The sequence below is a fragment of the Seriola aureovittata genome, chromosome 14 (genome assembly GCF_021018895.1).
Source record: "Seriola aureovittata isolate HTS-2021-v1 ecotype China chromosome 14, ASM2101889v1, whole genome shotgun sequence".
Lineage (NCBI taxonomy): Eukaryota > Metazoa > Chordata > Actinopteri > Carangiformes > Carangidae > Seriola > Seriola aureovittata.
This window is the reverse complement of record NC_079377.1, coordinates 15,993,805-16,065,039: the sequence shown is the minus strand read 5'-3', so window position 1 is coordinate 16,065,039 and position 71,235 is coordinate 15,993,805. Positions and strand designations below refer to the sequence as shown.

General features: G+C 39.3%; 6 protein-coding genes across 8 annotated transcripts in view; 2 read left to right on the top strand and 4 right to left on the bottom strand.

Moving 5' to 3' along the window:
• Positions 1–2,998, top strand: part of ppp2r2d (protein phosphatase 2, regulatory subunit B, delta) — a 4,940-nt gene extending 1,942 nt beyond the window's left edge. Inside the window, exons 7-10 of the mRNA XM_056396364.1 lie at positions 22–186; positions 445–614; positions 1,040–1,131; positions 1,312–2,998. Of these exons, the coding sequence (XP_056252339.1) occupies positions 22–186; positions 445–614; positions 1,040–1,131; positions 1,312–1,591 (707 nt within the window). The 3' untranslated portion in view covers positions 1,592–2,998. The remainder of the gene's footprint in view (positions 1–21; positions 187–444; positions 615–1,039; positions 1,132–1,311) is intronic.
• bnip4 (BCL2 interacting protein 4) lies at positions 2,758–6,283 on the bottom strand. Its single transcript, XM_056396369.1, has 6 exons — positions 6,091–6,283; positions 5,514–5,685; positions 5,341–5,401; positions 5,082–5,188; positions 4,513–4,662; positions 2,758–3,713 (listed from the first exon to the last, which is right to left on the bottom strand). The coding sequence occupies exons 1-6, from the start codon at positions 6,131–6,133 to the stop codon at positions 3,671–3,673; spliced, it is 576 nt and encodes a 191-aa protein (XP_056252344.1). The 5' UTR covers positions 6,134–6,283; the 3' UTR covers positions 2,758–3,670.
• An 8,345-nt stretch (positions 6,284–14,628) lies between these two features.
• LOC130181887 (alpha-2A adrenergic receptor-like) lies at positions 14,629–17,981 on the bottom strand. The gene has a single exon (XM_056396365.1). The coding sequence runs from the start codon at positions 16,529–16,531 to the stop codon at positions 15,320–15,322; it is 1,212 nt and encodes a 403-aa protein (XP_056252340.1). The 5' UTR covers positions 16,532–17,981; the 3' UTR covers positions 14,629–15,319.
• Positions 17,982–18,047: 66 nt separating this feature from the next.
• Positions 18,048–21,979, top strand: smndc1 (survival motor neuron domain containing 1). The gene is made up of 6 exons (XM_056396367.1): positions 18,048–18,191; positions 18,549–18,668; positions 19,150–19,292; positions 19,734–19,895; positions 20,671–20,824; positions 21,206–21,979. The coding sequence occupies exons 2-6, from the start codon at positions 18,549–18,551 to the stop codon at positions 21,341–21,343; spliced, it is 717 nt and encodes a 238-aa protein (XP_056252342.1). The 5' UTR covers positions 18,048–18,191; the 3' UTR covers positions 21,344–21,979.
• A 213-nt stretch (positions 21,980–22,192) lies between these two features.
• Positions 22,193–30,585, bottom strand: LOC130181888 (max-interacting protein 1-like). Its single transcript, XM_056396366.1, has 6 exons — positions 30,205–30,585; positions 28,943–29,045; positions 28,707–28,736; positions 27,217–27,331; positions 24,446–24,617; positions 22,193–24,253 (listed from the first exon to the last, which is right to left on the bottom strand). Exons 1-6 carry the CDS (start codon positions 30,431–30,433, stop codon positions 24,090–24,092), a joined length of 813 nt encoding a protein of 270 aa, XP_056252341.1. The 5' UTR covers positions 30,434–30,585; the 3' UTR covers positions 22,193–24,089.
• Positions 30,586–33,393: 2,808 nt separating this feature from the next.
• add3b (adducin 3 (gamma) b) lies at positions 33,394–55,959 on the bottom strand. 3 transcript variants are annotated; one of them, XM_056395755.1, is made up of 16 exons: positions 55,546–55,959; positions 54,574–54,728; positions 47,917–48,154; positions 46,424–46,568; positions 45,572–45,723; positions 44,824–44,904; positions 43,694–43,843; positions 43,259–43,402; positions 41,697–41,795; positions 40,892–41,065; positions 38,792–39,052; positions 38,467–38,583; positions 37,633–37,722; positions 36,848–36,971; positions 35,361–35,456; positions 33,394–35,154 (listed from the first exon to the last, which is right to left on the bottom strand). In XM_056395755.1, exons 3-16 carry the CDS (start codon positions 48,115–48,117, stop codon positions 34,904–34,906), a joined length of 2,085 nt encoding a protein of 694 aa, XP_056251730.1. In that variant the 5' UTR covers positions 48,118–48,154; positions 54,574–54,728; positions 55,546–55,959; the 3' UTR covers positions 33,394–34,903. The 3 variants fall into 3 exon arrangements, with proteins under 3 accessions (XP_056251730.1, XP_056251729.1, XP_056251728.1); XM_056395754.1 differs by lacking the exon at positions 54,574–54,728; XM_056395753.1 differs by lacking the exons at positions 54,574–54,728; positions 55,546–55,959 and adding an exon at positions 48,986–49,243.
• Positions 55,960–71,235: the final 15,276 nt, after the last annotated feature.

Genomic DNA, 71,235 nt, shown 5'->3' with positions numbered 1-71,235 from the left:
TCCTTAACAGTGTGTTCCCAGATATTGTAGACATCAAGCCTGCCAACATGGAGGAACTGACAGAAGTAATCACAGCTGCTGAGTGCCATCCACACCAATGCAATGTATTTGTGTACAGCAGTAGCAAAGGCACCATCCGCCTGTGTGACATGCGAGCAGCGGCACTCTGCGATAGGCACTCAAAGTGTAAGTACCTCCACTGCATGTGAATTGAGTAATTTAATTAGTCGATCAGTGGAAAAATCATTGATTAAAGTTTAGATGGATCAATTAAGTAATTAATTAATTAAAAATACTAGACATTAAGTAATCTAATATTTAGATTTCCTGCTTTTAAAACATCACTTTCTTTATTTTGAGTTATTGTAGTCTAACAAAGTCATGCTGGGAATGATTAGAGATATTAGAAATAACAATTGAGGATTTATTTATTTATTTTTTAAGTCTTTGAGGAGCCTGAGGATCCAAGCAGCCGATCCTTTTTCTCTGAGATCATCTCCTCCATCTCGGACGTGAAGTTCAGTCACAGTGGACGCTATATGATGACACGTGACTACCTCTCCGTCAAAGTTTGGGACCTCAACATGGAGAACAGGCCAGTGGAGACATATCAGGTGCATAAACATACTTATCTTGTGACTTAAAATATACCTGACATTAACCCTGCGTGAAAACGAAGTAAGCATTGTTTCAAAAATGATCTCTCTGAGTCAAGTGACAGCTTAAAATCAGTAATGTAAGAAATTAAAAAGCACTAAATGGTTTTTCTGTGATTGAAGTTTTAAACAATGTCATTTTGACTATATGGCATGCAAGCTCCTAATGACTCAAGAAAAGTAGGAGTAGGTGTCTGTTGAATCTGAGGACAGTTGTGCTAAAATGTTCCAAGCAGAAGTCACTGTTCATGTGATAAAATTGTAATATGCAGGCCAAGTATTGTGTTAGCTGGATGATCCCTTTTGCACTTAAATTCTATTCATATTGATGAAGACATCTGCCTCAAGTGAATATTTAGGCTAAGTCATTTGTTTTGTTTCAGGTGCATGAATACCTTCGCAGTAAACTCTGCTCCTTGTATGAAAATGACTGCATCTTCGACAAGTTTGAGTGCTGCTGGAATGGCAGTGACAGGTGAGTCTACTTGTTCTTGCATTGGATGACATTACACTTGCTGTTACTTTAATTGTTTGTTTTTAAAATATTCAGAACACTGTTCCTGGGTTTTGTATTAAATGTGTCTATCACTGGTGACACTCTAGGTTTTATAGCAACTCCGTGCAAACAATCACTTTGAATGTCTTTCTCCATCAGTGCCATCATGACCGGCTCCTACAACAACTTCTTTCGAATGTTTGACCGCAACACCAGGCGGGACATCACACTGGAGGCGTCCCGGGAGAGCAGCAAACCACGGGCTACGCTCAAACCCCGCAAAGTGTCCACTGGTGGCAAGAGAAAGAAGGATGAGATCAGCGTGGACAGCCTGGACTTCAACAAGAAGATCCTCCACACTGCCTGGCACCCCAAAGATAACGTGATAGCTGTGGCAGCCACCAACAACTTGTACATTTTCCAGGACAAAATCAACTAGAAGATTTGGGGCTCCAGAGGATAGGGCTTTTACCGTACCTGTGTAGTTAAGCCTACTACTTGTCTATCTGTATAAGAAGAAACAGCCTCGTTGTCCTCCTGGTGAAGAATTCGAAAGCACGTGTCTACTTTTTTTGCCACAGGAGGTTGATCCATAGGCCTGTTTTATTTTGAGTCTGAGCTTAGGTTGTTTTTGCCTTTGGCACCAGGGCAATCAACATGCCCCCCTGACCCAGAAAGCCCAATTCGGGTCTAATTGACGGAATGGCACTCCCTAGAGGTCAAACTCTTGAACGTTGGTGTTTGTGTTGACATTTTAAGCCTTCATTTCATGATTTAACAACAGAACTCTTGGAAGCCCTTAAAATGACGTCTTGTCAAAGTTGTAACATCATTTCAAAGATTTTGGGCCCTCTGAAGCACGGATTAATGGCCAATAAGCCTAACTGTAACATTCCCCCATTGGCCATGTATTCAGGCCAAACTGCTGGTGGAAGAGGCCATGAATTTGGAAAGTGGACTTGTTTCTTTTCTTCCCCTCCCTCCTCTTACTTTACCCCAGTCAATACGGTGACATAATTTCACTGACTGTATCTACTCAAGTACACCTTGTCATCCACATAATAAAAGAAACTAAAACTACAGATGTGTTTTTAAATTTAGAAGTATGTATTAAAACATGTTTATTGCTTTGCATGTTTTTATGTTGTAGAGAGGTGGAAAAATGTTCAGTCACACCACTGTCTTTTGAGCAGATCTCAAGCAAACTTGTCATGGAAATACTATTTGGGGCTACCAGTTTCAGAACCACTGTTGGAGACAACCAATAATGTGTTTGTGTCAAGAGATTAATTTCTAGTTTTTGACCATGTTTTAGGATGCAGGCTGGAAACTACATGGCACAAGATGGGGCCCAGGACAAAGGGAATCTGCAGCCTTAATACCTACTTCTATCAGTGACAGCTACAAGTTATATGTCCCCAAACGTTTTACAAACCTCATGTGCATTATTTGTAAATCCTATTTTATAGAGTTATGTCCTCATATACTGCTGCTATATGTGGCTGTCTATGAAAACACAAAGGAGGAAAATTGCACACCATACAGTTTATGTGATAGAGTGCCTCCGAGTCATGTAATAAGTAAATAAAAGTCAGACAGGCCTCATACATGTGCCCTTATTCATTTATTAGGGATGTCACCCAAATTTGAACCGCATATTGCAAATGTGGATCTTATCTCCGTAGTTGTGAATGCAGAAATGAAAGTTGACTACACAAAACATATACTGATGACATTAAAACAAACACATAATAATGCATTGTCTTTGTCCATTGATTCCTAACATGGTGGCAATGTATTCACTTGTTTATTATTTTGACCAAAGTTCAATAAAATTTTAATTGTGTTCATCTGCATGTGGTCCTCTCCTTTGGAAGTCAGCTACGTGTTCCGACATATTAACTTGTGCATAAATTCAACAAGGCCATATGTATGTTTCCAGCTTTTTTGTGCAAAGATGAACAAAATGGACCACATCTGTGCCTAATAAGCAAACGTATGCTTTTCTACAATTTACAGTTGCACAAAATGAGCAATCAGTGACAAATGTTATCTCATAAACACTAAGCTAATGATCCCTTGGACAAAAAATTAAAAACAAAAAAAACAAATCAAAACTATTTAACCACTGCTGATTTAGAAAAAAAATAAATTGACAGTATATCGTTTAAAGTGGCTTCTAACTGCAAAAAGAAAAAAAGGAAATGATGTAAGATATAGTTCCCTAACATGCAGATTTAAGGAGCAGGAAGCAGCAAAACAGTCATCTCCAGGGTAGGACAGGGACTACAGCAAGAAGCAGAGGATTGGTCAATGCTCTGTTCAGGGGTACACCCCATGAAAAAAGCAATAACAGACCCTTCAATCTCCATGCTGTTGTGGGCAACATGAGGCTCTCAGTCAAATTGGACCATGTCACATGGCCACATCTCCATTGATCTTCATAAGGTCCCATTTTAAGGCATGCCAAGATGGTCACATCAAGGTGACGAGTTGTTGCAACACATCACTATTCTACTTAGTAGGTGTTGTGGGAAGTTAGCCGCTTCCCAATATATATCCTAAAAGGAAAGAGACAAAAGTAAAATTAGATGCTGAGAGCAAAACATATAAATAACCATCTGGAAAATTTTTTAAAGTCTCCAAAAATATGTCTTACAAAAATACCCTGGGGCAGGGACTAAATGTCTCTACTTCATCATCATCATCATCATCATACCTTTGTCACTAGAAAAAATATGCAATGTTTTTTTTTTTTTTTTTTTTTTTAATAAACACTACAGACTCTACAGGCAAATTATTGAAATGACTTAACTCTACAGACAAAATACTACTGGTACTAAACAGAATTTCCTCAGAAAGCAAGTTATGTTCTCTGCAGTTTTTCAAATAAAATAGTTGTGACACATTAGACTAAACTGAGTGACCTGTACACTCTTAGGGTTAGGAACAAAGCTTTGAACATACAAGTAGTTTACCCACTAAATCTGAGACACTGAACACAAGCATTACTGGCCGCCGCTGTCTGCCTATCCAACAATGCTTCCAATCATGCTATACTCTGGACACTCTTAATGTTTATGACCTCTGCTTGTTTTGTTGTGGTTCTCCTCTAACATATGTTAGAGGTTTATGGAAGTAAGATCAAGGTTTATCAATGACATCAGTGATGTTTTTAAACAGTGAGAAAACTGGTCTATATTTTCACATATACATTAAATGCATGTGGTCAAAAATTGGGGTTTTAAAGGGATTTTAGAGGATCCTTCTGGAATTGCCTCTAGAGGTTCCTATTAAGTGTTTTTAGTTTGGGGGCTACTGTAATATTGCCAGAGTTAGCAATTAAATGATTTTGCTTACCCTAACCCAACAGCAAGTATGTGAGAAATGATTAATGAGGGCAGGAAAAGCTTCAGAAAGTCAGCAGAGAGAATGCCTCCCTTCTTCATGACGCTGGTGTTCCTGATGCTGAGAGAGGTCGAGCGCTTAGGGTACTTCAGCAGGAACTCCCTACAGAGGAGCACATTAATTTTTCATTGTTTTGAATACATTAAAATGAATGAGGGCCAGTTTAATGTCACACTGACACCTATGCTAACACAGACATCATTTTAAATTCAATGAATTACAATTATAAATCATGCCATAAAATAAATATACTTAGGCTCCTATATGTAAGTGATTATCACTATAGGGTTTAACAATTTCCTCTACCATCCCTGTAACTACAACCATTTTTCCTCTTGCTAGTGATTACTTGTGCATTCAAACTGTATCAACGTAGTTCATAGACATCAACACTTTGCTTGAATTGTGTAATAGCTCATTTTTTGTCCATATTTTGGAATAATTACTATTATTTACTGAAATTACAAAAACTGCATATCACAAATTAAGAGTATAAATTATAATTAGTGGTGGAAACATACTTTGGTGGATTGTTCTCAGGTCGACTAGACCAGTCCCAGATCCAGTCAGCATTTTTCTTCATCAGATTCTCCACTTCCCGTCTTGTTTCTTGGAAGTCTTCATCTGACTGAAAAATACATCCAGCATCAACTTGGCCATCACAGATATTTCAAAACAAAATTATGCTATACAATATCAAACAAACTATTTAATAAAACTACTCTTGAATGAATGTGATTATTAGATTTTGATACAGTTCAGTGGTTCCAACAAACATACCTGTGAGCTGTTTCCCTCTGAGCCTCTCCACATAAGAAGAGGAGTCTGTGCTCTGAGTGGGCTGATGTAACAACGACACATAAGGGAAACTTTGTGAATAACACTTATTGACAATCTGTGTTACACAACACAAAAGAAAAACACAAACTGTGTTTCCCCTTTTTCCTACAAACCTGTTGCATTGAGAGCTTCCTCTGGAACTGTTTCTGCCCGACTCGTTCTGTGCATCTAGCAGCATTTTCTCCAGGTCACACTCCTGGCTGGACGTGGGGATTTGCTCCTGGCTACCGTGATGACTTGTACTTTGAGAGCCATTGCTACTGAAATGCAGCTCAACCCAGGAACCTTAAATCAAATACAATAGTCGTTACACGTGAAACCTGGTGAGTATGTAGTGTTGTATCACTGGCCTACATAGCCTGGGACTGCCACGCAGGCTATGGGTACAGTAGAGCAATCAACATGGAGGGGCTCTTAGCTTGAAGGCATTCTGTTTTTGTAGCATTGCAAACCAGCCTTGTTAACTAACTACGACGATGGGGTAACGTCTTACAGTGGTCTCTCTACGTCTTATATAACGATTAAAAAAAATGTAAGCTTGAGCCTGCTGGTTTGTTACATCAGCTCAGGCTTTTCACAGGGCTAGTCTAAGCGATTTAATGTTAGTCACCTTATAGTTTCTTAATTATCAGCTAGCAACTAGCATCAACACTGGTGAGGTACTAGCTTGTTTTGACGTTTATACTTTACCTTGCAAACTCTCGTCAGACGAAATGTCCTTTTGGAGCGACATTGTAATGGTAGACACTTGCGGATCCAGACGTTTACGCAGCTTTAGATGCCGAAATCTAAGCGAAATGGTGGCGAAATCTCTATAAGCAGCTGGAAATCCAGCTACCACAATAACAATGACGCAAGACTCTGTTTATCTACAACGTGATTGGCTCTGAAAGGAGGGCACGCAGAGCAGGTTGACTGAGCGCGTGTCAGCCACTCGAAAACAGCACACACACACACACACACACACAGACACATCCGCACATACAGAAACACGCTTCCTTAACAACCCGAATAGACATAAGTTTCATACTAGCTTTGTTACAAAAATCATGTTAACACCCAAAAGAGACATTTTACTCATGTCAGCTTATTTGGCTGAACCCAATTTATTAAAGCAGTTCCACACACCTGTCTGCAGATGGCAGTCGTAGCTCATAACACCCCCCTCTCTCAGTTTTGCTTCAGTTTGAAGAGTAAATACTGTAAACCATGTGATAAAGGTCACACATCTCAGTCTTCACTTAACTATGGAACTGCACGTGATGGAATTATTTGGCTTAAAATGTAAATATAGTATGTATTTATAAAAAGCCCTATATATTTCAATATGAAATGTGCTGTGGTAAATATGTCCGATATGGACGCACTGCCTGCACTCTTACAGTGTCCTTACACCACCGTCCTGTATTGATCAGTGTTAGTTACCATCCTACAATTAAATTTGTACTTTCTGGTTTAGAATTTGCTTTCACCCTGACTAAAAATGTACTGTATTTTGACAAAGTAAAACACGTGGTATTTATTGTTTGGGACTTCTTGAAGAGGCGACTCCAAATTTGAGGCTGGCAAATTTAATTATGTTTTCTACCATGGAGATTAGTATGACTCATTATTCTTGCAAAATGAAATTATTGCTACAATTGAAGGGGGCTTATTATTCTGGGGTGTGCTCTCCTTCCTGGCAGACCATGGTTTACACAGTATATATGGAGCTTACTAGATCATTTCAAAACAGAGATAAATTACTTGGGCAACCGGTAAAGAAAAAAAAAAGCAGTTTTCCTCCTTACCAAAAAACAAGCTTGCACAAACAATAAGCAATATTAATTAAATCCCCTTTGGAGCTGCATCAGGGTTTTGTTTTGCAATTAAGCATTTTAATTTTCTGTAAGCTGTTTTGAACAGTAAGCTATTGTCTACAGTGTAGTCTCTGTAAAGAAAGTATGTTTGCTCTATTTTGTCAGGGAACTGAGAGCACAATTAAGAATCACACATAGACAGTATGAAGGAGACACAGACTGATTACGCTACAAGTAAAGAGTTTCATTTTAAATTCTGCTCCCTCTAGCAGAGGAGAAAAGATGCCCTTTTCACACTGTACATGGGAATACCTGAGAATTCACTTGTAAGCCAGACAGATGGATAATTCAGAGTAGACATATTAACAAATAATGGCATAGTGGGGAGCAATAATCACTAGAAAATTTCCAAATTTTCCAGCCAGAGCCATAACATTGTGTATGGAACGACAACTGCTAGATGTCAGCCAAAGAGGAGGCAACAGAAACATTATGTTCCATATCACGTTTTTCTATAATTTAAAAACAAGGCCTGTATATTATAATAACCAAGCCTCTTGAAGGTGTTCAGCTCTGTTCAATGTAGTAGCTACAAAGTGTAATATAATAAAATGTCAGTGATATTGATTTTATCAACATCCATACACTTAGTGTTCAACAATAGCTAAATAAACATTTATGAAAACATAAGCGATAAAAAATTTATCACAGATAATATCTCAAATAATATCAAGCTCTGTGTGAAACTTGTTTAAATTTTCATGTAGTGCTGTCAGAATTTATGATGGAGGCAATATTGGCAGTAATTTTGTTAAGTGTTATGAATGTTGCGTTCCACTCCACATCCTAGCTCTCATTACAAAAATGCCAGCCAGATGGTGTATGCACCACAATGAATGCATTACACAATGTTATAACACGCCTCCATTCTCCATATTGAGCTGTTTGCCATGTATGGTTTTGACCAGAAGCATTATTCAGAGTTCAACACATAATCTGATTAATAATATGCAGTTATCAAATAACAAACAATAATATGAAAAACTTTGCCACATTTATAAGCTCACAAAAGCACTGAGCAACTGGCTTTGCAAACATCGCTGAATTTACACTTTATAAAAGCTGTAGCCATTGTGCAAAGCAGTATACTCAAAGATCTGAGAGAATAAAAAGAAAACCTCAAAGCAGCTCAAATATATACAAAAGTAAACTGTATTCAAATCAAGAATTAAAAGTAAGATTGTAATATGAAACATTTACAATCCCAAGGAAGGAAGTCCCCTCTCCTTCCCTTGAGCCCATTAAATTAAACCAGAAATTACCGTCTGGAAGTCTGTCACCGATCACCATAGATAATCTACCATTATCAGAGGTACCAGAGGTCTTTCAGGAAGAAGAAATTCACATCCTGCTTTGCATCAGTTCACCCAAGAAAGAATTAATGAAGTAATACCCAAATGGTACAAGAAATCTAATTGAACAATATTAATGTAATATCAATGGTACAAAAACACTTCAGCTGTTCTTTGCCCTGTACCGGATGTATACCTTATGAATTTGATATTTTTTTCTCTGTAGTGTGGTTTTTGTTGTTTGAAATGGCCTTGATGGACGTCTGTTCTCTATAAGTGCCCTTCTACTTGTAGACATACCCATATAGTGTAAGATCCATTGGTGCCATCAAGGAGAGCAGTCATGATCCTTTCCCAGAAACTTGCTCCATCACCGCATGGGAGGTCCCAAGAACTATAGTGGGCTGTAAGCTGTATAATACAAATAAATAGATGATGATAAATAGACAACTCAAAATGTAACAGATGGAATATTGCATACAAATTATCTATAAAGGCTAGTTCAATTTGCCAGACAGCAATATTGCCATGCAGTGCAAATAAATCAAGTCGTCTGTGCTTAGCTTATTTGACTGGGTTTGCTACCAGCTGCCAGCGGTATCTCTTTGTTTACATGCTACATTTAAATCATGGTTTTTCGGAAAGATAAATGCAACCACACAGCTTGTTGGACAACACTTACTTTACGCATGTTCGACCAAAGACAACTCAGCAAAATGACCCTCGAGTTCCTCTTGCACCCAGCACGCACCACGTATTTGTTATTATTTCTTTATTAATTTTAATCGTTAATTACACTTATTTTATATTTTAAAATATAGCGCTCATGTTCCCGCCAGATTCGTTTTTTTTCGTTCCCCGCCAGATTCGTACCACAATGGAGTCAAAAGATACGTCACTTCCGGTTGCCATTTCTTAAATCATCTGGGAATTACCTGCACGTAGCACCACGTAGACGTGAAGTATATCGCATCTATTTTGGTTTCAATGGAATGTCGAAACGTGTTCAAAACACCGGTAAGTGCTGCAAAACCACCCGCGGAATTTTCCCAGAATGTTTAAACAATGCTAGCTCTTTGTAGCTCGTCTAGTTTCAAGTGTAAAAATAATAGCTAACTGTGTTAGTTAGCCTACATAAGAGGCAAATAGGGGCTAGCTACAAGGGGTTTGTATAATTATTTTATACAAAATAGGCCATCCGTCCACTGTCAGTTACATTACAATAAAATAATTCAAGTATTATTCAGCCTATATAGCTATCTTCATATATTTTCCCTAACCAGTGGTGTAATAATTACTCACATCTTTTACTTTACTTAAAATATACTTAAGGTACTAAAAGTAAAGTACTTATTATACAAAATGGCCAATTTCACAATAATGTATACCATATTGTTGCTGAATTGTAGTGGAGTAGCAGTATAAAGTAGCAGAAAAATGGAAATACTCGCATAAAGTAACTCTTAATTGTACTTAAGTACAATAATTGAGTAAATGTACTTAGTTACTTCCCACCGCTGACCCTAACCAATAGCCTCTCAAACATCAGCATACCAAAATATAGCTAGCTATTCAGCCAGCTTATTGGGTACAGTTGCTTCTAGTAATATCCTAAACAATGACCACAAAAAATATCAACACTAAAATGCCAATAACATTTTCATAAAATGATGATTTACCTTTACAGCAGTGGAAAGGATCCTCAGTCCACCTCCTACATCTCAAATGTTTGGAGAAGGCGAATCTTTCAGTACAAATCACCTGGAAAAAAGGCCAAAGGAAACATCATCTGCTGACCAGTAGAGGTAACTGCCACAACACACTCACCTGAATCCATGTGTCAAATGGCACTACTGAAGTATTGAAGTGTAGTATATATGTCATACATGTGCAGGGGAGAATACATCTTTAAATGTTTAGACAGACTACGACCACTACTCTTCATAAGTGGAATTTGGTCAATGGTTCGGGTGCCTTAGCAGGGCCAGTCCACCATCCACCTCTATGCTGGAAAAATCTGTTTAATACCCATTGAAACGGGAACACTGTGTAAAAAAAGTAAATTGTCCATAGAGGTGAAACTATATCTCATATATTGATTCCACTCACTCTGCATAATGTAATCATGTCATGTTTTGACTTTAAATAATCAGTTTCTGTGACTTATTATTCCATTGTCCATGACAATACTCAGTCGGTTTGCCTTGTTGCCTAATACCCTGTTAAAAAGAGGTAGAACAGACAATGTTGACACTTTTGCAACAGATGACAAGAGTAAAAAGGAGAAGCAGAGGGCACATACAGATGTCACAGTTTATAGTGAGGCACAGTTTGTTCTATCTGTGTGTAGGTGTGTGATAACTGACAGCGTGTTGAAGGATGAACTGGTGTCAACAACAGGTGGCTGGTGTGGACAGATAAAGCACAATGATAGTAAGCTTGATCAGGAGTTGGTGTTTACTCTGTGTCTGTGTGTAGCTGACATCATCCAGAAGCACATGGTTGGGATGGGGGGTGTGCATAAGCATGAAGAGTAGAGTAGGCCAGACTGAAATTGGATACGATCAATAGCACAGACGGGACAAGATGGCTAAGGAAGAATTATGGTGCATGGAGCAGAAGCTTCATTTGTCATGAATGTGGATTCGCTGCAGAGCCTAGAAGCATTGTTGTAGATGGTGCTTGGAGTTTCACAGAAGGCGGGAGTATCTCTGCTTTTGATGATGATGAGCAAGGAGAATGAGTTATTGGAGTTACTTAATATTACATCCTGTATACTTTTATTAAACGTTAACTCTCTGTGACTGATATTTAAACGAGTAAGACCCATATTTTGGGATAACTCATAACTGTTCAGCTTTAAAACTTTTCACCCTTTCGCCCCCCCACTTCTTTTCTTCTGTCTCATTCAAATGAGTTCAGTAAACTTAAGTTCAGTACCATGTAAAAGAGAATTTGTTTATAAAATAAAACTTCAGACATCAATTTTAATGTGCTCAAAATGAGCAAACACAACAGACAGACAGAGTGCAGGAAAAAAAAGCCTTTCTATATAATTTGCTTAAAGTGATATAACTCACAGTCACATTAGTAACATTAACAATAACAGCAGTCACATTAATTGAATAAAACTGCTATAGGGACATTTAGATGGAGTATTATGTGTAAAAGTGACCCACACATTTTGTGCACCAATACAATCCCATATACATACCATATACTTTCAGCTTTTATGTATGGATGCAAGAAACACATTTTACTGAAGTTTTATATTTTTCATTCGAACAGCATGACCTGAGGTAAATTCTGTATAAATTAGGTAAATTCAAAATCCATTGTGCAATACAATCCTGTTAATTTAATCACATAATTTTTTTAATTAATAGTTTTACCATATTTTTTGTTGCATCTAGAAACAAAAAGGAGGTAATGTGAATATATTAAAGCATGGATGAATAAAGACTATCTCAAAGAATGAACTTCCATTTGTTGATGCATTTGATATATTTAGCAAATTCTATATATACTATGTGTTTTGTCTCTCATTTTCCCAGTTGGGTCCCTATTTTCCTTTGGTCTTCTTGAACCCCTTCCCAACAAGCATGTTTGGCTTTTTTGATGAGCTAAGAAAGTATAAGACCCTATTAGCTGATTAACTTTATCCCCAGCACAAATCACAATAATCCATTTCTCAAGGACTGGAGATCAAGAATGGCCTCTAATAGGTCCAGTCTTAGTAAGCAGAAAACATTGGGCCTGGGAAGTCATTCAGGAAATATCTAAATTTTCAGTTTTCTTACTGATATGGTTGGTCATATCAATTTTTGCATAAATGCATTCACATGCAGAATATACACTCTGCATATTGTACCTAGAAATATTGTTATTAAATTGCATTATACACATTCAAAAAATATTAATAATAGTAAGATTTTTCATTGAGTAAAATCTTGATTGTGAATGTGATGGTGAGCAGGAGGGGAAGAGAAATCAGTGAGAGTGAGATTGCACGGGGCAAATTAAACAGGATTTCCTGCTGCTTACATCCTTCAGACTATCATTTGATTATTTTGCATCCTTATCAATTCAAGAGGGAGGACATATTATACGCCCAAGTGTGCATGATGCATTGTGCTCAATCCATAATGAATGACCCAACATTCAATTAAAAACACTCTATTCATCACTAGCTATGATTTAAACTGGTTAGTATGGTCTTGATGCCTTTGTCTGATTCTGTGCGACCCTGCCTCGACAATCTTTGTATGTCTGGGATGCAGCCTGCTCTCTTTGGTCTTTTAAGTTTACCAACCTTTTTGAGAGACATGACAAGCAGCTTTAAAAAGCACTTATTGTGTTGTAGGCAGGAGAAATTAGAGGTAAATGGAGAGGACTGACTCAGGAGCTGTGTGAAAGCTATGGGAACTCCTGCCAGAGGCAGCTTATAAAGCATAGTTTTAATAGCTGTGGTGTCACAAGCATAAATCGTGACGCTCTGAAGTGGCCTTTAGAGGGGGAAATAAATCATTGTCTCAGCAGACAGCGAAAATGGACGTGTGTGGGCGTACACGCTGAGAATAGCAATCCTTAAAGTAACCGACTGTTTAGAGTTTGTAACCAACTGTAATTTACATTGATGTGGAGTGAGGTGCAGGAGACTGAAAACTAAATTCACTGACACATTTGACAGCATTCATTAACACAATTAATTCTTTATGTCACCAATGTTTTTGTGGTTTCATCATTTTAATCATTAAATACTGCCAAGTCAACTGTTTTCATTGAGTTGTTTTTTTCCCCTTCAGCTCTTGATGAATTTTTAGGATTGTAATGGGTATTTTGGCATTTCATCTCTCTATCTTTTTTGGTGAGCATATGCTTAAAAAAACTTTAATGTATGCATCCAATATGGTTGTCATTTTAATTAAATGATGCATTCAGAAGGCAATCTCTGCAGTTCAATCTTTTAAGACATACTGGTGTGCCTGGTAAAAATGTTATATTATATATGAAGGATTGTCTTGCAAATATTTTATGGTAGTAAATATTACATAATGTCGATCGCTCAGTATTAATACAAAGAGCTACTCCTGCTGAAATGTTCCAACAGCTATAATAATCTATGTGTTCTTCACTTTTCTTACATTCTATGGCATGTTATGACACGCATTTGTCCCGTGCTGTTTAAACGTATCGATACCAACTGTCAGCATCAGTGCTCCAACAAAGCCTTATAATCAAAAAGATTCATCCTCCATAAATTCTTGTTGCCATAACTCCTCTAATACCAAGGTTTTGTCAGATTGTTCGTGGGAACACTATCAGCAGTCTACCATCTGTGGTAAATACTGGATGTTGTATTTAAAGACTCAGGGACATGGTTAAACCCAAACATGTGTACCACAGGAATCTCAAAACTCTAGAGTCCCAGAGACCAAGTCATGGGAATCACTTATTTGCTGTATGCATGAGAGGTTGTTGGTGGAAATGTTTGCTAAGTTAAAACAATTATGGATGATGCATTTACTTTATTTGAGATTCACATACTGATACTGGTCAAAAAGTCTATTTGTTGAAGAAAGGTTATAGTGCTGTGAAAACTGTGCTAAAAAGGAGAAGAGATGGGGCGCGTTGATAACAGACCAAATCAAGGAACACGACACATTGATAAGCTTGTGCGGATATTAACCTCACAGTGTAATTTGCAGCAGCCACTCATATTTCTATCACTGCACGATTTCTGTTTGACTCCAGGGGAGGATTTAATGATATCCTGATATGAAGGGCCATAATTCATGTTAAACTGCATTCAGTATTGTTGTGCCACCCGTACCTCCTAGGCATAATTTTCTCTTCATATAATTGTCTTGTTCTTGTGCTTGTTATGAGAGAACGAGATAGGGTGTGGGGTGGGAATATATTTTTGAGTACAATTTGCTGTCATGCGCTCTTGGTATTGTTTGTACTGTTGTACAAAGATATTTGATTTGCAATAGCATTGTAGCATTTACGATTATTTGCTTTTCTAAATCTGTCTTTTCTTTTATTCTGATGACTATTGCAGGGAGAGGTTTATTTTCCAAATAACATGCATCCATTTTGACATTCCATTTCTCTTGTACATAATTTGTTTTCAGTCATAATAAAATAATTTGCCAGGTTTGTTTACACACTGTTGACATTTCAGTGGATTTACAGTATTTATAAAATATTGCATAACAAATATGAGTAAACATTTTCTTGAACTACATTGTGGTCTGTCAGTTTGAAGAGCTGATAAATGCAGTTTGCATGTGCTGTGATATGAGCTTTAGACATCTGCCTTTTCTATTACCCACATTATTCTTTTCATTTTCACAATTTTCTTTCCTTTCAGTCGGTCTTTAAATTTTATCGCACTAGGACCCGAAGCATGACAGATTATAGATAAAAAAAAAACCACACACACAGACGTAGAAGAAGACATATCACCCATGTTATCACAGTTGTACAGTGTCAAAGTGTAAACTCACAGGTTATCACGGCGGAATACCAGCTGTAAAACAAATTGTACATTTGAGATTTTTTTATATTGCAAAACAAATATTTACTGACATGGAATTACACAAAATGTCAAAACAGAAGAGTAGTATATGCTACATTTCACATTTTTCAAACATTCAATAAACATCTTCTAACATAATTTTAATGTAATATTTACACTGGCTTTGAGCCTTAATGTAGAGGACCAACAATGCAGTTTTTGAAGTTCATGCACAAAAACCTTATTCATAAGCCTCTTCTGTTTGTTTTGCAAAGGATCTTTTTAAAAGACCTCCTGAAGTCATTATTGAAAATAGTGTAAATAACAGGATTTAGTGAGCTGTTGCAGTAACCAAACCAGAAAAACATTTTGAACAGTGTCTCTGGAAGTCCTTCGCAGCAGAGGTGACACAAAGCAGCAAGTGTGTATGTGAAGAAAAAGGGGAACCAGCAGAGAACAAACACTCCCATAACCACAGCCAAAACAAATGTGAAGCGCCTCTCTCTGTACTGCCTTCCTTTCCACTTGCTCACCCTCACACAGGGCTGCACATCTGGCTTTGGAGAGGTTTCTCCAGGCCTCACCTGAGCCACTTTGACTGTCCTTAGACCCCTCTTTTTCTTCAGGGAACATAGCATGGTTTCATTCCCATCCGAAGAGGAGGGTTCTTCCTCCATGTCGAACCCATTGATTTCTCTGCCGTCCCCCTCTTCCACTTCCCTCCCTCCTCTGTCTTTTCTCTCCAGGGGGTCCAGACCACACTTTGTGTCCTCTAAGTTGCCATTTTCTCTTTGCCTTTCACCTGGCGAGGCTCTTGTTCTTTTCTTGGCAATCTGGTAGATTCTAACATAAACCATAATCATGATGATGCAGGGTGCAAAGAAGGAGGCTGTGCTGGAGAATAAAATGTACCATTTCTCCTCATTAATTCTACAATCAGGGCTGTCCTTGTTCCCCTCATTCTTTTTCATTGTGATAAGCGGTGGGAATGAAATGATGGCAGCCAGTACCCAAACTATGAAGACTGTGCATTTAATCCTGCGTGGTGTCCTTCTCAGGTTGTACTCAATCGCTTGAGTTACGGACCAGTATCTGTCCAGGCTGATGGCACACAGGTGAACGATGGATGAGGTGCAGAAGAGCACATCCAAAGCCAGGTAGATTTCACACCACACTTTACCAAAGTACCAGTAACCCATCAGCTCATTCGCTAAAGAGAATGGCATCACTAAGGTGGCAACCAGGATGTCTGCACATGCCAGAGAGACTAAAAACAAGTTCTGAGGTGCTCTCAGGGCTCGGCTTGTGATCACAGCAATTACTACCATGACATTGCCAAAGACAGTTAGCAGGATGAGGATACCAACCAGGATCGTTAGAGGCACAGAGGTCTGCACAGTATAAGGGTGCCTGACAGACAAAGTCTCATTTTCTCTGGTGAAGATAAAACAACCCATCAGGATGAGCTGTGGTGTCGATAATGTCCGAACAGTGCTCTGTGAGGAGGCTCGGAAGCTTTGCTTGCCAGCAGTGTATTAATTGCATCCATTCAAGAACACAGCATCAGAAGATTGAGTCTCTTCATTTTGTTGACTGGAAAATACTGTTGCTTCTTTCCTCTTTAGCAGTGAGAACATTGATATCGTCAGAGAAAAATTACAAGATATGTTTCTTTATATTAAAAGACCAAAATGAAAAATAATTAAGGGAATAAAGTGAACTTTGATTTATTCCCAGTTTCCCACATCAGAAACTTTAAAAATACATCTATTCTTTAAAAAATAATTCTTCATCCACCAACCTTTTTAGACTGAAAACTTGCCGTTAAGTCCCTTGGAAGACATTTCATAAAACAGACTTACATTGTAGATAGTGCTGGCTCAGGCAGATCTTTTCATCTGCTGTGGCTGAAGTGGAGAGTACGTCTTTTATATGGGCTTGATCTGACGCTGAGGATCTGTGATGCTTGTACCACTTCAGTGAGAATGGGAATGGGCGGGGTTCATATGCTGCTGGAGATTTAAAAGCAATTTGGTGTTGCTTGCAGATCTGAAACCATTGGCTGATTATGACATTAACAATATTTTTGATTTATAGAAGTAATAACTGTAGTCTATTAGACTATAATGATTCAATGATATTTAAAGTACTAAATCTAGATTTAGTAAATCTAAAGTACAGAGTCTAGAATGTTGTAGCACTACGTCCCTGCAACATGTATCGTTTGAAGAGAGGCACATCTGTACATCTGTGAACCTGTTTCTTTCTTGTGAACTATGGCACTGGTTCTCAAACTGCCTTTGTCTACTTGTGACCATATCTACTTTTATGTACATGACCTATGGGTGCAGTGTGTACAATGTTGTATTTTACAACCTCTGTCTTTTATGTTTGCAATCAGCCACATTATTTGTGGTAGAACAAGCCATAACATACTGTATATGAGGCTCACATGCCGTTTGTGAGACAAACACACTGAGGGAGCTGTTTATCAGAGCTTAGCTTCAAAACCAAAGATCTGTGTGCCATGTGCTATTATAACACTTGCTGCTGAAATGTGCTGTCTGAATCATATAGAAAATGAGTTATGTTTTGTTCTCCATTGCCCTTTTTACTGAGACCTGTGTAATATTTTGTTTAGTAAGATTAAAACAGATATTGACTTAAACTGTAAATATGGATGATGCATAAAGAGTGAGTTGGCTGCTCATATATGAATCATTCAAATTAGCCAGTTACCTGGATAAAGCCTGCGAGAAGAAAAAAAGCGATAAAACGATAAATGAATATAGAAGAACTTGTAGCCTAATAGTGTAACTATTCCCGAATGAGAACATGATTGATGAAGAAAATCCGAAATGCTGCACGCTAGGAGTTACCTGACTCCAGAAGGTGGCAGCAGTGCAACATTTAGGATGCAAGCTGCCATTAAAACCCAGATAAGAAGAAGATGCCATGTTATCGCGAGAAAGTCCTCCACGGGCTTCCGTTTGGGTATTTGTGTTCCGGAGGACGTCGAGCGGACTGTTGTTCTTCTAAGCAGTCGTTTTTGGCAAATAATCGAGTTGGAAATTTGAATGCTAACTGTATTTATTGGTCAAGAGCATTTTTACGGAGGTAAGATTACTCTTTGTTTTGCGATTCCCCTCAGCCACTCTTAGCTAGCAGTAACTTAGCCGTCGTACGGTAAATTTACGTCGATGAACGAGGGCCGAGGGATCTTCCTAGCCGTTTGAAGCTAACGTTAATGTTATAACATCTTACAACATCTTTCCTGTAGATTTTGACTAGCCTATGTTTAACTCAATATAGGTGTAATATAGGTTACACAAGCAATTTGAGTGATTACGTTAATGCTAATGTAAGCTAGCTGACTAACCGAAGATGTTTACTTCTTGCTAATCGAATATGTGCTAATACAGCTAGCCAAGGTTTCCAACAACAACAAAAAAAGCTTTTTTTGTTCTCACACAGATGTCAGACGACTTGGTGAAACAGCTAAGCAGTTACAAAGCTCAGCTGCAGCAAGTAGAAGTTGCTTTATCCACCGACCCAGACAATGAAGACCTCCTTAAACTCCAGAAAGACTTGCAGGTTTGTTCGTCTGTGTGAATGAGACACATCAAAAGTATAGAAGCTGCAATTATTAGTCAACGAATCAATTTGTCGATCGACAAAATTAAACAAATCTTTTGAATATTAATTTTTTTGGACAATGTCAAATATTTGCTGTTTCTTGTTCCTCCTATGGTGATTTGATGTTTTGTTTGTCACAGTATCATAGTAAACTGAACATTGCTGGATTTGGTCTTTTATTTGGACTTTTGGTCATACAAGATAACATTTGAAGAGCTCATCAGCTTTTTTCTTCCAAGTATTTTGTGGTATTCTGCAGACATTGATTAATCAGTTAAACTCAAAATAATCTTGAGCAAAATCTTGGTTTCTGGATTCTCATGGACATAAGACTAATAATTTCAGATGTATAAACAACTAAAATTGCTAACTAAACTTTAACTGGGGGAAAATTGCCTGCACACTGCATGACTCTTTTTTTCATTGTTTTATCCCGCAGGAAGTCATCGATTTGACAAAAGACCTCCTGACCTCACAACCCACTGATGGTGCTTCAAGTACTAATGGGTCAGACACAGTCCCCCTGAAACATGGCTGGAAAGTGGGGGACAGGTGTATGGCTGTGTGGAGTCAGGATGGACAGTGAGTGTCACCAGCCTCTTCTCATGAAAACATTCCATGCAACCACATGCCTTATAGCACTACAATTAGAGTAATGATTTTATGGATTAGTTTCTGTCAATTCATATTAATAGTTTATCTTAGGTCTCTGAGATTGTATGTCACTTAAGACAAAATACATTACTTTGGACAAAAGCATGAATACATTTAATTGTAGTCAGATAATTAGTGCATTTTGTTCTTGAGATGAATTGGAACACAACTTCATGCATGTTTGAACTTAAGGGCAACAACATTCTTGAGGGATGTTCATAGAAAATGCTCTGATAATATCTAATGTTCGCATGTGCAACATATTCACTTATCATAAATTATTATATATTATTCTTAAACTTTGCCTCTTAAGTAGAGCTTGAGTCTTTGGCTCATACTCACCTGCTTACAGACGTGATTTTTTGGCAGGGTGTATGAGGCTGAGATTGAGGAGATAGACCGAGAGAACGGCACTGCAGCTGTTACCTTCAGTGGATACGGGAATGCTGAAGTGATCCCTCTGCAGAACCTCAAAGCAGCAGAGGAGGGGAGACGCTCTGATGAGGATGGAAGTATGAAGCCCAAATCAAAGTATGTACAAAAAACATTCTCTCGTTGTGCTTAAATCATGCTTATTAACATTTTGAATCAAAATATATGAGCAGTCTTTATCTATACTTGCCTTGTGTGAGCCATAATTGGTAGTAATTGGAAGCTTGGTTGGTTTCACTCATGGGCAACAGAGCACACTAAAAAAGTAGTAAATGCACACATCCTGCAAAACATGAAAAGGTGCTGGACTAATGAAACAACATGAGAAAGAAAAATAAAGGTCCACAAACTGTAGCTCCCTTCTGAAATTTTAATGAGATATCCACCAAGAACACGTAGCTCGAAACATCAGGGCACTTACAATTCTGTTGTACTACACCATACCTAGATTTTTAATTAACCTTTTTTTTGTCTCACGTAGACCTTGGTCTTTATAATTATGACCAGCTCCTTTTTAAATTGTATGAGTGTAATTCTACGAAGTAAGCACCAGCTAGTGGAGTAGTATTCAGTATATGTAGTATTCACCTACAACACCTTGCTTTATTAGTCCTCACTGGTTGGAAATAATCTTGGAATTTTTACATGCAATAGGGCCTTTGACTTTTTGTTACTTTGATTGACTGATTAAAAATGGACTCTGGGACAAATTTCTAGACACATACACACAGTGGAGACACCTTGCATGTGCATAGATTACCTAAACTTCTTCAACAGCAACAAGTAGATTTCATATCCATAACAACATGTTTGTAATTATACATCATGAATAGGATTGTTCAGGACTAATGTTTCTCCTTGTCTGTCTTTTTAGGAAAGAGCAAATAGCAGAACAGAGAGAGTATAAGAAGAAGAAAGCCCAGAAGAAGGTACAGAGGATGAAGGAGCTGGAGCAAGAGAGGGAGGAACAAAAGTCAAAGTGGCAACAGTTCAACAACAAAGCCTACTCAAAGAACAAGAAAGGACAGGTAAGTTTTCTGTTTTTTTAGAGGACTGAATTTATTTGAGTGGACAAAGGTTATACTCTGTAGATGTCTAATTTCTTGCTTGATATTATATCCCACAGCAGTGCATAGTTGTGAAATCCCACAATGGGATTGCATTTAAATTAGCCGGGCAACAGCTCTGTGAAAATAGAATATTTTAAAAAGACAACTGACAAAACAAGAACACCATTAAGTCACAAGATCTTGTGATCTGGTCTTGTACTCTACCTCTAATTCACACAATTGCATGAATGTTTCAGTGATATGTAATTTTAATTTACATCATCCCTCTCTTGTCTGTCACACTGCATGCTAAAGTTGAACATTTGTAACCATTAATAATTGATTTTCTGTTTTTTGTAGGTAAAGAGGAGCATATTTGCATCTCCAGAAAGCGTAAATGGAAAGGTGGGAGTGGGAACATGTGGTATTGCAGACAAGCCTATGACCCAGTACCATGACACATCAAAGTACAATGTCAGACATCTAATGCCCCAATGACCTAATATATTCTGTACATAAAAATTCACTGTATACTAGCTATATCAGTGCTTTCCATTGTGTTTATACATGATTTAAGTTTCTCAAGTAAAGAAAGCTTTGAAAGGAATTGCTTGCACACCATTGTTTGAAATATTGATGTAGTTTTCCTTATATATTATGTGGGTACAACGAAAAAACATTTTTCCCTGCACTTGGACAAGGTCACTTGTTATGTAAGAACAGGAAGCTGTGTTTTAGAAAAGCCGAAAAGTTTGCTGTTTTTGTCCAGCTTCCACCGAGGCCAAACACTTGCTAAAATGTGTATAAAAATACACCTGTAGTTTTAGTGTGAACATTTATGGCTGGATTTTAAATACTGACCAGTTCTTGGTGTGTCTGAACATTGATAATGGCGTTGATTTGAGATGGCTGAATTTACGTTTTAATTTCTGTATATATAACAGTGAAATAAACAGTTACCTTTTCAGTTTTTTAAAGAGTTGCCTCCACCGCATTTGGGCTGTTTTTACATGACCTTTTCATTGTGGTTCTGTCAGGCCCTGTAGGTGGCAGTAAAGACTTGTATCATTATTAATAAATCCATGTCATGAGCAGCACGCTGCAACTTTAAATACAACCCATTTTTCCATTGAAGTTCTATGAGTTTTTTGTTTGAGATGTTCGACTTTGTTAGTTCAGGATGTTTAATGGACTATGTTAACTGAAGACCTGATAGAAACCTGTGTTTTCTTTTAACAAAATGAACGCCGGGAAACAATTACAATATGTCAGTGTAATGCAAGAAACCCAAGTTTATTATCTGAATAATAATGGTAGGCTTACCAAAAAAAGACAATAATGGTAATGTCTGGGTAGAAGAGGTTTATTAAGATTCCAGGGACAGTTGTCAGGAACTGTAACAAAGTATTAGCAGGGGACCAGCAGCACATGTTTTGCAAAAAAGTCACCTTGGATGGCTGATTAAGCACAAGAGAAAACATTCTGGGGTGTGCTTCAACGTACTTCCTTAACAAAAGTCTTTTTCATAGTGCATTTTATAGTTTCCCAAACAGGTTGGGGGGAGAAAAGACCTGTAACAAGGAACTTTGTGCAAGAGTCATACCCATGTTAAGACACAATTTGGTGGTGATCTACTTAGGACTTGGACCAGAAAAATGCAGATACATGGTCATATTGAAATGGTGATGGTCATATTGTCTTATTTGGTTTCATGGATTCCAACAGGTCAGCAGTGCAATTCTATGTGTCAAATATACATTGAATTAGTGGGAAGTCTCCTAATTTCAAGGATTCAAACTTGTACTTTTTCTGCTACAATACAAAAAAGATACTGTATTAAACATTTAAGTATAAACCAAAACTAGTATTCTGTAGTGTGTATGTTGTTCATGCTACAGACATTTGTATAAGACTTTTCAATCCAAAGCACATTACAACATGATTAGAAAGGCTACATTCAATACACATGCACCATAGCTTTTTTTTTTCTTTTTAATCAATTACAATCATTTTTACTGTTGATTGTTAATAACTGATACCACTACTGGAGCAAGTGGAGAACTAGCAAACCGTAATTTGGTGTTGGACGGACAGAAGTGTGTCATAAACACAGCCAACATTAAAGATTAAAGATATGATAAAAACTAGACGCGTTATTGCTTGAACCTTGTACTTGGACAAGTGCGGGATAGCTTATTACTGTCTAGATAAAATGAAATAGAATATGCGCACAGTGTGAAAGAGATGGTTCCTTCTTTCAGCAAAACACCACTGAGTAATGCACTAAACCTGTAGCACTGCATATGCCTCAGTGGGGATTAATTACATCAAGTAATTGGGTAAACATTAAAAAAATAATAATGAAAAAAATAATTTTAACAGCAGTTTTTTTGTTGTTTTTTTTTTTTTTCATTCAAGCATGACCAAGACCTAGCTACAGTACAATTAAATATACCAAAAATAAATACTATAATCATATGCAAAATAAATTAGAATAACAAGGGTGGACTACACCACCTGTTTGGATATGACTGTGCTTCAGTCAAGAAGAGGGACACCACGTGGATCAATGATGGTTGTGGGTCCTAAAGCAGAGGTTATAGAAGTGTAATAAACATTTTGGAATGCAGACATTGTAGCCCTTGTCACTGGCTTGTTCACTGACAAGAAGTGCCTTCTGGATATATTATCCAAAGAAAAGGGCAATGTTTTTACAAGGCAAATGGAGCAAACGTTCCCAATGGTGAGCTTCTAGCTGGTACTGTTTTTTTTTTTTTTTTCTTTTGTGTGTGAGTGTTTTTGCTGGTTTCAGAAGATCAACTTGACTAAAGGTAGAGTTTCCCCTTCGTGGGTCCTCTACAGGATCAGTATTGAGTGCAGGTGATTCAAGCTGGCTATGGGTAAAGGGAGATTCAGGTGATTGGTTTAGTCAACTTTAAAAATGAAGAAACTATATTGGGTGAGAAGTTAAGTTTGAGGCTGATGTATAAAATGTTTCAGACTGATGTAGAGGAGCCCCTTGACTTCTGGAAGGAGACAATTTTAAACTTTTAGACTGAGTTGAACTTAAGGCTGGTTCTCAGGTGGAGTAGATGTTTCATTTGTCAGGTACAGGTGGGATTGAGGTTGGTTCTTCTTAAGACAGGGAACCTAAACTGCGAAGGAGAATGGAGCTGTAGGCTGGTACTTGGAGAGGTGAAAGCCATAAAAGACTGCAGCTGAAGTGAATGTATAGGCTGGTGCTTTAAGCAGAGAAGGCCAGTTTTAGACTGCATGTGGCGTATCCTTCGTCACTGGCTAAGCTCTGCCGGCTGCTGTGGTCGTCCAGGTCACTTGCGCCACTGGTGCTTACGCTGTCCATTTCTCCATGGGAGAACTCAGTGCTTTCCACGTCAACTTCTATTTCCTCTGTTCAATTACAAAACAAAACACCAACATGAATATGGATTCATTTTATGAATCATGCAAGTCTTAATGTTTGAAATTGTGCTTTTCTAACCGTATATGGTGACAGATTTTAAACAAATATATTAAAATGATTAAATTACAAACATTAATAATGATACAAAATCTGCCCTTGTCCTAAATTTGGACACTAACCTCTGTCAGACTCTGAGCGGTCAGAGTCCATCCGTGAGCCCAGGCTTTCTGTGCGGACCCTCTCCCTCTCTCCATGAGTCTGCAGCTGGGCTAGCTGCCTCTGCAGGTGTCTCTGCTCTCTCTCTAAGGTCTCCAGCTGGTGCTGACTCCTCCGGTCCACCTCTTCAAGTTTCTGAAAAGAGGGAAATACATGAGACTTAATTTTTTTATTGTTGTTGTGTAGAAACCTAAAGATAATGATGATGATCAGTGCGTGTATGACACCTCTCTAAATACTACTCATGATTAACTGCAAAGTACTGTATATGCATGAGAGGATGGAGAACTTATCTGGTGTGCACTACTGCGATGTTAATATGTAGTTGTCGCTGCCACCCCCCCGTGCCTTCTAATAAATTATTCAACACACAAGAATAGCAAGTTGCTTGTTGGATAGTGGAATAGCTGGTGTCTGTGTGTGGGGGTGGGTTTCAGTATACAAATGAAAGTAAAGATCATTCTGTCCTGCTTTTTGGCTTCTTAGCTCTACTTTATTTGTTTAAACTTCCCCACTTTGGTCATTGGTTTTTGTTTAGTTTTGAGTAAAGCCTCTATAGACAAATTGCTCACTATCAGTATATTAGGTTACGCTAAAACCAAAGTCCTGGAGATGCACTATGAACCTGTGTAATCATAAGGGAAGGGAGTAACCAAACACTTCATGCCAATAATCACATCTGATCATGCCATAAATTAAAACAAAACAAAAAACTGATACATGCGAAGGTAGTGGCAGAGTAAGTCCTAACATTTTATTTGCAAGCCAGCTGAACACTAAAGACTTGTGTCTTAGACAGTGTCATGAGAGCTTAGAAAGGCACCCATAAATAAAATGAATTATTATTATTATGATTAATATGGTTCATTTCCTCCAATGTCTCCCATGTGTAAATATTTGCCAGATATAAAAAAATGTTCCTGTTTGAACGTACATAAATATAACATATGGCGAGCCAGACAACAACACCAAAACCAATTTGCTTGCATAACAATAACCTTTTTGTAATTATTTTAACCGTTACCCTCTTATACCAAAATACACCACATGAGGTTTGTGAGCTAGAATAAATTCTAAAAGATGAGACTTTGTTAGAACCATGTGCTGAGTAATGTTTCCCATTAGAAAAGCAGTAAAATGACCCTGTTCTGAATGGAGTTTGGTACAAGTAAGAGTAGCATTCCTCTGTGCTTGTCCTGTAGCACAATACAGGGTGTTTCTTTCTTTTTTTTTTTTTTTTTTTTACTTCCTGCAGCCGTGAGCTTCATGCTGGCTGCACCTGCTTCACCCTTTTACTCTACTACACAGCCTCTGGTTCTAAAAATACAACACAGCAGCATTCAGAAGCCACATTTCCTGGACTTCAAACAGGCAGGTCCAAAGTCAACACTTGACATCATAGGTGTTTATCCATTACCCCCCGCTGTGATACACTCCCACAGACTGCTGCCAGGACTGCTTTCATATTGCAGCCCTCAGTCATCCCTCAGCTGCTTCTCACTGCAGGAGCCTGCACAAACTGGGGCCAAGAAAGGCGAATATTTCAAAAAAAAAAAATGTCTGGCTTAGATTGCAGCCACCGGGGGAGCCACAGTGTTGAGTCTTGGATGCTTTGACACTGCAGAATCATTTGAGCCTATCCTCAGTCTCATGTAGTTCAGACACACTCAGTGGTCCATTCGGGCAGGCAGCTCTAACAATTAGGACAGATCTGGTGCCCTCAAGACCAATAGTCAGTGCACTATTCTCACATTATCCTGTAGAGTGAAAGACACAAGACTTAATCAAAGACTTGCCAAGGGTTCAAAATCCTGCAAAGGACAGCCCTGGCAACAGCTCCAGGGTGATTTGTTCAAAGGGAAAGAAAAACTGAAATAACTGAGAAGCAACCACAATGTCCTAATGCTGAGGCCAAAGTGCCTGAAGGTGCAGTTCATTTAATAGTTCTGAGAAAACAGTTTACTGTTTAGAAGTGTCTGGGAAAACCCCTAACTTCTCTGTTTCTGTACATCTAATTTAACCAGTATTGACGTGAGGCAACTGGGTGACAATTTATCACCAAACTGGCCTCAGTTCTGTGTTCACTGTCCTTAATCTTTACATTAGACATTTAACTGAGCCAAAAAAGTTCAAATAAGAGGTAGAAAATCCAGACTTCCTCTTCTCTCCCTGGTGTTTATACCGAGTCAAGTATGATTACAAAACAAATGGGAGCAATTTCAATTCAACCTTTTCATCCGGCAACAACGTGTTGAACTAACACACCCATAGATGTACAGAATTTCAGAGTTCAGGTGGATTTCAGGCCAAATATTGAGCTTTCTTTGTAGAGAGTGGAGCTGCGCTGTGATCACACCTGATGGACAGTGAGTATCTGTAAAGCGCAGCAAACCAGAGACTGTTGGCCACCATGAGTGAGAGCTAGGAGACTGAATACAATTTTCTTCTAAAATACAAAACAGGATCAGACTATTGACTGGTGAGGCTTAGGTTTTCTTTTCCATCACTATGGATTCACACTGGGTCTCACACTGGAAAGAAATGGACCCTCCCTTGTATATCAAAGTCATCCTTTATAGTACTCCAGATCTATATCTGCTGTCAATACAACATCAACCGTTTTTTACTCAAGGGAACGGCCACAGAACTCTTAATTCCAGATATCTGTGAGTGAGACACACATTTGCTTTGTTAGTGTTTTCATTGCTGCAGGGGTTTCCTCAGACTACCACACCTTGATATGTGCTTTGGCCTTGTTGAGCAATCCCAGCGTGGTGTGCCGACTGCAGTCTGGTCCCAGAGGGATGAGGGACTTCAGCCTCTCCAAACACAGGCGGAGATGTGCTCGTCTGGGGGAGGAGACACAATCAAGAAGGGTCATTTCCATTTAGAGACAGCATACATGTGAATGAGAGAGTAAATATGCATGACAAAGCTGAGGATAAATTTTCCAGGCTAATGTATTCTAGTCCTCTGCACTGATCCTGATTAGTCCAGTTATGATATTTCCTCCTAATCCAATTTGATTAGAATTGTAATAGTTAAGGCAAACATCTATTTGATTGGTCCTGATTGATTCTAATTATGATACCATTAATCCATCTGTCATTAGCAATGTCACAGTCAAATTATTGAGGCACTTGATTTATCTGTTTATCCATGTTGCTAGTTAGCAACACCATCGGATACTTTTGAAATTACATATAGATCTGTCTGGCCCCAGATTTGAAAGCTGCTGAGGTCAGCCCAATGCTGTGTTTCTGATCTACCAAGGCCTCTGGGCCTGTGGTCTGAATGAATGCAGAAACTGGCAAAGGACACTCACTATCCTTTCAAATAATGGAGTAAAATGTAGGTCAAGTTGTGATGTCATCTCTTCTCCCTGCGTTGGCCACCATTTTGTAAGAAAAAAGAAAAAGGTACAATACGAAATAAGCATTCCTCTAGAAAATGCCCTTTCTCTCATCACTTGAGCTAAGATTCTCCCACACATGGCTGGACATTTAATTTTAGGATAAATGTGTCGTGACATTTGTTTCCCCCTCAAAGCAGAGGCTGCCACATCCTGGAGCTATAGAAGCAAGCTGCTGTTGGATTTGCAGCTGAGAATCTCTCAGGAAGGAGCCCTGTTGTCTGGAAACAGACGGTTCCCGTTTGCTGACTGGGGAAATGTCTGCATGTCCTCCAGGAACAGTGCTGCTACTGAGGCTGCATTACACCTCCCTTTTATTTGCCTTGCAAAATGCTATCGTATACAGGAGGAGAATTTCTAGTTGTTGATAAAAACGCCCTTTCTGGTAGTTCTGTGGTGATAAGCTGAATTATAGGGCTACGGTACATCTCGTTGTGAAATGGTATGGTCAACATGTTTAGCATAGCATCAAAATATGCAAACATGGCAGAATGGAGAAGGCTTTGGGTTTTATCAGCTTGAAGCTCCATTTTGAGCCTGCTGGTGCTTGAGATAAACTCCCTGTGTAGCTACAGCAGTTTAAAGACTGCATCTTTCTCCTGCTACGGTACAACTTTTGCATGAGTACAATGTGAACTTGTCACACATATGTAACAAAAGTTGAAGGCAGACAGATGTAGGAATCTCTATGATGACTTCCCTTATTTCAACCTCTCACTATTACATCTTGTTCCTTTTTCATGGCCTTTCACTACTGTCTGTTTAATCATAGACATGCACACAAATCACCTCTTCAGTCTTGTTTTACTCACCTATTTTTTTCAAGTTCATTGTGTGCTGACCTGTTGAAATTATAAATATAGAAACAAAACTGGATTACATGTCTTATTAATGCAAAATACAGCACATTATACAATTTTATTATTAACCACTGTGTATCAGAGAGGATTTGAAATGCCTTTTGTATCACATACATAAATGAAGACAAACATCATATTCACATCGACTAAATTTCATTTGAGGACCTTTTTCAAAATAATTTACTTACCTATTGTGAATATTGTCCAATTTCCTGTTTTTGAATTTACGTTGTTTCTGTTGATGTGCAGTCTGGTTTGCAGGGTATGTTGAAGCATACCCATGCTCACATTCTGTTGATAAAGAAGATTAAGAGGATTACATGTATATATAAATATTTATAGTACAGTTTTTTAAAAATGTGCTTCAAGCAAAAAGCTTCATGAAGGCTTGGATTTGCAATGATGGGTGTGACCTCATTTGCCCTAAATTGTTCATTACACCTTCATATGTGACAAAATAAAAGACAGACAGCCCTTTTTGGAAAATATTAATAGCCTATTAATACACTCTATGATTGACATTTATGATGTAATTATGTATCTTGTGTGAGTTGGCCAATCTGTACTTAGCCCACATTAAGCAGAAAAGTGGGCCATGAGAAAGAATATTTTGTCAAAACTCCTTTCTATTCTACAGTACTGTGTTCTTACTGTTGCTTAAAAAAGGCCTACAGTTCCCATGACCCCTCCTTCCCAGTAACATACTACGTTTAACATGAACCTGTGTGTGATTGGCTATTTGCAGTGACTCTGGCGCTGGGAACATGTTTCCCGACCAATGAAAACTTTACAATTTGTTCCATGTGGAAACCATGTGAACAACACATACAAGGAAGCAGCACCAGCTGCCTCTGAAAATGATAGCTAGGCTCTCAACTGAAAATGTTTAGAGGAAATGAAATCTGAATCACATCGTTTGTAGATGCAAGAAGGTCCGTGAATGCGACATTTTTTGAATGGACATGATATTTTAAGGGAAGCATCGTGAGGAGCTGCGAGAAACTGAGATGGAGGATTAAAGGGGACATTTGGAGTCGCAAACCACAATGTCTACATGTATTAACCTAGATGTGCACATATAAGCCTGTTAAAAATGATATGACATGAAATCCTGCCTGCTCAATTAAGTCTCCCATAGTCTGCCAAAGACCAGTTTTAGGGGAATAAGATAATTTAGCTGCAGGCTATTGTTGCAATAAAAATCAGTTTCTGGCGATGCATTTGCTTCCTGAATTTAAAAATGAGCAAATTTTCCGGCTTCTCGTGAACTGATAATAATTTGAAAGTGTTAGGTCGATTAGACAATAGTTTTTCAGGAGCAGGTGAAATATCATTGGCTGCTGACGGGCCAGTTCATCTGTCCGCTGCGCGTCTTTTGTCGCCTTCGCCTCTATTGTTGTCTGCTCGGCGCATTACATGGTAATATCCCCTACAGCCCGTGTTTACTTACTTCCGTTGTTCTTCTCGATATTTTCTATGTAATTTGCTGCATCGAGCAGCACTTGTACGTTCTTCATAAAAGTGCCGATTTGGTCCATTGCGGAACATTTGGAGTATAAAACGTCGCTGAAAGAATAGTCGGACATCTCTCCGAAATCCTGCTGGTCCATGGACGCATCGGACTCCGACAGGACCTCCTCGGATTTCAGCTCGCTGTGCTGTAGCACGTACTTTACCATTTTGACTTCAAGCTTTGTATCTTTTGGGGGGCTTTGACAAAGAAGCAGCGCTGAAATTGCACTCCTTGTCCCGTCTGTGCACTGAGCGGATGACTGAAATGAACCAGGCTGGATGGAATTGCAGTCCTTAGCCTCAGCCACTTGCCCTACTTGGTGGATAATCCCTCCCACTAACGCATGCACATTGCATTCATTGTCAACTGTGCCATAATAAATCCTCATTATCAATACTGCAGGAGAGTAACAAACAACACACTTATGTGCAGTGACATTCTGAAGTAATGCCTGCTTTCTTTTGTGACAATGCTGCTTTATTTCAGTTGACATAAACTGAATAATTACCTATGACAAAATAAGAGCTGCCTTTCATGTGCACACAGTTATGTCTGAGTTTATGTGAAAAGACTTTAAAAGTGAAAAAGCATTTAGAGCACATGGCAGTAGACAGTATCAAGTCTAATCAATGGTGCAACCTGGATATCAGGGACAGCTGCCAGGGTTAGTCTCAGTTATAAATATGTAATCACTTGAAGCTTCTGTGTTATTAAAGGGCTCCCAGGCAGTAATACCCTAATATTAGAATCACCATAATATAATCTGTAATTAATTTACGTTTGCATTTGGGTGTCTGATGTAGTGTTATGAGGTGATTTCCTCACTCCCCAATGCAACCCTAAGTCAATAGTATTCAGGAGTCTTTCGCTGGGCATGACTGCAATATATTCATATGATTTTAGAGGCAGTTTGAGATTATTTGTCTTGATAATCATATTGTTTTTCCTTAGCTGTGTCCTTCTTGAAGTCTCGTGTTTTTGGGGTTTTTTTCTCAACCACTCTGGGTTTGTTGTGTAATTTTCCTGTGTTCCTAAATTTACATAGAGATAACATGAAAGTAATAAGCTAGTGAAATTATGCTTAATGTTAGAATGAGAATCGCCCATCCCTTTCAGGGTGTTATAATTCAGCGGACAACACGATTTACATGATAGTGAAAGTGACCATACTTTACTAGCCTTTAAAGTCATCGCCCCATTGAGGGGGAGAAAAAAAACTAACCTTGAAATTGAATTTACTTCTAGCTTAATGGTCAACTTCTGTTGTCCTTTTGACGGATTAAGAAGTCATTTTCCCCCACACTGTGAGGGATGAAGGAGGACAGAGGGGAAAGGGCCTGCCTTTACGAGGCCAGCCATGCGTGCAGGGCTGTGTTGTGCCTCTGAGACAATGGGTGCAGATGGCTGGCCCGCTGCAGATGTGGCCAAGCCTGTAACGGACGCCTGTGAGAGAGTACACCCTCCCATGGAGTCTATTTCAGCCGCCTGCCAAGACCTGACACACACAGACAGTCCTGATCTGGACGCTGAAACAGAGACGCACACTTTAGTCGCAAGAACAGGCTACATTCATGAACAGATGCAAATGTGCTTTATAAAATCCAAACAAAAGCAGGTCTGCTTTTGAAATATGGGTGTTTTCCTGTTAGTATGCATTTTCCATTTACTGGAGCGTTGTTAATGTAAACGCAGACCTCATCTACTGCTACCTTCGTGCTCAAAAGGACAGATAAGTCGAGTCAGGCATGGACAGAGGGTTCCGTGGGGGATGGAAACTGACAGTATTTCGCCAGGAAAAGGCTCAGTGGTGCTGTGAGGCTCGTGTACAGACTGACTGTGCGTACTGCACACTGATAGCGACAGCGTGGAAAGCTGACCCGCTGTAGGTTGGTGTAGAATGTGACCCCAACTGGAGTAATCTGAAAAGCCTGAGGATTACACCAGTGGCTCGGCTGTCACAGAGGAGGCAAAGTCACACGTTGCTGGTGTGTGTGTTTATGAAAGAATGTACCAAACATCCCATCCCCTGATCTCACACAGCAGAGAGTACAAGGTCTATCTATTTATCTACCTACCTACCTACCTTTCTGTCTATTTATCTATCCATCTATCTATCTGATGCTGGCCTGGCACATGCTGGTGGTCTGTTAAGACGGCCGTCTCAGATTAAGCATTGTGCAGCAGTAGTCCCCCGTTGTTTTGAAACAATAGGTGCACTTTGCCCTGAGGTCACAGCAGAAGGACACCCCAGCAGGCCAGACGTGTGTCACCTGCTTTGTCCTCCCCTTAGCGCTGTCAGGACATAGAAGAGCTCAGCGCTAAGCTTCGTCATTCACACATTGTAAGGGATTGTTCAGATAATAAGTTTGGATCCCGGCCGGCGCTGGTCATGCTTTTTAGTTAACTACTGAAAAAAATTCAAGGAAAAGTTGAGAAAAAGCTTATTCTCGTATAATTCCCTCGACTGGAGAAAACTAAATTCCCCCTAATAATTTATTCTCAAGAACTGCCACATGTTGACTGTTTCTTTAAACGGAATCTTCATCAATAAGCCTTACTTCCACATATGATGTTATTATTATTATAATTTTTTATATGCAATCAGATGCCCTACCTTTGACCTCATCTTCCTCTCCTTATGTCACCTCACAGGAGAGGTGTGTGTAGGATGGGGGTGGTGTAGGTATTGATCTTGTCACTCCCCCAACATGAACACCTGTTGGAGACACCAAATCCCCTCTTTGTCTCCACAGCCCCCTCTCACAGTGAATTACCATGACAACGCCCATTCATAACATAGCTGAAGACTGATTATACAGCTTCACATGGTCAATTATCGGTGAACGGGGTGCATTGTTTTAGGGGGACGCTGCTTTTTGTTGTTTAATAACGGGGAGGCTGTGGGTAGTTTTCTAGAAAGCTTTATTTCATACTTGAGGTGTTATTTTGTCTGTTAGAAATAGATCTAATCAGCTAGTTTCACACCACGCCGGAATGAAACATAGCACATGAAATAAACGCAAGTACACAACAAGATCAGAAATCTGTTCATATTTAAAAGTACGTTTGAGTAAATATAAGAGGTGATAACATCAAATATCCTTTCAATAAGCAAGAGAACAATAATACCGTTATGGAAACATATCCCAGCTTTTATTACATCAGGTGGAACGCAATTTTAGGACTGACTTGGAGACATGGTGAATGTAATGTAAAGCACCGTGGACAAACCCAGGCGATACAAATAGCAATGTAAACAACAGAGGAAACACAAGCACTAGGTACACAAATTACCGGAGTAATACAGTTTGTAAACACAATCCGCTGTGCATTTTGAGTTAATAAGGAGCTTAACTAAGGTGGATAAAAACATGATAAAAGAAGTGTTAAGTATTGTTATTAGATTGTACTGTCACATTTCTATGTTTCATTGTTTAACATTTGGTTTAGCGTAACAAAAGAACTTCACAAAACAAACTATGTACAAAGGCAAAGAGTTCACTCCCTTTGAGTCGAAAACAAATCATTCACATTATTGACTGGGATGTAAATATATGGTCCTCTAATATACTTTAGATCAAACTCTTAACAGTGGCTACAAAGAAAAGCTTTCCACAGCATATTGCCATCAACTGACTATCTGGACAAAATTATTAGTCAAAACACCCATCACATTCAACTTTCCATTATTCGGGCTCGGCACTTTCCTTGTCAACATCCAAACAAGTAGTGATTTTCTGTCTATTCTGTAAAAGTCCAACTTTGTCACTCATGAACATCAATATTCAGGAATCATCACTTTGCTGAGCTCTTCCTGTTAGTCACAGTCAATTCCTTGTCACAAGTACAATAAAGCAGCAACCATGGGAACAATGCCACTGACATAAATGTAAAAACATGAATTATTACTGTATTATCAATCACAGCATGTTTAGTATGAGTTAGTATGTAAAGTAAATATGTTAAGAATATCAGATCATTTATTTACCTACCAAACACTATATTGTAATACCTGTAATATAAACCAACATATATTATTACAAGATAGTATAACTATGAATATGTTCAAATACAAATCGTACTTCTTATAAGGCTAAACGTTCTATAATCTTAATATGTTCAGCCACTGTTACACTACTAGTGTGATTATAACATTTTAAAATTGTTCTTAGTTTTCAGTATACATTCAACAATGAACTTGTGCAAAAAGAAAAAAAAAGAACTCACAAATATGTAGCAGGCCCGATCTGATGTATTTATGAACTTTAAAACCTTGTGTCGTATGATAACTATTTTTAAACCCATTAAAAATATGGGCAATAACAGCCACAGATATGCAATGTTGCATTCACTTTTCATTTGATTTCGTTTTACTGAGCCCTTCAGGAGTGGTCAGTCACAAATTCTCACAGGGAAGAAAAATAACAGATATTACCCTCTGCTGGCACAACTTGGAAAAGCACTCACATGAAATAATAGCTGTGAATGAGGGAAGATGTGCAGGATGTGAAAAACAACACTGTCCTGGGAAACTTTCTGACTAAGTAATAGTCATTTCTCTTATTTTATTTCCCTTCGACAAGCTGAAAAATAAGAAGGCAATTCAGATGTTTTCCTAGCAAAACAATAAAAGCCCTCAGGCTTCTGTTTTTTCTTTCTCTTCCTTCTTTTTCTTGCTCTTTTTCAAGAACGAAGGTGTGCGGAACTTCTTTTTCTTTTTCTTGGGGGACTTGGTTTGGCTCTCCGGGGTCTGAGCATCACCCGTCTTCTCCTTCGTTGTTATGGAGATTTCCACCGTTTCCGAAGTGCTCACGCTCAGCTTGGATACCTCGATGCTCAGATCCTCCTCTGTCTCTTCCAAGTGGTCCTTCCCGTTGGGTAATGTGTCTGTCAACAGATGAAACCAAGTCAGTGATGAGGGACGCGGATAAAAAGTGCAATCACACAGACAAGGCTGTAATAATACATTCAATTAAATCATGAAGGCATATCTTGTTCTTTTATAAGATTATACCAGAGGGACATAAAACACAGACACAAACAAGCAGCTACTTCTAACACATAATTTCAGTACCCATTGGCCAGCTAATTACCTTGTTTAGCTGGCGTCATTATGGGAGAGAGGGAGAGGGAGATAGTTGAGCCATCAAATGTGGTCATCTCATCTGCATCAGTGGCATCATCATCTTCTGTAAATGGATTAAAAGTCATCAGATCAGTTTTTTCTAACGTAATGTGTTCTCAACAAATAATGGCAACAGATAATTTTCTTCACCATCTTAGTTTGCCATTTTCTAATTAGTACTACATTCAAATTACAACTGAAACAGATAAGAATGTCACTATTTTTTGACAGAAAACAAAGTACTTGGCACATTCTGAGCTGATGATGGTGCTAGATAAAAAGTTTTATGGATCACCAAAGTGATTAAAATTCATCCAGAAGGGGATATGAATGTCTGATTCAAATTTCATGGGAATCCATCCAGTAGTTAAATATAACACCTTATGGTGGCACTGGAGAAAAGGGGGAGGGAGACCAAAGTCATCCTCTGGGCAACATGAATGTCTGTACACAACTTCATGGCATACCATCCCATAGTTGTTGAGATATTTCAGTCTGGACCAAAGACTATGCATCCATATACCCCTGCTGCTAGCATGGCAAATCAAAACAAAGATCACCTAACACTAGACTGCTTTTACAACGCTGCTGCATTTTATTCATCTCTATTTTCGGCTGTCTTCTCAAGATTGACATATTATTGTCACAGTAAAAATAAAGGTGCTACTCTGATACACAGCTGTAGAAATGTTTTCCTCCTACACACACTTTTTTCCTTTTCTACAGTCATAACCAAGACATGAGTAGTTTGACAAGACTGATGTCTTTGCAGCTCATCTCTCACCATCCCTGTGAGCTGATTTCACAACTCAGAAGAGTGAAACCATGGACTGACATTTTTGTCCTGGTGGCATTTTTGCAGGAAGCTCCTCATTTCTGTGAATGTAGTTCCAACAATTCCTCCAGGCAGGAACCAAGGACTATGCCTGGACTACAGGCTAATGACATGAGTTTTTAAGTTGTTGCACTAAGTGCAGCAAACTTGTGGAATATATAAAACTCCAACAAGTAAGATAGCAGACCTTGAAATGTTTGCATCAGGACCAAAAAGTAATAATCAGATCATGTAATTACAACTCAAATTCCCATTCAATAATGTCTTGATATAATAATTATCCAGCAATCTGCATTTAATGAGCCGTACGCTCCAATTTTAATTGTCCCCCCCGTTGGCCTTGTTTGGTGAAGTCAGAGTCGCTGTTAGCCCCTGAGATTAGCTTTGTCTCTGCATCTCAATTTCTTTCACGACCTCTGTAACCCCAAAGGACTAACTTCAAAACATCATACGCTCATAATATACATGGGATGATGTCTGATTTGAGCCCTTGTAAACCCAAGAAGGATTAAATTAAGTAGAGGTTTTCTATGCCTCTAAAGAGAGATGGTTCACTGTAAGGCTTTGTAATGGTAAAGTTTGACCCCTGAAGAAAATGTACAGAGAATAGCAATGAGTACCTTCTTGGCCTTGCTGCTTTCTCTCCACCATGCTCTTGTATTCCTCCAGCTCTTTCTCTGTAAGTTCATTGAAGGGGTTAGGGGGAAGAGAGCGAGTCTGTTCCTCATCCTCAATGATGAAAGCCTGATACAGAGGAGAACAAAGAAAGATATTATTACTTGATGTGACATCTTTTGCAGTAAATAGAAGTGATTTCTCAGATGTAAAAATGAGGACTGGTTATACATTCATGTTAACAGTTTTTCTCTCAACAATTGTATAATTAAAACCATGATTTCTCAATTGCGTGCAATTCTCAGATCGTTTTCACCACAGTATATGTATTTCTGGCTGCTTTCATACAGAACTAACGATCTGGTGCAGATATCTTCAGTTGATCCAGTGATCCGTGTCTTTAGCCGCTGTGATCAATATCGATTTAAATGGTTCCAAACGCAACAGGATATTTCACATGGTCTGATTCTTAATTCTTGGGTCTGATGCTAATTTCAAGGTCTGCTATCTTACATATTGTAGTTTTATATATTCCATAAGTTTGCTATATGAATTAAAACAAGTTTCCTCGGTGGAACACAATGTGTTTCTTTTCCTTCTACTATGTTGTTTTAAGCAAGAGTAAAGGGGCACGGTGCTGGGACGGCAGCCGATCAACATGACATAAATGTTTTGAATGAGTGTTGTCCTTTTGCAGGACAAATGCTGCTGCTCAGTATAAAATGGTGCGGTGGTCGCTCTTCACGCTTTAAGAAATGTTACAGTGTTTACAAATGATCATCATACTCACTGGTCCTGGGATGGTGTCCACAACAATGCCTGCTAGTAATAGAGACTTTGGTCCTGCAGTCATCTGGTCACCTCTGTGCTGTTCTTTAATCTGAACAGATTTATCCAGAAAAGTCATATTAAACCTGATTCAGGAATCTTTGACTTAGCAAACGATATCTTAACACCATTCTACACCTGCCAACATGAGGTGCATCACATATAATTACCCAAACACTCGGGAAATGACGGTATAGCTCTTGAATGGATCAATCCATCAGCTTTATTATTGATTCTGTTTGGAATGGAGCTTCAATGCTTCAGGGTTTCTAGTCAGTAGAGCGATTAATCCATGAATTGATAAATCGTTGCAGTCATTTATTCAAGAAGAAGCACTGAATATTCACTGATTCCAGCTTCTCAAATGTGAGGATCTGACGCTTTTTATGTCATATATGACAACAAACTGAATATTTGGGCTTTTGGGGCTTTTGCTTGAATAAAACAAACAATATGGTAGCATCATCTCAGGATGTGGCAAATTATAGTGTCCACTTCTCACTTTTTCTGGTCATTTTTTTCAGCAAAGCCATTAACTGTTTAATCAAGACAATAAACAGACACATTAATAAATAAGGAAACTAACTGTTAACTGCTTCCCTACTTGTCAGAACACATTGGTTCCTCTTAACAGCATCAATTTATTGAAAAACAAATCTAGTACCAGTTTCTATGGCATATATCATAGAGAATGCAATGTTTAATCCCATCTCTAATCATGATATAGTAGTAAGAATGAATGAATTTAAGCCTTTGTAAGTGTTGTGTGAAAAGCGTAATGATGTTTTCAACTGACCCGGTTCCTCTTATCCAAAACCTCTGTGGGATCAGTGTTGAGTGGGACAAATTGGTTGGGGTCCTCGATCTTTATTGGGGTACCGATGCAGTTGCCTGGCTGTGAAGATTTCATCCACTGAGAGAATAAAAATCGAAATTCATAAGAAAGAGCTTAAGAAAAAGGCTCAAAGATTTAATAAATGCATTTATCAAAACTGCCACAAGAGGGCAGGCGAATATAAAGGAATAGCAGCTCCCAAGTTCACAACTTCCTTCAGAGACCAAAACCGAGAGGATTGGATTAGTCAATTTCTATTTACAGTTTGACATGAAAATCAGCGCACCATGGTTTTAGTCCTGGGGCTGACATCCCCGCTGGGTGACTGTTCAGGAACATTGACCCTCAAGTAGCTGTTTGGCGAGTTGAGCCACCGGGTCCTTTCTCTCTGCTGTTTCTGCACCATAAACTTGAAGGGGCTTCGCAGGCCCAGCTCGCTGTCCTCCGGTGGCACAGCAGACACCGTGGCAGGGATCTCCACGTCGTTCTTAGAGCGGGGCTTTTCACGGACAATGGGGTTCCTGTAAGAGTAGCCTGTTCTGTATCCCTAGATGGTCACACAGAGAGGTAACGTCATTCAAACTTACTTACTGAACAGTTATCAGTTACAGAAGAAACTGCTTGCAGTATTTTGCACCATTCTCTCAGTATTCCCTTATAATTAATTAAATAGGAAATATGAACTATAAAAGATACAAAATTCAAAGGATGCACTGGCCACCCAAGATCCGCTTACACAATGCTGTTAAATATTTAAACCCTGCTGTATATACAAACAGCATTTTTGCAGACATGCCCAGTTTCAGAGGGAAAAGATAAAACTTTGGTTTGAAGGAGTGTGTTGTGTGTTGTTAACAATACATCAAAGGCCGAGAGAGACAACTAGAAAACTACTGATGGGAACTCGCAGTATGTGCAGAGTGCAGTTTGAAGCTGGCAGTGCACCACTACAATCAAAATGAAAATTGGCGTTTTCTCGCAGGCGGTATGACAAGTTTGCCACAGAAAAAAAAAAATCCCGCTCTGGGCTTTGGCTCGCCACAATGTAAGCAAGCCATCGAAAGAAATTTTGATCACAAAATTGTTCACTGGCCCCCAGTTGCACAGTCAATTTATATTTATAGGCCACATTATCATTTGCATGAGCAGTAGGCGCCTATTAGCACCTTTCAGCTCGCCTAGACATATTAATTAAGTTTAGTGTGTGTAGAAAAACCTTCATCCATGATGTATTTTGGCTTGAATCTTGGCTCATATATAAAATACAGAATACAACAACTGTTGCATTTAAATACATTTCTGCTCAGACAAAAAGCAAATGAGACACACTCAGTTCAATATTTGGTGACTACTGGTTTCTTTTTCAATAACTCGTTCCTTTTTTACATAATGAACAGAGAGATTTCTATGAAAGGAGACACTTTCTGAAGATTATCAAACTGACTGACACTCTTACTCCTCATCGACGCTCCTCATGGTATTTGAGTTATCTGTCTGTTCCATCTCCTTTTTTGGTTTAGGAAAATAGGATTTTCCCATTTTTGTTGCTGTAAAATATGTGTGTGTGTGTGCAGGACCATCTCTAAATCAACTTTTCCCTCCAATATTATTAGCTATGACCTTTAGCGCCGCCAGGGCTCTTGTTGTCTTTGCTTTGGATTTCCCCGTTGGGATCATTTCCGACGTCATTTCATTCAGCAAAACTAGCTCCTCCCACTGGCTTGGAAGGACTAGACGTCCTGTTGCAGAGAGTGTAATGGCATTTACTCCCATCACCATATTCAACAGTCTTTGAGAAAACGCCAAATCCTATTTCCAAATTGAGTCCACTAGAGTCCTTACACTAAGTGATTGTGTGGTCTGTGCTGCTCTAACTGCCCACAGCATGCCTCACCATCTGGAAGCTGTGATTGAGAGGGTGGCCGTGCTATGATCACACAGAGCTAACACAGCTGCAGCCCACTCCAGCCACAGTTGTTAGCGAGTAGCTCACTGAAACAGACACGGTCTGACATCTTCTGTTTCCACAGAACATGTCAGGCGCTGGTCATTAGCAGCGTGGTTAGAATAGCAGGGTTTAAACTGCAGCACAGCATAGAAATTGTGAGGGTGTAATAGGACAAGCTGACAGACTGTTAGCCACAAACAGATCTGTGAGCTTAACAGGTTCTCACATAATGAGTATCTGTAATTGAGGTGAAAAAATGTTCACTCAGCAACAGCTATGATAAAACAATACGATTCAATTACACAAATCATTCAGATTACATTACCAAAAACACATCCAGTTTCATTGTGTTGTCTAATCAGACACATCCTGGGGAAGCGCATGAAACAGGAAACTCAGAGCATCATGGGTAAAAGGCACAGGTCAGGGTTCGCTCACCAGGTTGTCCAGCATCCTCATGAGGGACTCGAACTCAGCCTCGCCCACTTTCCACTTGACCTCATGGTCCATCACCACCCCGGCAGCGGCCACTCCCTGGGTCAGGGGTTTAAGCTTCTCCCTGTCCAACAGCACGAGGTTGTCCATGCCGCCTGAACACCTCAAAGCATTCACCTACAAAAAGACACGTGACACCATATTATTCTAGTAACACAATTCTTACTTTTGGAGTTACAAGCCAAATTATAATTCAGTGCATAACTCATGCATTCATTAACTTACTTAGACAGAGAGCGTCCATCTCAGAATGTTAAATATTCTCTCTTCTAAGATACAATAAGATTTTCATTTTAAAAGAACTGCATGTATATGTGAACTGAGCTGTCAATATGTGCCAAAAACAAATACAGTCCAGACACATGAGGATGATGGAAAAAGCACCCCGACTGCCTCCCAGACATAAAGCAACAGGAGTATCTCAGAAACACTGCAGGGCTCCACCTGGCTCTGACTGTGAACAGCACATATTTGACTTAGCTTTGTTCAAACATACTGTATCCTCGATTCAGTTTTGCTTCCATTATAGACACTGCAGTCAAGTCTGAAACATTTTTTTAAAGAAAGGAAAATATTTCTACAGATGAATTATATCAGTGATTTATACGTATGAAGTTGACTTATTAATATCTACAAAGGTGTATCAAGGTCATAGTCACGTTTACGAATTGCTTTGACCTGAATGGTGCTGTTACATTTCATTACCAGGCAGAGGTGGTATCAAAAATAAAAATCAATCTTTCTGTACCTGGATTTCACAGGCTTGTTGTGAGTGGTACACGTAGTGAAAAGCCTCTTCTACTGTTTCACCCAAAGCAAGAAGCCCGTGGTTCCTCAGGATCATCACCTGAAAAATACAAGAAACACTTGAGATGCCTGATGGCCCACCACAATCCCTATGATGAGCCATTTTCACATAAAAACTCCAGACAATATCTGGACCTCTCACACATGCAGCACACTCACTCTTGCTGTGAATTGTCCGCACAATGACCAGCTCTATTTAATCAGACATTACAAGGACTTTATACCAGGGAGCTTGCAGGGTAAAGTCTGTTTAATGTCCGGTTCAACTGATTCAGACATTTGAGTTCACACATACTGCTCCTCCGGGTAATGTCCAGAAAAGTTCAAGGTTGCAGTGCATGTGTGAAAGCAGCTACAATACACTGAGCAAATCCAGCTGAGCTATGGCATTAGCACATCCAGATATGCTAATGTGAATTCATTAATCCATGTCTGTATTAATTAGCGAATGTTTCCTTATCAAAACTTGTCTTGACATAATACAGGTGTAGTATTAATACTATCTCTGCATCTTAAATTCAGCTTCATCTGCCATAAAACAAAATGTACTGTTCATTGTGCTCTTCCTCTTCCGTGTGATTTCACAGTCCAAACACAAACAACTGTCTCCCTGAGCTGAAAATATGAGCATCAGGAGCTGAATTGATTATGCCGACAGGTGACAGCATTTGGGGTCTACCTATAAATCCTCTTTATGAAGCTGATAATGTTTTTTTTTTTTTTTTGGCTTATTCTTTGTCAGAGAGGAGTTGATTCAACTCTGTGGTAGTTCTTGAGGTTATTTAGTGCTGCTGCTGTATTGGATTATATGAAGAGGCGCTTCTAATATGTAGATGGTTAAAGTAATACCTCATATTTTGGGGGAAAATGCTTATTTACTTTCTGGTGGAGTTAGATGAGAAGATCAGTACTTTCACCTTCATAGCTGTCTGTCAAAAATAAGGCTACAGCCATCAGCTGGTTGGCTTCACTTAGCATAAAGACCAGCACCTCAAAAATTCATTAGCTAACATTTTATATCTTGCAATTTCCCTCAGCTCCCAGTCTTTATGCTAAGCTAATCATCTCCTGGCTTTAGCTTTGTATTTAGCACACAGATATGAGAGTGTTATCAATCTCCTCATCTAAATTTCAGCCATAAAACAAATAAGTGTATTACCCAAAATGTCAAATTATTCCTTTAAAATGTGTTTCCAGTATTCTGTTCCCTTCATATATGTACAATGTTAAATAATTAACACCAAGTACAAGAAAAATCATAATTTTAGATAAAATGCTATGGTTGAAGCTGATTAGCAAAAGACAAGTATTACATTTTAGTAATAATTTGTCTGATTACATTGTATGCACATGTATTAATTTATTTACATTTACAAACCAACAGGTGACCTCGTATAAAACCAGTTGTGCATACAGCATCACATAATAATTGGTGCCTTTTTTCCAACCAGTTGTTGAAAGCTGCTCTATCCCATTTAAAAACTGAGCCTAGTTTGACAGTACCTTGGCAGTAGGGCCCAGAGCTTTCTGAAACTCCACCTTCTCCTCTTTATTATCCAGGCTGCCATGGTAACCAAAGCAGCTCACGTCTCCCAGAAGCAAAGCCTCCTGGGAAATGGGCAGGATTCCATATTTCATCGAGGACACCTGTTAACAGGGGATAAAGGCAACTGAGACTGTGGCGCACCAAGGTCTGTGAGGCACTTTTTTTCGCTATCAGGCACAAATAAAACTTTACACAGCGATGTTCATCATGTGCTGTGCATTTTACAGCCAAGCTTCAAAGGAAATGATAAAAGCATGTTACAGGGTGTCTGCATCTAAGGGGGCTGCTTTTAATTCAGCCTTCTTCCTGTGGTGCAAAATAAGCATTTAGCAGCAGCTTTTATCCTTTGCTGAAGTTGAAGCTCATTTAATATTTGCCTTGAGTGTACTTACAGCAGCTGTAGCAGGGGTATGTATGTGGATGATGCATCTCACATCTGGGCGCATGGAGTAAATGGCAGCATGAGATGCAAATCCAAAATGGTCTATACCCAGATCAGTAGAACCCTGGTCCACCACGTCGCCGATTATGTTTACTTTCACCTACATACAGCAGAAATAAAAACACCAGATTTCGAGATGTGATGAATGCCAGTTGGCGGTCTACTGTTGTTAGTAGTCGTTGTTGTAGTAAGGCAGTTTAGAAGAATGTCATTTAATACCTAGTTAGGTAATTAATACAGTATGATTGAGTCATTAAACCTTGTGGAGTCTTTTAGTAAACAAAGTAATGTTTACAGTCATTCATTTCTTACAACAACACATTTTGTGTGTTGAATGTTTACCTCCGCATATTTTTAATATTTTGGAAACTACATTGTTTACATCTGGCACATTACTATTTTTCTTGCTGTCACCTGTCGATCTGCGGATTAGTGTGAAATCATTGGCAGGAATGTGTATCATGTCACCCACATGCTTTCTGTGTGTGGGTGTGTGCAATCTTGTGTTCGTACATGTCACAAACAAAATAAGGACCCACACATAAAAACATTGATAGTACAACTAGGAGTCAAAAACTCCACAGTGTAGCTTTAAGGCAGAATAACTTCATTGTGTACCTTCTGTACATCTATATTGGTGCAAATATTTTTCAAATGCTGCATTTTATCGATAAACATCAAGACATGAATTTATTTTAAATATCCTAAAATTCAAAACATATGGGTCTTTCTATTTCATTTCATTTTTCATTTCTGTTCTTTTCAACAATTTAGATTCAATGTAAAATGCCTCACGTCTTGATTGCTTTAATCAGACTACTTACTATATTTAGATATTAGTTAGTTTACCTTTCAGCATACATCTGACAATGTCTTCCTGTACTTCCACAACCTATTCCTTCATAACACTTTCAATCTTAGGGTATTCATTCAATGGATTTACATCAATGATGCTCAAAATAAGACACTATTAAATTATTCCAGTGCAAGTAGTATAACTCATGACAACTCATTACATGATAATGCATTGTTACTCACAATTGGAAAAAGACAACACACACACACAGCCATTGTGCTTACCAAATTTGCTGCCGTCACCTCAGCGAAAGACAGACCTCGTGGACTAATAAGAACATGGTCCTGCTCTTTACTGACACGCACCTAAGGCAAAATGAACACGTTGTTAGAGTCCTAAACATCTCTAGGCTACAATAACATGAATGTCATGAGTAAACTTCCAACGTCCTGAAACATCTGCAGTGTTACTACAGTGTATTATCAGTGTTTGTTAAGCTCGTACAGGAAAGGAGACACATATGATGCTTCTGCAACAGTGTCTTCCCTATAAATTCATTCTTGTCAGGTTAAGAAGCACTGATGCCACAGGAGACCAAATCTCTACACTTTAAAAAGTTCTTTAAGTTGAGTTAGAAGCTAGTCAGTATAGAGAGACCCATCTCACCTATTCAAGGGTACAGGAAACTTTGAAACTACACAGGAAAGCTCTCTTCTTTCAAAAATCAGCATGTGGGTTGATAAAACTGACTTTCTAGGCTTTGTCTTTGGGGAAAATCTGAGCTTTACTTCTTGACATCTCAGGTGTTCATCACATATCTCAGTGTGAATTCCTGCTTTTGGGGAGATGTTCATATTCACACATCTTGCTTTTCTAAACCATAAATAATATATGGTTTCTGAAAATAAAGAGGTTTTCCCCTTTAAGCCTTCCAGGATCCAGAGAACACGAGGCTCACATAAAGATACACAAACCTTGTGCTGCATACATAAGCAGGTGTGCACTGGAGCGTGATTGTGAAGTTGTACTCACAGTAATGTAGGAGCTTGTAAAACGAGCCCAGCTGAAGAGGTCAACAAGCCTGTAGAGGCTGGCCAGCCTGCAGCGACTCTGCTTCTCCCCTTTAGCAAAGGAGGGAGTCTCAATGCCATACAAGTCATTGACTGGACTCACCATCCCAAGGCCTGCCACAAGACATAACATAGATGTATCAGCAATATTACATTGGTAATTTTTCAAACATTTACAAGGATGTTACACATGTTTTGCTTTACAGAACATATCAAATTAAAGATCCCAGGAAACTTGAGTCTCTACAGCTGAAGCTTAAAAAAGGCCTTTCTCAGAACTGCCAACAAGAAACTGAAGGATATTTTGGACTATCACGCCATATAAGGACATTTAATGACAGGACCCTATCTTTTACAGCCACTTAAGCTTTTTAAAAGAACAGGGCTGTCTTGGCGACTTCACGGCCATTTCCTACCATGGGATTTTCCAAACATTTACAGTTCTGATAGTCAGACTTTTTAAAATGGATCTGTTCTTCAGGGTGCTCTGTGACCTCCCTAGAAAAATAAGGAACAGAGGTTATGCTAACATAATTAGCATTGCAATCTCCTGTAATTCATCAGCAAAATGGTCATGAGGGCAACTTAATAGAAACACTGACAATGAAGAATGCTGTAAACAACTTTCTGCCTTTTCTGTTGTTTCAGGGTTGTTTAGTGTCACAAGAATCTGAGAATTAATCCTCTGACAATGAAGATATTCAGCCCGCATAATGCACATAGACAGAGTATACACACTGAATGACAATCAGGCCCAAAGGGAGACAGATGGAGACATTCACACACACAAACACTGAAACACACTGCCACTCACTGATGGGCGAAGTCAAGGGGCCAGCCCCTCCCAAGGTGCTGGCCATGACCAGGTCAGCAATCTGTCTCAGAGCCAGGAGACCTGTGGGGGTGTTGCCCTTCGTCAGCTGGTCCTGAATCAGGCCTTCCAACTCATCTTTAAACACCTGTAGATAAAAAAGAAAGACTTTTATCTTTTAGGGCGGTGTAACATGAGGTGAGGTAAGATGACGGTAGGGAGAGGAAATACAAACACCACTGTGAAGCTCCATTAACCTAGCAACTCATATATACACAACCTAACCTTGACCTCATTCCAACACCTCCTCAGGATGTGTCAGGGAGCACAGCATGCTTTCAGATGCTCCTTATTACAACTGTACACAAATCACGACAGACCACTAAAGACTTCTTTGTAAGTCTGTGAAAAGGGTTTTCACTAGAAGCGGGGGGGATCGCTTTAAACCTGACTATCAATTTTTGCCATTAAGACTAGCCTGTGAATCTTGAAACAGGACTATTTTCCTGTGTGCTGCAGCTAAGCTCCAGCATTCTGCCTCATCCCACCACAGTTCCCATGGTGATGAGATGAGGTCTACTTGTTGGGCCTGTTATGCAATCGCAGATGAGTGTGGGCTCGTCTTATTTCCGTGCACTTCAGTGGCATGTGCTTATAGCACCGCCTTGTACTTAATCTAAACAGACTGCACTGCTCTGTTTATCATCCTTATGGTTTATATCATACTGAGATAATATCATCTATTATATACACACAGTTGTGAGTTTATTAGGTACACTTAGCTAAAGCTGATGCAATCTAACACCAGAGTTCTGCGGCACATCCTACCTTCGTGAAGGTCATGATGCTCAGATTTTGTTGAAACTTTTAGATGGGTGTTGATGCAGCTGCATCATTTTGTCCAGCCCAGTTATGTCTGTGAGGGTAGGCTAAATAAGTTTAACACCTCTCTGTATAACGCAAGAAGAAAGCCAGCAAATGTTTTGCTTGAAAAACAACCGAAGATTAATAGATTATCAAAACTGTTGCCAGTTAATTTTCTGTCGATGGACTATTTGATTAATCAACTTGAATTGTTTAAGCTCAAGCTACAATACACATATGGTGTACAGTCTATTAAGTGTGATTAAGAAATAGCTCAGATGCTCTATTTAAAAAATGAGTGATTAATACTCCTCATCTGTAATAACAGACACTGGAAGTTTATCTATGACAGTAGCACATTTCATTGTAGCTGCAGTTTAATACTTCACTCCTATAGTATGTTTATAACCTAAGACAATAGCAATAGTGGCAATATTTTACACAGTAAACTCGCAGCTGAACCCATACCTCTATATCGGAGCATATAGAATGACCTTCACATAAAGAGGAAAAAACAATGCATTTCAGTCAGTCCTGAGTAAAGGTACAGCATGTCTCTCCGGCTCTCTTACTCATACACAGTGAAAGCTTGTGTGTAGGAGGGCACTTATATGGAGCGGCAGGCTACATACTGGACTCTGTAGGATCTGGGTGACCCTCTTCTTCTGCTCCATCATGTTGAAGTCCTGCCTCAAGTCCGGTGACATGTTCCTGCTGCGGAGGTACTCAGGGTCGTTCTCGTCCACTCGGTCAAAATATCGCTCCTTGGAGTTGTTGCTGGACAGGGACAGGGTCAGAGACCCCGCCGTCTGCCTCACCTCCACCAGACTCATGTCCTCACTACACGGCCTCCTACTCTTCCTCTGGAACCTGCAAGAGAGCACAAAACGCCACAACTTACTTCACATCCAGGCTGTCAAGGCAACGGGTGTTGTTTAAATGGAAAAGCTACTGTATGGATGCAGTGGTGACTCATGTAATTACAGGGATGGAGACAAAGAGAGGAGAACATTGTTATGTGATTGATGCTGCTTAGTACAAGGCTGTTAATATGCAAAAATAATGATTTAGTCACAGCTGCTGTAAATATAATACAATCAATATATTTACAGAAGTAAGTACAGTTTAACAACACAACAATGACTGTGAACGTCTTAACTCCCAACAAACACTCTTACATTGACTTTCTCTCACCTATTGTGTTTTAGCTCAAAGGGTCTCTGTCTCTTCTCCACTACACAGATGGAGGCCAGCTTATTAAGTGAGAGGTGAAAGCAGCAACAATTCCCCCTCTTCTACTACTCAGCCAGAGGCTGTAAAACATTGTCAACAGTAAACAAAGTTAGGCCTCATGTAAATCGGTCAGTTTGAATAGCAGTTAGCACCTTAGGTGCTGCAGTGTTACCTGGATGTGGGGGTGGAGAGATACATGAGATACAGCCAGGACCACATTACATTAGGCCTGAATGTGAAATAGTTTCAAAACACTAAACCAATATAACTCTTTCACTGCTGGTTTTGCAGCAGCCTTTTATCCAGAGTACTCGAGGCATGGTATCCAATTACAACTTTAAACCATTTATACTACGAAAAGTACCGCGAGAGGATGATATAGCTACTTTGAGACTTGTACAAGCTTCGTAAAAACAAAGCGAACAAATGAACCCACGAGGAAAACTGTTACTGTAAGTTGGAAATTACCTGAAACAAAGTGCCCAGCTCGTGAATCAACTGCCTCCGGACGATGTGATGTCGAATTTCTCCGACAGAAATGTGGCTGCACGTTAAACAGACCGGTATTATTCCCGATTTGGATACATTGTGGAGGTAAAAACAAAACAAATAAAAGCTTGCAGGGGGCAACTTGGTGCTGCTACAGTATCCAGACGCAGCAGACTGCCCGCTGCGGGTAAGTAGTGAGTAGAAGAGTGGAGAGAGCCTGCATGGAGGAGGATGTGGGTGTGTTTGTGTGGGAAAAAGGAAAAGTGACCATGTGACTTCACTTATCCACCCACTAGGCCTTATATATTCAGCGGGACAAAGGAACGGCCACTCAGGACCGGTGAAGCATTTTTAGGCTCCTCTCTACAACCACACTGTAGCTTAGCTGCACGGGTTTGTAGCGACCTTATTTCTGTGGCATGGTTTCATCTCTGGTGGCATCCCTAATATCCCTGAAGGAACTTGTTATAGGATTTCTACAGTTCTCAGTGGGAATTTGAAGCAGAGTTTGTGATTTTTTGATTAATCTTCTTCTCTTCCTCTCCCTCGCTCTGTCTCTCTGTGTGTGTGTGATTCATTAACTCCTGCCACTTCATTTCATGAATAACTGAGGCTCCTGTGTTCTCACAGCAGTTCAGTGGAGGGTTTTATCAAAGCTATACGGCCCAGCCATACCGAAACAGAGCACTTCAAAGCCAAGAGCAAGTGCTTCCTTCAAAAAAAGTGAGCGCCTCCACTAGAAAAAAAGTTTTCCAAAATATAGGATGTTTGCACACAGAAAGCAATGAAACACAGATGTTCTGTCAGGGAGGAGAGACTATACTATTTTTGATTCTTTTAGTCACATCACACTAAATCCTACTTCTACAAACACAACGTAGTGTGATCACTCTCATGTGCCAAACATAAACATCAATATATATGATTTAAAATATTGTCACTTTGGGTTTGCTCACCTTTAAAGGTGAAATGACCATTGCTGAATGTGCTGGCTCTGTTCTCTTGGAAATCATTTAGCACATACGTTCATGTAATGATAATATAGTGGTAGTAATAACACCAACTAATGGAGCCTCATGCTGGGGTTTTTCAAACACACTTGCATGCTGCTCTTCTTCAAGTGAATTAAATTGGTTCTCTTACTGTAAAAGGGAAATAAGATCAAGATTAAAGTGAATACGAAGCTGTGCAGATTTATCCTGCTAAAGGGAGCAGGGATCCCTCCTCTCTTCTACCCACCTCTCAACTCTTTTCTGCCTTGCTGGTCAGTCTCTCTAGAGAGTATTGTAGCAATATTCAAATGCACTCCATATTAAGTGAATGCAACTCTGGAATCTCTCATTTTCTCAGCACCCTGCCCCTGCCAGCCCACAGAGTTATTACCCCCTTTAATCACACACAAATATCGAGATTTTAGGAGTAAGAAAGCGAAGGGTTGGATCACCGACTGACATAACAATTCCAGGAAACAGAGTGGAGTCTGGGAGGCAGAACAGATATGTGGACATATGGGTTGATGTAATGAAAAGCAGAACTTTCTCACTCCGGAGCAGTGTGACCCCCTCAAACCCTGAAACCCAGCCTCCCTGTTTTTGGCTGAGTTCCCACCGAAACAAGCTTAAATGTCTGCGCACACACAATCTCTCTCTCACACACACAGACGCACAACGTCCTCCCACCCGCCAGCCTCCACATTCTTGCTGACTATTTGAACTTTTCAGTGAGGGCAGTCTACCTTGGAAGCATTGAGCAAATGTCAGATGTTATTAGGCGATGTTTCATTCATACAGATTACTGCTAAGGATATTGATGTCCACAGATAAAAGCACACCTTTGTCTTGTCACAAACTAGCGACTCCACTGGAAATAATCTCCAAATGCAGACACGCAAATGCTCCCTAGATAAACAGAGAGATACCAACATTAAAAAAATAATCTTAATGTTGAAGGAGCTGAAAAACTTTCTCTCGTGCTAGCTTGGTTGAAGGAAGCCTAAGAAATGATGACATTATAATTAGCCTTTTTAAATAGTTTCTATAGTAGTTTATTTATCTTGTTTATTTTTCTGCATATCTCGTTTAACTTTCGTTTATTTTATCAGTTTTCCTCAAATCCCCCTGCGGTGGGTTCCTGTTTTCTACAGCCATACTGGTGCATCTGCACAAAGTAGATTCTCATTTTATATAAACAGTGAAGGCTGAGAAAAGAATGAAAAACAAAAGACAACTCAGAAAGCAAAACACAAGAAAAACTGCAAACTTTGCTGAGACAAATTCACATCTGACTTTCCATTAGAAGGGTTTAGAGAGTAGTGTGAAAGCTGTAAATGTGTAGTGCTAAATGAGGAGACATTGTGTGAATCCGTGTAAAAGCCGCAGAGAAAGACATTAGCAGAAAGAATGATGAGCAGTACCATGTTGTTGCTGAACTTTGGTTGAGTACTTGAGAAAGAAGTCTGACATGATGGCAGCCAGAGCATGTTGTAATGAAAAAGTGGGAATGCCTGAAGCCACTCTTTGACCGGTCTTGTCTCCGCTGCTGATGGGTTTGAAGAGGTTTATACGTCAGTGAGGCTGGTGCTTTATCTGGTTTCTCGGAACAGGGAAAAGCTTTGTCAGGGGCCTGACGTACGTAGCTGCAGACTGAACAGTGAGCGTGTAGGGAGAATGGTCATTTTTTGTGCTGCAGTCTTATTATTAAAACTACAAACTGACAGTAAGTAATATAATCATAATGATTGAGCTCATATTCACTGTAAATTGAAATTAAGTAGAAAAAAAAAAGATATTTTTATTCAAGTGTCATTCACCCAAAGATGCTGCTACATGGGCGTAGAAGGCACTACTTCCATTACTTTGAGAGGCAAAAGAAAACAGAAAGAAAGCAAGCCAACACATGCGTCACACACATTATCTGAGATATGAATTTGACAAATTAAACAAACGATACTCATACATGGCTTCTATGCATTTAACAAAAATAGAGCTTTCGCAAAGGTCTTGTATGTACCGTCATCTGCCTTCATCTGTCATATCAAACAGGGATGCCCAGAAGGCATTTTCAGGAAAAGCTTAATTTGAAGTTCAGTACAGTAGAAAAAAATGCATTTCATTCTCATCCAATCAACATAGGTGACACTTTCTGTCCTTTGGCCTTTTGCCAAAGGCAGAATGCCATGTGTAGATGGGAAATGCAAATAATGTCCACCCCCTCTTTAAAAAAAATCAGTAATTTTATAAATATTGAAATTATGCATCAGTGGAAGATCACGAAGTACATTTGATGAGTTACCCTTTATAATGACATTTCATGAATTATTTAATAAGAATCATATTTATTTGATTAAATATACATTTTGTACTCAACTCAAACCCCCAGTTTGAAATGCAGACATTGCTGAGATAACCCTGATGACATCACAAGGACATCACGGTCATTTTCTCAAACTGAGCAAAAGCTCCCACAGAGCCACGGGCTGAGAACAGTCTCCATGATGAGTAACCCAAATTCATGTGTCAAATTGGTGAAGTTTCCTTTTAATATATGAGATTCTATTTACTTTTTCCATTATTTTCTTAATCTGTCAGTTCTAATTGTTGGGATAGTGCAGAACATCACACCATATCACTGTATAGCCAATAACCGCACACAAGTGCTGTTTTTGGAAAGCTTCATGCAAACATCAACCAGTATTTCATTATTTTGTATGACTCTTTTTTTCCTCCATAATTCTTGGACAGTTCTTCTTAGATTGTTACTAGTAATCTCAGCACAATCTAAAAGATGATTTGTATTAATGCCAGACTACATCAAACCAGACTGTTCTGTGTGAGTGGATATTATTGTACTTAATGTCTCCTTGTTAAATCAGATGGATTCCTCTCTTACAGCAGTTTGTCTCCTCTGAATCTCCCGTCTGCTGTTCAAACTGTCAGGAGGAAGAACGTGGTCTAAATCCAGCCTGCATTCTCAGGGACCACAAATGTCACCAAAAAACACTGTAAGACAAAAATTATGCAGACTATAGAGCTTTCAGTGAATTGTTCCTCATGCTAAAAACGTCACCAGAGATTTATTGTTTTCATAAACGGCATTCACGTTCATTTTAACATTCAGAGCTAAAGATCTACATTTTAATGATGATTAATTTGGACGGGCGAAGAAAAAATGACAACTTTATCTTCGAGATCTGTACCAGCTTGGTTGCCATGGTAACCAATGCTTATGCTGTCTCTTGTGTAAGGCAAAATTAGAAGGAGAAGAGTGAATGGGTGCCAGATAGTGTCCACTATTACAGACAAGAGGGTGCTATCTGTACATGGCATGAAAAAGTAAAATTAGAACTCCAGTAGAAATGGAAATACAATGAGGAGAACTTATTACCTCATTAGCAAATATAACACTGGTTGTTCTGCCTCCTTGACTGATTGTTCTTTCTTGTAATTACAGCACAAGGTACAGGGTCATTGTATTTCCTCATAAACCAGAGCTGTTCTGTGTTGATTCCCTAGAAGATTGAAATTGCAACTGTTTCCCTTCCAACTACAGACATCTTTGAAATATGTCAGAGTTTTGCCAGCCTCCACCCAGATCTCCATTTCTGATAATTATTCTTTGGCCACTGGGGGCACCTTATTTATTAACTCAATGACCCTTACCCCTGAGTCCAGGATAAATGATTGCGACTGTTTAGAGCCATATGACAGCACCGTAATCTGGGAAGCTTCATTTTTATTTCCAGATCCAAATATTTGGATATTTTAAAATAATTTCCCCAGTAATCATCCCCACACAACTGCGCACTGTCTGGCCTCAAAAACCTGAATGTGATCGTGGATCACAGAAAGTTTTAGACCACATTTTACATTTTAAACCCTGAACATTCACAGAATGTGAGTGTTCACCCAATTATCACTGGGACATGCAGTTATCTGTGCTATTCTCCAGTCATTCTGCAATGCAGACAGTATAAATAAGTTACAGCAATTCTATTTAGACGGCTGTCTTGCTGTCTCACTTGATGGACATTTGGACAATTTAAATGATTGATCAGTACATTATGTAAACCTCCACACTGTCAAACTCCTGGGAATGGTTTATTACACAGAGGAATGAAACTGCATGCAGACTGGAAATAAGAAATTCCCTGCTGTAGTTTTCTAGGAATACTGTACGTTAAAATACACATTTGCATTAAGCAAAACTTGCACACAAAGCCTTTGCATGAACTTAGCGAGGAAGGCTGGAGAGAGAACTTATACCACCAGTTTTTATTTCTGCTACAAAACAATGCCAGTGTTTTTATGAGTTCACACAGAATATATCACTCCACAACGTGCTAAAAATGGTCCTGCTACACTCCCACAGCAGGGTGGGTGGCAACAACACAGCACACTTTGAACCTGAAACAATTTACATTGTTACAGTTGGATCGGTGCCTTCACAGCATTTGGGTGTAGAATCGCATCGGCACACACATAATCACGTAATCACACACGCACGCACACACACACGTACACATGCACAAACGTTGCAGTATAGTGTGGAAACAGACAGACTTTATTTACCTAAGTGGAGAAGCTGGCTGTAGTCCCTACTGTGGTTGTCTTTGGATGGCCTCCATGTTGCAGATCTAGTGGTTAGCGTGTGGTTCTCTCTAACTGAGTCTGAGGTTGCGGTCTGGCTAACAAATCCCTTGTATGTTGTCACATTCAAACCAAGACTGTGGGAAAATGAGGTGGTGATTTTCAGTTTAGTAACGCTGCAAATTTCCTGTAAACCACACACATTTATGCTAAAACCTGACATTTACTGCAAGCTAGGAAATATTCGCATTTAGTGCAGTAAAAGAATACCATTTATTATTAAACTCATTCACTGAGGAGGTGATGACATCGTAAAACTCAATCTAACGTAAAATTCATAAAAGGAAAACTGTGTAAAAGAGCAAACTGGAAGAGGAACAATCCATCGCACGGGTGAAAGGGTTTGGGTCATGACCTGCCTTTTTGCTTTTACGGCTGTCTATAACTCACATCACCAGGCACACATATTATGAAATCCTGCGCTGCCCCAGCCCCACATCTAAAGTCAACAAATGCTTGTTCAGAGTAATGCTTCTAGAGGGTGACATTAATTGAAAGCAGCTGTTTGAAACCTCTGCGGCTGGATTTGTCAGTGCAGCTGCAGAGAGGCCAGTTTAGCAACTAAGATCTATTGCAATGTTCAATCTAGAAAATGCTTAAAAAAAAAAAAAAAAGAGGCAATCGAGTCTTTCTGTTAAAAACATTAATGCACTCAGAAATTTTTTACAGTATATCTATAGAAGCCTATCACAACTTGTGGCTAAGACATTACTTTCTCATGGACCACATCCTTTATCTGCTCTTAGTGTATTGGAAAATAACCTCAAACTCCCCAAAAGCTTCAAAGCCCGCAGATCAGAAAATTGCACCATGCCATATAACTTATTTGCTTTGATCTTAGCTCCAGCAAATGCCTGCTTCAATGGCTAAAGAGGTAAAAAGAATACAACTTACAGTGTTGGTCCTTTTTACACTTATCCTGCAGGAGAATTCCTCCCGTTTTACTTCAAACCCCCACGGTTCCACCAGTTGCTAGAGAGCTGTTTACATTATCACTTTGAAGAGGGTCATCTGGTTTCCCAGAAGAGAGCCAAGTGCTGCTTTGCCTCTGATCTCCTGAACTCCCTCGGCTCCTCTGTGTCAGCGGCTGCCTTTTCTCACAGGAAAGCAAGGAAACTTGTCAGTGGAGGTTCTGGAGACCAAGCTTCCAGATGGGACCGCACTGGACTGAAAAAATGGGAGGGACAAGCTTCCACCCCTCACATATATACTAAATATATAGTACACATGATTTAAAGCACCTCAAAACTAAATGTCATAAAGGAAATACTTAATGTTTTATTAAACTGGAATTACCAGCAAATCAGTGTCTAACCATAAATGGAGGAAAAGATTACAGCAGGCATAATTTTTCCTCTGCATATTGAGCATGTTCTAAATTTTGCTGTTGAGGAGGACATTCCACACAGTGAATGCTTGCCTGCTATCACCTCCTCCCACATACTCTCTTACAGTGAATGAGTAGGATGTGCTGCTCTCCCCCTTTACTGCGCCACCTGAATACATCAGGGGATCCGAAGAGAGCACGCTATTGCTGTGCAGAAGGAAGGAATAAAAGGAAATGGCTTGCTGTAGGCAGTGGGTTAACAGTTTGACTGAGTGTAGCAACGAATGCACAACGATGACGGGGTCTTCTTGGTCTCGGTGTAGCTTGTCTTATATACTATCAAGAAACAGGAAGAGTGTGAAATATGTTAACTTCTTGCGCAGATTCCTGCTAATTCTGTGTCAACAAGGCTCTGCTGTGATGTCTATAATATGATATCTATAATATTTATGCTCTCAACTAACAGATTTTATCAATCTAGAGAAACTCCAGATGTTTTGAAAGGGAAACCAACAGGAAGCTGTCCTCGGGTGATTTTATTTTCGTTTGCAGCAGCTGATGAGTTAAATTTAGACATTTCTCTCTTTTCCCACCCACTACGCTGTTGTTGTTGTTGTCTTTGCGCAGGCTGATAAAACATTAATTTCCTGAGCTTTCTGCAATCACTGAACCACACCCACAGGACGGCCTCAGTCAAAGAGTGCCCTCAACGAGGTCAAAGGTCACGGTCCGATGACGGCAACTTATTAAAATAAACTTCCAAAAATGGTGGCTGTCGGAAAAAAACGTTCTCCATACGAACATAACTGAGCGGTTGTTGCATTTTTATTACACCCACACACACACACACCCACCCACACACACACACACACACACACACACACACACAAACGGAGAGAGACAGAGAAAGTTTCTGAAATCATGGCATGTGTGGTGAAACTTGTCAAACAATATTCCTACGCTACACTGCCATCTAGTGAGGAGTCGGCAAACATAATGACAGTAAAAGATGTCGCCTCTCCTCTTGTGCCCCCCCCCACCTCATCACAGATGCTCTCTTGCTCTCTCTCTCTCTCTCACTCTCCCTCTCTATCTGTCTCATTTTGTTTTTGGACAGGCTGAACCAGCTATCTGGAAAATCAAGAGAATAAGACGCTGGGGGCAGTGGAGGCAGGGAACGTCACTCTGTGGCTGGTAGCTTAGGGCTGTGAGGGTCCCTGCTTCAGATTTGAGCAAAACACTTCAGCTTGTTTTGGTGAGGAGTGTCAGACAGTCAGATACTTTGCATTGATGAGAGAGCTATAATTGCAAATGTGTTAATTTGAAGTTATTTTGATAACTAGATTTTATATGAGTAAGACTTTTAATTGGTTTAATGAGAAAAAGCAAGACTGGAAATGACAAAAATAGCACACCATCACTAGCAATAGCGTATATGCAAATGTGACATGAGTCTATTAGATTAGCATATGAAGTTGTTCAAATATATACAATAAATCATACACATTAGAGGCCATAAACGTCAAACTCTTTGACTATATTTCTTCTTTTTCCTAGCATATAGAACCCCCCCCCCCATAGTGACCTTTAAATAAATCAGATTCATGAGTATTTAAGCATAAACATGGCTTCAGTATACGAAGGATCTTCTTCCGGTCACAGAGAAATGTGGAGACATGATCATAGAAATTGGCTACAACAAGATGTCACTCATATGAACGAACACGACAGGTATCTTGATGTAACAGATATGACAAAAACAACAAAAAATAACTGAGTTTCATCTGACACAGACCGTTATATAAGCTGCATGAATGATCTCGAAATGCTTGAATTAAATTAAATGAGCATTTACGAGCCAAACTTTTCAAGGAGCAATTAAGATTGGATCAGATTCATTTTCTGTTTAAGATGTAGGTCTAATGCTTAGCTCTGAATCTCAGAAAAGAATGAGCAAAAAAAAAAGAAAAAAAATAGAGAGAGATTTTGCCCCCTTGAGAAGAAATGGGAATATTAGTGTTTCAATGAGGTATCATCACTGACGACCAAATGTAATGTAATAGGCTGTAAGAGGCTATGAAACCAAAGAGGAGTCAAAGGAGCGACACATGTCGAGAGATTTTTGCAGCAGACATTTTACAGAGGAACGCTTGTACCTAGTGACTGTGACTTGTCAGAAGCACTGGCATCAAACCTGAGCATCACTTCAAAACATGTAAACAATCACACACACATTTGAAAGGCTGATGTGTGTACGACATCACCTTAATCTAGCATTGGAAGGATGATCATCTGATGGCACTGGCAGAGATAGTCTGGGACGAATGAGCTGCCTCTTGTCAAGAAGAGACGCTTGGAGATGAGAGTTCTGGTACTTTCTTGAGCTGCTTTCATTTTGGCAACAGCACGAGCATGCAGCACCAGTGTTTGACTCTGCTGCTGCTGTTACTAATCACAGAGCCCAACAGTTTGTAAATAAATCAAAGCTTCTCCCTCGGGGCTACAGGGCAACGCTCTTTGTATTCAAGAGTCTTTGCAGTGTGCCTTGTTCTTGTGTTGTGCTCTTGTCATTCAAGCACTCGCCAAGCCTTTTGCTTTGGTCATTTACACCGCCCGCTCCTTCGACGGAAACACACAGATAGGATGAAAATGTTAATCAGACTCCCCTCATTGACTAGCTGGACCCCACCCCACCCCCCCACCCCCCTGGCCTCCCTCTACATCTTAACCAGAGCTCAGTGCCTGCCCTGCTCACCACAGAGGGAAAGAAAAATGGCTCTGATGTAAAAGGCAAAAGCCCCAACTGGGGTTTCACTTTATGCTGGAAGAAGGACAGGGTGCTGTCAGACCATATTCCCAAGTACTTGAAGAGGCTGCCTCAGGCACAAAGCAATTAACTGTTGTTGTGGTTGTGATGGAGCAAACTGAGATGTGCTGCTTCCTTGATTATAGACATATTTAGTTTTTTTATTGATATTATCCTAACTGATAGCATAATTCTCAGCCTTCGTCTCCTTTAATTTTTTGTTGTGTGTTTTATGTTTAGCCTCTCAATATTTGGAGAAAAAGCTATTCACCTCTATAATGGTATTCATTACCTGCTTGTTCCAGGTAATTTGCTTAACAACAGACAGCACTATAGCATTAATATTTGAGTGGTAGAGGATTCGCTTAAAAAATGACCCAAAGTAGCCTAATGGCTACTGCATATATAGTGTAATTTCTATCTGCAGCACCATAATAAAGACAAAAATAGCCCCTTTCTTTAAACAGTTATGCCTGTGTCATCCCAAACAATACCAATGGACTCAGACAGGTTCACTCAGGAGGACATGAGGCACTTCTCCCAACTGTAGCACTGTGGCTTAGCCTGTCATTGAACTCTGTAAAAAGCTCGTCGTTTCATCACCCACTTCACATCAGGAGCCGCCCTCACATTCCCCTCATTTAATAGGAAGCTTTACCTTCACAATGCGTGCACACACACAGAGACCCGCAAACAGTTTCATACATATATTACCCCCCACACTGCGCTGCAGATTGCCAAAGCCAGCTAGTTTGAGGAGCCACAATATCTCCCGAGGTGACTCCAAACCTTAATTACCCCAGGAACAGAGGCATAGATGGATATCTAAGACAGCGTCTCACTGAGTGCTGCGCTGCCTAAGAATCCCTGTAAGGCAATTACTACTTGTGCAAAGAATCAGGAGGCTGGGGTAAAGAAAGGAAAGCAAACTTCATTAAAATGAAGAGCATTAAAAGTGTACCCCCACCCCCTCCACCCCCACTGTGATCATAATTTTCTTGTCGTCCAGTCCTGCAAACCTGGCCAAAGCCCAGACTCATACAGACGTCAGACTTTGTGGTATCTGGAGAGGGACTTTTAAGACTGCAAAGCTCCGCCAAAACCTGCTCGCCAACAATTACACCCAAAGACATCATTCTTATCACGTCATTTATAGTTAAATTGAATCCTTGACCCTGCAAACATACCCTTTGGATTTGGAATCAAGCCTCTATCTGCCTTAAATTCTTCATTATGGATTGTTATGGATTAAAAACAGTAACTGTCTAATGGTGGAAATCCTAGATCTGGAGCACTACCAAAATGTAATCAATTGTTCTTTGGCTCAAGGCCTACCTGTCCAGCTATTATCATGTAAATCCATTTGTACATTTTGAGAAATCTAGTGGAACATAATAACTAAGAGGCAAAGACATAACCTCGTTAGTGTAGGTATTAAGAGAGCTGATTTGAGATAAATATTTAACACGCACTGAAAAACTTTCTGTATTTTCTAGGTCAGTGGATGGTTTCTAACATTGGCTTTTAAAACCTAATTATTTTCTAGTTATTTCTAGTAGAATAACAAGGGAACACGCCATTAAAAGTTACTCTCACTGACTTTTAATGACTGAGATGATATGGATGATCACTCCTGTGCGAGCTGTAATACTTTGATACACCATATAAAATAGCTATAAGAGTAGTACAAGAACTTTGTAATATGAAACAATGTTGAGAAGGAATTTCTTTTTAGGATGCATAAAGCAGGTTTACCTTTTTTATTGTCCCTAGAGCTCTTGATTATTTGTTTGATCTTCCTGAGCTTTGTATTTGCGATCTGAAATATCACACTGCGTTATACACATAACACATCTGGTCATTTGGATTCATATCGGAAAGATCCAAAACTGTTTTCAATGAGGTTTCACTCGATAGAAAATATATTTAAGAATATATATGTCCTCTCAATTGCAAAGATTTAAATAAGCACGTCTCCCTCTTAGATTAGGTGTTCCTGAAGAGACAATCACTAAAGAAACTTCAGTGCATTTGTCGTCTGGTTATTTTCTCTCCGAGCTCCTTGAGGAGCGTGTTCAGACTATTCAGCTACACGTGTGCGTCGGCAGCACATGTCCAACTCGCACCTGAACCTGATCCCTGGGTGGCCTTTGATGTGATTATATCTTTGAATGCATGAGGCTTTTCATTGTGCAACAAGATATTATGTTATTGCAGCAGAACCATTCAGCTCTCGGCTGAATTTAGTGAGAGGGGCACATTTATACCGTAAATGGCTTATATAACCGTAATTCAGTGCTAAATGCTAACAACTGTATGCTAGCATGCTCAAAAATGACAATGCTAACATGTTGATGTTAAGCATCGTTTAGTTTGCCATGTTCATTGTCTTAGTTTAGTGTGTTAGCATGCTAACATTTGCTACTTAGCAATAAAAGCAAAGTAGCTAGTAGTGTGTACCAGATTTCACAGCAATCTCATCCAAAATGACATATGTGCCTAAAAACCAAAAATGGTGGTGGTGGTGATATAGTCAAAAAGTCAGGAGATCACCAAAGCTATTAGGAGTTAAACCTCAGAGGACCATAAATACATTTTGTGCCTATCCATGTTCTAGATGTTGAGATATTTTACTGGAAAAGTGACATTTATGACCTGCCAGCAGCTTCAGAAAAAATTTCAGGGGATCACCAAAGTCATTAGAATTCATGGTCTATAAGCCATATATATCTGAACCAAATGGTTCAGACAATCCATCCAGTAGATGTTGAGATATTTCAGTCTGGACCAAAGTGGTGGACCATCAGACTGATATTGCCATCGTTAAAAATATGCCTTTAGCTAAAAACCATGATTACTTGAGTCCTTTGTTGTGGACTCAGACTGGACTCTGATCTGATAGCACGTTGCTATACTACAAGAATAGTTGAGTCATTTCGAGAGAATTATAGTGTTTTTCATCTTTTTTTCTTTTTTTTTTACCTAGAGTTCATTTTGAAACAAGCTGCTGTTGGCCCTCCTGCCGAGTGCCTATGATCTGACCAACAAGAGCTCCGCAGGAGTAGAGGAGGTGCTAGCAGGTCTCTGTAATCAAATTCAGTCTGACTTGTGAACTGTTTTAAAGTTGCCTATGCAACTTTAAAGATGAAAGCAGAGAGGGAGTCACGTACTTGTTAGGATAGAGAATAAGACCATCAATGCAGAATGCAGCAAACACAGTCTCCTGAGTTCAAACTTCACTTAACTTTGGCCACCGCTGACAGTTTAGATTCCCAGACACAATTCATCTCTGGTAACACAGTGTTGCACACACTCAAGAGGAAATGAAAGAATAGGCCTAATGATTTTTTTCTTACGTTGAGAGGATTGTTAAACCAAGTGTGAAACCATTCAATATCAGTATTCTGGAGGTTTTCATTATTCACAAAGAAATTGTTGATGCAGCTGAATTGTCCATGATGTAAAAGAATGGCTTTATCATGAGGATAAAGAACTGGACATTATTACTGTGGCAAAATGTATTCTGAGGTATTTTTCACCAAACAAAAAGGGTGAGTTAAAACATATTGTGAATAGATTCGTCGGATGCGTTATCAGTCACTGCTCAAACATCTGCCCTTTGGGACATTAACAGTGCATTTACATACATCAGCATTTCAGATATTGTATTTCAACAGCAAAATAAGTTTTTTATATGCTATCATTTTTCAGCATTTCAACATATAATGAAATCCTGTCACAGCTGTATGCTCTGCTGGCACCGTCAGGCTGTGTGTGCATGACTGCCATGGATATTTGTTATCTGTATTGTGACAGTTCAGACAATCTCAACAAATATGTATGGCTGTTCATTCTACATTTAATTCCTGAATGCACACCATTTGTGCAGACAACGAAAACTACAAACTGTTCCCTGGACAGTTAGTAAAAGTGCACACTGTGTCCTTGCACAAGGGCCACAGGTCCCTCTAAAAAGTCCATCAGACATAGGCAGCCAATTCAAAATGCGAGACTGCTCACAAGACAGTGCAGCAAATCTCTCCGGTTCTGAGCTCTTTGCACTGGCTTCCTGTGTGTCAAAGAATTGATTTTAAGACACTATTGTTTTATTTTAAAGCACTGAATGGTTTACAGCTAAAATATATTTCTAACTTGCTGCTATGTTATGAACCAAGTTTGCTTCCTGTCCCCAGAGTCAAAACTAAACATGGCAGTGTTCTGTTTCTATGAACCACATTTCTGAAACAAACCCCCAGAAAAACCAATGTCTGCTCCAAGTCTCAGTTCTTTGAAATCAAGGCATAAAACTTTTGTGCTTGCTACTGCCTGTCACTAAATTAAATTTGGGGCTGTTCATTTATATATCTTGCTCTGCATTGTTACTGCATTGGATGTTGTTTAGTCCACCAATTTGTTTCAAACTGAACTGAATAGCTATTGGACGGATTGCTGTAAGATTTTGTACAGCTATTCACGGTTCCCAGAGGATGATCCCATGACTGTAACACTAGTGCCACCATGGGGTTGAAGTTTGTGATTCAGAGTGAAATGTCTTGACAACTAATTAATCGATTTCTCTGAAATTTGCTACAGATATTGAAGGCCCATAGAGGATCAGTTCTAATGACTTTAATTTTCCTCTTGCAACACCAACAGGTCAAAGTTTTTCACCTGTCCTGTAAAATATCTCAGCATCTACTGGATGGATTGGCACACAATTTAGTACAGATATCCATGGGGACCAGACAACTATTCCCACTGACTGTGGTGTTCTTCTGACTTTTCCTCTAGTGCCCCATTGAGGTTGACACTTTTTTAGTGAAATAGCTTGACAACTATTGCATGGATTGCTGTGGAATTTGGCATTTCTCTTTGTTACCAAATACCTGCACCACTAATGACATTCCCATAAGCCTCAGCTTTGTGTTTTGTGATAATTATCCAATGTTAGTATGCTAACATGCACAACTAACACAGTGAAAATGGCAAACATTATATGTATATCACCATGCTACCATGCTGATGTGAGTAAAGGTCGTACTTTTATATTTACACTCACTTTGTATTTTGCATTGTCAATATTTGTTGTCATAGGTACATTTATGTCATCTAATATGTTTACTGCCTGGTTGCAAAGCAAACATCCTTCAGAAAATTATTGATGAAGTTGAACAGAAAATTCAAGACCTTTGGTGATCTTTTCATTATATTGAGCTGTTCAGCAGTGTGAATTGTTTTTATTTGACATATGAAAACCTGCTTTCACAGACTGGGCTTTCATTGACGTTGTGTGCTGCTCTGTGCATAGTGCATCTTTCACTGACTCATAATGGTTGCTCTAGAAAGGTGCTGTGGAAATGAATTAAACCTTACATTAATCTCACCTTTTATACATGGTGTGCTACTGCACTCTCCTTTGTTTTGTACTATTTGGAAAAATGTATAAAAAGATTCTTCATAAACCTGAGGGGATCTTTATCCATAACTCACTATAATGAATGTAATAGATGGAAATGAAAGCCCTTTTGGTTCATGAAATATAGCCCAGGGTTTGGTGCCATACCTGGTGCTCTTCGTTGTCATTGTCATTATTAAAGAAGAACACGGATAAATGAAAGAATTAAGGTCATGACTACAGTATCTTCGCTCTGATTCATGTTAGCCTGCTGTCCTGGGATTTGAACTGTAGCGCTTTGAAGACAAACCTCAATCATTTTAATGAGTTCATCATATTGCTGCTGACTGAGATGTCCCTGATGTCACTGCAGGGTCTACACTAAATATATTCCATTGTTGTAACCATTGATTTTTTTTTTTCCTCTGATACATTTGTTTTTAATGAGGTGGGTCTCGTCCTTGCTCCTCAGAGGCAATCAAAAAATGACACACTGCTGTAGTATCCTCAGTGGTGCTCAAACACTGCAGAGCTCTGTAGGTTAAAGGTGGAGAAAATCTCTTCAAATATGATAAAAGAAAAACTGTACTTTTTACATGTACTTTGGTATCACACATATAATGATCGTTTCCTCAAGGAGATAATTATCTTATGTGAAGTTTTGCTATATGCTCAGTCAGCATATAGTACATAAATGTTTTGTAAGAAATAGCCACATGGATTATGTGAATAGGAAATACAGAAGTCAAATGTTGGTGGTCAGGAGGTATGGGTGAACAAAGCAGAGCACTTTGACACCAGAGATAGGGCCTTGCAAATGTAATGTGCTGTTCAACCACCTCAGAAATCAAAACTGTTCCAACGGTCATGATGGACAGCCATAAGATGAAATATCGTTTCAATATGGAAATAACTGCAGACATTTTCAGACACTCTCTCCTGGAAGGCATAGATAGTGTTGCAGTCAGTTGTTAACATGGAAAGTGACAGAAGTAGTTGTGTCAAGAGGGAAAAAAGAGAGACAGAGATTGAAATCCAAACTCTGTTTCCTTTCTCACCTCTGTACAGCTGGCCAAATGTGGTGTGAAGTGGGTGTCAAGGTTGGATTGTTGGTTTGGGAAAGTTACAGAAACGGTTGGACTCCCTGCCATGTCAGGCAGGGAGTTTATGAAGCTATCCAACTGTATGACAAGCAGCTCTGATGGAGTATACTGGCGGTGAAATATATGTGTCTATATATTAACAGCTCTGTGGGGCTGTACTCTACTGTACGGTAATGTCAGCATACGAACATGCTCACAAAGACAATGCTAACATGCTGATGTTTAGCACATTTTTAGCCAAACCAAAACATTTTTAGCATGTTTCTTTTCCTGTATCATCCTGTTGATAAAGCCTTTTTTTTAAATAAATAGATATTAAACAGACTTATCACTACATATTAATATAATGTAGATAATTATAGATGATACTGTCTTATTGCTACCCATGCGGGACTCACGCACAAATGGAAACTCACCTTGACTTTGTAATTTGGTTTTAGCAGCTGTGAATTAGCATCATGATAGCCCTGTTATTGTCCATCATGACTTATAGTGTGACAGCTGCTGTGACTAATAGCTTTCTGAGCAAAATTAATGGCTTAGCCATTTTTAAAAGACTTTATCAAAATCACTATGGACCTGGAACCTAACAAACAAATGAATCAATTTTGACTGCATCACATTGCAATTAAACCATCATTAGGGCTCTAATTTAGAAAATAATGAGATCAGAACATTAAGAAACCCCAGTTCTGTTTGAGTTCTTTAAATCGGGGGTAATATACTCACCGATGTACATACTTTCAAAGTGACAATGACGTTGTGTGTCTTTTTTTTCATCACAAAAGATTTATTTGAAATCATTGTAGAACAACCCAGACAGCGTTTCTTTTTGTTGCTTAAGCACACCCATGTGAACGTCATTATTTATTCATAAAGTCTGAAAAGTGTGCCACAGAGAAGGCTCAGCCTCCTACATCAGGCTTCAAAAAACTGGATGGTGCTCATAAAAGTTTCAGCTCCTTTCAGAATGGAGAGTTGAGACATGTTGTCTTTAATCATTTCATTTCACATTAAAAGTTTGAAAACATCCACTCCATATCCAAAAATGGGAATAATTCTTGGTGCATTCTGAGGGTATCCCTTTTAGACCCTTCCATTTCCATTCATAAAACATGTGACAAAGTTTGGCAAGTCTCCAATAATCTTATCTGACTGGCTTTTCTTTCAGATTTTGTCTGTTATTGTATCAGATGTAAGATAAGTTATTATATACCACAAACAGAATAAATACTAGTGTTTTCAATGCAGGAGCAAATGGCTACTTCAAAGTCGGACTCTACTCCAGTTAGTGCAACCTTCTTCCACAAAAACTTGTAGCTAACAGGTCTCTGAAGATTCCTGTCTGGATTTCAGAAGTTCTTTGATTTAAGAAGCAAATGGTAAGCAATGCCAAATGGTAATCAATGTATCTTTGTGACATTATTTTTTAGAGTTAAAGATCTACTTTTATGTTATATGGGTCTCCATAGTGTTCACATATGCATGTACCGTGAGATTTGTGGAAACATAATAATGCTGAAATTCATCATTAGGAAGAGTTTGCCCCAAAATTTGTAGCTTTGATGCCAGCAATATTTCCAATGCTGTCACATCAAAAATGTTCTGAGCAGCCACTGAACTCTGATAGTGTCCCATGTGAGATGCTTGTACCTCATTTGTGGCATGTTTCTTATTTCAGTCTTTCACAACAAAGTATAAGGAGTGAAGCTGGATAATGATGAGGTCATGATGAGGAGTTAAATGAAGTAGTCATCACCCCAACACCGAATACTGATGCTTCCATAAATAGAGCCTATTGACGTCATAGTTTGACTCTTCACACAGATTAATTTAAACCTACATAAGGTATGTGAATACATTTCTGATGGCCTTGACAACTCTCTCTTCTCTCACACCTCCGATAAAACTCAACTAAGGAGTCTGCAAGCCTTTGTGTGAGCTGTTCACAGAGGCAAATCTCAGAGGAGCAGCGGTACTTGTGCTATGACAGTCAAGCCTGGGACATCGAAGTCTCACACTTTTCTTTTTTATCTTTCTTTTTTTCCTTCCTTGGCTACTGAGAATAGGCTGAGTCTTCCCAATTAGCAGTTTTCTGAAGAGGTGTTGTGACAGCCGGGGAATACAATTTACAGTTGTTAAAGCTCATCTGAAGTTGCTGTCTGTGTCTAAGAGACATAATATTAAGCTTGATAATAATCCAAAAAACTATATAAAGTGAAGTACTGTGATGATTGATTGGATACGTTTGGATCAAAGGTGGTCTAATCTTTACGGCGCATCTGTCCAAGCAGCTTAAACACCCATCCTGAAATTGCTGTCTGCTGCCAGATAATGTAGACCAATCGCAAATTACACCTGCCTATTGTAAGCTGGTGGGAGACCTGCACAGCTTAGCCAAAAGCAGGAAGAAAGTTTACAATGGGGAGACGAAGAAAAGAAATGAAAGATTGGTGCTGTTGATTCCTAGAAGTGCTGTGGCTCAATTTATTATTATCTGGCAAGAGACGATGAGAAATGTGTGGATGAAAAATGCAATTAAGTAATTTCACAGAGCTAACAAACCTCTCTGATGAAGTGTCTTCACGAAGAATATACTTGTGATTTTTGTTTTTATTTCAATAATGGCACCTCCATCGATCTTATTCCTAGATCCATGTTACCTTATGATTATTATAGGTGCAGCTTGAGGTTTCACTGCTCAAGTTGCACATACTTTCACTGAGCTAGGATCTGCAAGAGTTAGTAGTATACTCCAGGTGTCTTGACTTATCTTAGAGTTTTTCGGAAATAAATGATGGAGGAACGCTTTAATTGAGGGCAAGTTTGACATTTTGGGAATTAGGCTTTCCTGTTGAGAGATGAGAATATTGATGATACTCTCATGTTCGTACAGTAAATATGAGCAAATTTTAATCCATACAAAATCAATCCAAATATATAATAAAATCTGAGAATCCGGGAATTAGTGGCATGCTACATAACTTGAAGTTGCACCCATAACTCACACACAAGGTATCATGGGGCTAGGAGTAAAGTGGGTAATATTAGTGTTTGCCAGCGGAATACTACTTCTTCCACTCACATCATGTCTGAATCTTGAAGGTGACCTCATCGCACCTCCTGGGCTACACTGTGAGGCAGCCACTGTCATATCTTGCCAGTGAGATCGGAAGTGAAAAGACTCAAATGCATTGATTTCTAATGGTGCGCTTTAATCTTAAATGACAGCTCTCTGTGAGTGCCATTATGTGAAAGCTCCTCCAATGAACTCCATTGATTAATTTGTCTTTTGAAATGGCAGCCGTGGGTCCAGAAAGTATATTTCTTTTATACTGATACTGGGAGTCAATATGTGGCCTTCTACGCTATTGTCCTCAGTTTTTCTCAGTCAACTTTTTCCTCCACTCATAGCTCAGTGTGTCTTGGAAATGACGTAGCCAGATAAAAGCCTGTCAATACAGTGAACACTGACATGTTCTCAATAGAGGCAAGCCATCTCCCTTGCTGTGGAATAGATTTATTTCATTTTCTTTTTATTCAAATGCCATTCATGACAGTCAGCTCTATGCTGCTGACTATCTCCTGCAGATTCTTGATGCCAAAGCATTGTTGATATGAGCACAGTTGCAGCTTGATTTTTGTACAGCATGCTGCAATGCAGACCAGCTTGACGTATCATTGAGAACTGGGAATAGCAGTGAGGGGACTGACCTATATGAATGGAGCATTTTAGACCTTCAAGCCACTAAATTAAAACCTTCATAAGTGGAGATTGACAGCACAGTTGCCTTCTGTGCTTTGGGATTCTTGAGGAAGAGTTGGCAAATGCTGTACCTGCGTCCCTGAGCTGCAGTCCAGGGTCAGTGCTGGAGGTGGCCACCTCAGCTGGGTATAAAATGGTCAGTAAATCACAGGTAATACAGGACAAGACAGTGCTTATGTGGAGGTGTGTGTGTGTGTGTGTGTGTGTGTGTGTGTTTGGGGGGGGGGGGGCAGAGTATGTGTGCAATCTTTTACATTTCCACATCTACATCCTCTACATCCTCAGAGCTCTGACTGCACAATGCATGCATGATCAGCCAGGGGATTATGTACATTCAGGTAGCAGGGTACTCTGTGCACTGGTGAATGTTTATATTTGCTTCTATGCCAACATTTGCATGTGCCTGTGCATGTCTTTGTGTGTGCGTGCAGGTCACCCTGAAGCTGCCAGACCAGATGTGCAAGAGTCTGGATTGTGCAGGATGATGAGTGGCTCCCTCGCTGACTCTGCAGACTTGGAACAATGCACACAGGTCTCTCCAACTAATGAGCTCTCTATATAGTGAGCACATAGAGAGCCTCCTCTCTGCCTACAGTTTCAATCAGGGCCTCCATATCTGGGGAGCAGAGCTTTTTATGCTTGTGCTGGCGCCGGACCAAGAAACCTGATACAAAATGCAAATCAGCATCGAGTACCTGAGGTGGTTCCAGTTTGTTTGTGTCACAAGGTGGAGAGTGACAGGTTCTTTGGATCAGGATGGAGTAGGCTTAGGAATGCAGAGGCAGCGAAGCTATTTTTGCTTTAGACTTTCTAAAAGATACAAATTCATAGGCATTGCACCTCTTGGATTCTGTTACAAAGCATTTTCTGTATCTGTGACTGTAACCAAAAACATTTAAAAATACTTTTCCAATAACTTCAGAGGTATGTTGGTGTGTGGATACTGTATCACATTTACGCATCGCAACACAAGGACAAAGATGAATCATCTGCTTTAACGTTGCAAGCTCATTGCATCGGAAAGCTCTGCTCCCCGATGGGCTGTTAAAACAGACTCAAACAAATATAGGTTACAGGGGCCCAGAGAGTGACGCAGCCCCCCTTGAGGCAAGTGTCCAGACTTCTTACTCAGAAATGACTCTACATTATTCATTTCACCTCTAATGTCTTTGTTTTGCAACAGTGCAGAACAGGACAAGACCACTACCTTAACTCTGAGATGCCTAACTACCAACGAGAAGCTGCCAAAAACGAGATTAAAGTTCACTCAGTTCATTAGAGAAAACAAATCTAAAAATAGATTTATTTATTTATTTCTTGTCAGCTGGAAATATCCAAAGAATTTGTGCTATGGGAACATCATCATTATTAGAAGCACCCAAAAGGAGAAAAAAAATATTTTTATCATCACTGGTAGCAGCAGAATGAATCAGAGCAAACACTGAAATCTAGTCTTCCCAGTGCTAAATATGGCTCTAATGAATCAGGGAATGGTGGGCTTTTAACCTAGGGTAAATATTTTTACCTGCCTTGTGGTTTCTAACCTCAGGGGAGACAACAGAAATCACCATACCACATGTTTTTGGACTGCTGGGTACATTAAGACTTATCTGAGGTTGGTAATGATGAATTTTTTGCACAACAGGCAGTTTGGAATGCAAATCTACTCTTATGCTACCAATCATAGCCTGGTAGCAATATCATAAAATATTCATTTTCACAGGAACCCTATTCTGTGGTGGTGCAAAATTCTCTGCCTCTGATGGAGAAGTACAAAGATAGACTCACATACCCTACAGTGTTCCTCTGCCATATCGTGTACCTGTCAGGGAAATTACAAAGACTCGTGAGCTCGCGTCAGATTTCAAACGCCTAACCTTTCTGTCTTAGGTTTGTGTTTCTCTGGCAGCGCTAAATATATGAGATGCCCTCTAGTATCTTACAAGCTTACTGTTTTGATCTATGAGGTTGTGATATAAGCTTTGGTTAATAATTGATGTCTAGAAGGATGTCTCTCTCCAGCTCCTTCATATGACTCAAAAATGACATTCCTGAAAATAAGAGGGGTCTTCTGCAGGATGAAATATTTCACTTTGTGAATTACTGATGCAGTGTGTGGGAGTTCCCACCCCCATCCTTGCTCCCTTGTTATTGTGCAAAGTTAAGGGTTTTTAAGTTTGCCATGGC

Excerpts from the sequence above, each read along its gene's own strand:
- smndc1 (XM_056396367.1), top strand. The coding sequence starts at position 18,549 with ATGTCAGACGACTTGGTGAAACAGCTAAGCAGTTACAAAGCTCAGCTG. Across the intron at positions 18,669-19,149 it reads AACTCCAGAAAGACTTGCAG|GAAGTCATCGATTTGACAAA; the intron begins GTTTGTTCGTCT and ends TTTATCCCGCAG. Across the intron at positions 20,825-21,205 it reads CAAAGAACAAGAAAGGACAG|GTAAAGAGGAGCATATTTGC; the intron begins GTAAGTTTTCTG and ends TGTTTTTTGTAG.
- LOC130181887 (XM_056396365.1), bottom strand. The coding sequence starts at position 16,531 with ATGGGTTGTTTTATCTTCACCAGAGAAAATGAGACTTTGTCTGTCAGG.
- add3b (XM_056395755.1), bottom strand. The coding sequence starts at position 48,117 with ATGAGTCTGGTGGAGGTGAGGCAGACGGCGGGGTCTCTGACCCTGTCC. Across the intron at positions 43,844-44,823 it reads AGGTGACGGCAGCAAATTTG|GTGAAAGTAAACATAATCGG; the intron begins GTAAGCACAATG and ends TGCTGTATGTAG. Across the intron at positions 37,723-38,466 it reads TTTTGGATAAGAGGAACCGG|ATTAAAGAACAGCACAGAGG; the intron begins GTCAGTTGAAAA and ends AAATCTGTTCAG.
- bnip4 (XM_056396369.1), bottom strand. The coding sequence starts at position 6,133 with ATGTCGCTCCAAAAGGACATTTCGTCTGACGAGAGTTTGCAAG. Across the intron at positions 4,663-5,081 it reads CCTGAGAACAATCCACCAAA|GGAGTTCCTGCTGAAGTACC; the intron begins GTATGTTTCCAC and ends GCTCCTCTGTAG. Across the intron at positions 3,714-4,512 it reads ATACTTGCTGTTGGGTTAGG|GATATATATTGGGAAGCGGC; the intron begins GTAAGCAAAATC and ends CTTTCCTTTTAG.
- LOC130181888 (XM_056396366.1), bottom strand. The coding sequence starts at position 30,433 with ATGGTAAAGTACGTGCTACAGCACAGCGAGCTGAAATCCGAGGAGGTC. Across the intron at positions 29,046-30,204 it reads TATCGAGAAGAACAACGGAA|AATGTGAGCATGGGTATGCT; the intron begins GTAAGTAAACAC and ends CTTTATCAACAG. Across the intron at positions 27,332-28,706 it reads AATGAACTTGAAAAAAATAG|ACGAGCACATCTCCGCCTGT; the intron begins GTGAGTAAAACA and ends CTCCTCCCCCAG.